The sequence below is a fragment of the Nicotiana sylvestris genome, chromosome 2 (assembly GCF_000393655.2).
Source record: "Nicotiana sylvestris chromosome 2, ASM39365v2, whole genome shotgun sequence".
Classification (NCBI taxonomy): Eukaryota; Viridiplantae; Streptophyta; class Magnoliopsida; order Solanales; family Solanaceae; genus Nicotiana; species Nicotiana sylvestris.
Genome location: NC_091058.1, coordinates 139,331,314 through 139,403,402, shown reverse-complemented (window position 1 = coordinate 139,403,402; position 72,089 = coordinate 139,331,314). Strand labels below are relative to the sequence as shown.

At 39.4% G+C, this 72,089-nt stretch overlaps 3 protein-coding genes across 3 annotated transcripts in view; 2 read left to right on the top strand and 1 right to left on the bottom strand.

Annotated features, from left to right (window-relative positions):
• Positions 1 to 946, bottom strand: part of LOC104212322 (uncharacterized) — a 5,178-nt gene extending 4,232 nt beyond the window's left edge. Inside the window, exon 1 of the mRNA XM_009761541.1 lies at positions 866 to 946. Within this exon, the coding sequence (XP_009759843.1) occupies positions 866 to 946 (81 nt within the window). The remainder of the gene's footprint in view (positions 1 to 865) is intronic.
• A 54,835-nt stretch (positions 947 to 55,781) lies between these two features.
• On the top strand, positions 55,782 to 60,178 carry LOC104215077 (patatin-like protein 2). The gene is made up of 7 exons (XM_009764825.2): positions 55,782 to 55,938; positions 58,186 to 58,379; positions 58,453 to 58,717; positions 58,809 to 58,967; positions 59,048 to 59,347; positions 59,625 to 59,824; positions 59,913 to 60,178. Exons 1-7 carry the CDS (start codon positions 55,828 to 55,830, stop codon positions 59,965 to 59,967), a joined length of 1,284 nt encoding a protein of 427 aa, XP_009763127.1. The 5' UTR covers positions 55,782 to 55,827; the 3' UTR covers positions 59,968 to 60,178.
• Positions 60,179 to 61,435: 1,257 nt separating this feature from the next.
• On the top strand, positions 61,436 to 62,007 carry LOC104215078 (calmodulin-like protein 30). Its single transcript, XM_070166659.1, has 2 exons — positions 61,436 to 61,669; positions 61,714 to 62,007. The coding sequence occupies exons 1-2, from the start codon at positions 61,436 to 61,438 to the stop codon at positions 62,005 to 62,007; spliced, it is 528 nt and encodes a 175-aa protein (XP_070022760.1).
• The last annotated feature ends 10,082 nt before the right edge of the window (positions 62,008 to 72,089 follow it).

The window sequence follows — 72,089 nt, the reverse complement described above, 5'->3', positions numbered from 1 at the left end:
AGGCAACATTTTTTCAAATTTTCAACATTTAGCGATCTTAGTTTTTACTACTAAATAGAAAACTAATTTTTTTTTTCATATGCTTTAAATTGTTCAAATCTATTTTGAAGTGAAAAAATAGCCATGTCTATTATGTACAAAAGTAATCAACTCTAGAGGACTCTTCGAAAGCTTTTGAGATTTCATTATTAACATTGCACATCAAATTGTTACTTCCTATATATCACACATTTCTTGCGAAATTCGGGTTCGATATTCATGTCAAGTGCAATTTTCTTGGTAGAAATCATAGCAGTTGCAAATCCTTCTTCTCTTTATTTGTTAAAGAAAGAAATCAAACTTTTTTACTTTACCGAACTCTTTAATAAACTTATACATAGTCTATTAGGTGTAATAAAAATGAAGCCCCCACAAATATGGGGCCTAAAGCGATTGCTTTACTTGCTTTATGGAAGGGCTGCCCTGCAAGTGGTGGCCTGAGAAAAGTAAAAGTTTTATGGAGTATATGGTATTGCTAAGTCAATTTCTTTCGAGACCCAAAAGAATGTCAATTTCTTGAACTAACAAGCAAGGAGGTAAATATGACACTTAACACATGCATGTTCCGAATTCGATATGAAAATCACAAGTCACAACTAACAAATATTCAAATAAATTAAAGTAACAACTTAAAAGATACAATTGTAACAAGAGTTTAAATACTGCACACTTACGGTGTAAAAGAATTTTAATAGTGTAAAGGATATAGGTTAATCATAGTTGCTTAATTACAGTTAGTTAAGTTAACTATAGTTAGTGTATTAGTTAGTAGATTAGTTAATGTATTACAACTGTCATTGAGTGGTCAGTGAGTTAGTTAAAATACCGTAGAAGCTTCTTCTTGTTCATTCTGTACAGCAGAAAACAGAGCATTGCTCTTCTCTAAAATTCTTTCTCGATTCTTCATCTCTAATTTCTTTCTCTTAGCTGCATGTGATTGATAAATTCATCATGGTATCAGAGCCATATTAATCGAGTGATTCTAGGGAATTTCTCCACAGAATTGAAGACAGTTCGAGAGAATCTACTCAAGTTTAGAAGCTTTGAACCCTAAATTTGCAATTTTTCAATGGAAATTTCTGAGAATTTGACTGGAAACAAGAATAATGGAGCTAATACGAGCATTGGTGCAGTACCTAGCTCAATTGCTTTGGACCACAATCATCCTCTCTACTTGCATGCGTCTGATGGTCCAGGATCCATGTCGGTGGGACTCATTTTGACAGGTATGGAAAATTACTCTCTTTGGAGCCGGGCGATGAAGGTAGCACTGTTAGGTAAGAATAAATTGTGTTTGGTTGATGGATCGACATCGAAGGAAGATTTTGGTACAAGTTTGGGAAGTTAGTGGGATCGGTGCAATGCAATCGTGACCTCATGGCTTATGAACAATGTGAGCAGGGATTTAGTAACAGGAGTATTGTTTTCTTTGAATGCACAAAAGGTATGGGCCGCTTTCAAGGAGAGATTCGACAAAGTAAACGCATCGAGGCTGTATTACTTGCACAAGAAAATATTTACCTTAACACAGGGGATTTCATCAGTATCGAACTATTTTACCAAGTTAAAGGATCTCTTGGCAGAATATGATTTGATACTGCCACCGCTTCTATTAGCTACTGAGTATATTGATCAATTGGAGTGTCAACGATTGCTGCAATTTTTGATGGGATTAAATGATAGCTTTGAGATGCCAACTTTGCCATCGAAGGCTTATGCTATGGTGGTCTAGGAAGAAAGCAGGAAATTGACTACTGGTGGTAGTTATGGACATAATGATCCTACCGCCCTGTTTACTGCCCATTCTACAACTAGATCAAGGAGGAACTATAGTTTAGAATGTGATTTCTAGTCATTTGAAAGGCCACAATAGACATAAATGTTATAAATTGATGAAATGTGAATTTTGTAACTGTCGCGCCCCCTTTTTTTCTCTGCGAAGAAAAGTCCGGGTTTCGACATTCATGGGGGTAATAACTTATTTCCTTTTGGAAATTGGGTATTTGAAGAGTCGCCACCTAACAGATTATGCTGCGTTAGGGCACGTAGAGCGATTAACTCTTAGACTAGTTTGCATTACCAGAGATTTAGGGTAAGGGCTCGAAATAACCTCGAGGAGAAGGTGTTAGGCACCTCTCGCGGTCCACAATGGTGGGTCCCGACCGAACTTAAACTATGTGAATTAGTCATTTTAACACACAAATAGTTTTAACATGTACTTGCAAGTAAAGACATGTTTTGACATTCTAAGCACATGTATGATTCAAGTAATGAAATAAAAGAAAAGGTTTGAACAAGTTGCACATATATAAAGGGAAGTAAATTTATTTAAACAACGGAAATCAGGAAAGAGGGGTCCTAGGTTGGTTAGCCTACAGGATCACCCCACACAATGCCCGGTAATCTTTCCTTGATGAGGGGCTACACATGACATTAGCGCGTAGTCATCATATCCTTACTACCCAATTCCCTCCCCTTGGTCATAGCCTAAAGCATTCTAATAACCTTGATAGATGTCCTATGCGTTCACTACCCGTCCCTTCCTCGTGGCCCTGGAGGTATTTAGGACCTCTAATTTAGGTAGTTCTAGAACATCCTAAGGTTTTAAATGATAAAAGTCTAGGCGTCAATCAAAAAAAACAATTAGGATTGCATTTAAAGAGAACAAAACCAGGCTTACATTCACCCCCACAAACATAACAAGTAAGTGCACGTCTCAAACAACAGTTTCAAGTATTTAAGAGAAAAACCCTAGAACATGATATCTAGGTGAGCAGAGATTATACAACGTTGAATTAAGACAAAGTGTCAAAGACCTCTTCCGCTTGCCTACTGATTTTAGACCTGTTGAATATGAGCAGTCTCAAATAACAAAGCGCGGTTTTACAGTTGCAGAATTTTAATCGCCCTATAGGCTTGCCTAAGCGCATAATAGTGACGTCCTAAGAGCATGATATCTATATTAGCTAGGAATACAGTAAAAGCAGTGATCAATTTTAAACAGACAACTTGAGATCCTATAGACATGCTTTCTAGCAGTATTAATTTAAGGTAGTATTTGAAAACTTATTAGAGAAGCGGATAGATTAATTAACTAAACCAATTCAGAATATATAAACATGAACTGAACTAACCTTCTAACTGAACTGTTTTAATTCTTATAAGCATGACTCCTAATTGAGCATGAGGTAAAATAAACAACATTCATTTAACCAAAGTGAAACCCCTATAGGCATAATTTCTATAGAGCTGATTTTAACCCTATAGGCATGATCTCTATTATTAAAGCCATTTTTTAGATCCTATAGGCATGTTTTCTAATTGTGTGGAAGTAAAGCAAACATAACAAATATATTTGAATCAACATGGACCCTATAGGCATGGTATCTACCCAATTTTACCCAACATATATAACTACCCTCCCCTTTTCACTAATCACCCCACTATTTGTTTACAATAATTAGTATAGACCAATGAATTGAATCAAAATTACATAAATAGGACAAAAATTATCTATAGGGAGCCTGCAGTAGGCCCAAATGATTTCCAAGCCTCCAATAGCCTCAAATTCCCAAAGTTCCATAGTTAATTTTATGTCTAGGTGTGTTAGAGTTCCCTAAGGACCTCAAGGATCCTGGACAGTACTCACACCTAGACCTTTTCTCAAATAATAACTGATTAAGGTGTAGTGTGGAAAGGCCAGCTCTGACATGCCAGAGTTCAGAGAGATCTCAAGGATCTCAAGGCAGTACACATATCAGAGGGGCAGAGCCTAGTATTCTAAGAGTAAAGTGAGAGAGCTTGACATAGTTTTGAAAAGGTTTTGAAAATAGTATAGAGATGACTTTAAGAGTGAAAAGGTTTTCCGAAATAGGAAATAGTTTGGTGGTAAAAGACAGTTTGAGAAGAGTACCAAAACTTTTTTGAAAAATAGCAGACAATCAATTGGTCATAAAATATCCAGATGCAGAAATACTCAACAAATAGATCTCACACGGGGATAAAGGGACTAGGACACAGAAGAGTCATATTGGGGGTACATGGATAGGGTATAGAGGAAACATATAGTCAACAAACTGCATAAAACACTTAGGATCTTAGAGACTTAGCAGGCTAGTCATAGATAGTAAATAGTTAAGATATAGATCACAGTTGTAATACAGAAAGCCTGGCATGTCTTGAACAGGATTAAACATACATGCAAGGTCAATCACATACATTAAATAGCCAACATGATCACCTAATTAGAGGATTGAACAAATATTCACAAACAGACTGGTTAAGTATCAAATAACTAGATAAAGTGTAGATATGCTAATCATGCATTGAACAAGATAGAGTTTAGACATGCTAGGCAAAGAGGTAAGCATGAATTCAAGTTAGATTCATAACTGATGAACTAGTGCAGGAATGAAACACATAGGGTTTGGATCTCAAAATTTAACTTAGAAACATACTAGTTGAAGAAAAGAATGCAGAATATAAAGCAGATGTAGTTCCAATGTCTAGCCTTGGCTTTCAGCCGGCTAGACCAGTGAATATCACAAGTAGCAGAGGAGAAAAAGAGAGCTTTAGAGTGTAAGTGTGCCTTTTGAACTAATGTTCGTTGTTAGAGGTGAGAATAGGAAGGAGTTTATATAGTAATCAAAAGCTTAGCAAAATAAGGTAAGGGGTCAATTAAGTAGCAATTAGAGAAATTCAGGGAATCAATCACATGTAAAATCAGTGAGTCTTCCATTTAATCAAGGGCTAATCAATCAATGGTAAAAGCGGACATATACTTAAGGAAGGAAATCGAGTACAACTTAAGTACATAGTAGGTAATTAGGGGTGAATACACAGAGGTTTCAATTAAGGAAACAATCAGTAAGAATCAGCAAAATAACAAATAAGGCAAGGGAAAATTAATTAAGGCAAGCAGTTCAATTAAACCGAGTAGAGAAGTAAGATACAGAAGTTTTGTTAAGGAAATGTGTTCAAATCAAACCAAGAAATAAGGACTTTAGAATAATCAAGGGTTCAATTAAAGAGAAAATCATGAAAGAGTCAGCAGGTTTAGCGGATAAAATAAGGTAAGAAATGAATAGTCAGGATTCAACACATAATTTTAACACAACAAATAGTTAAATCGACACTGATTCAAGATGATGAACACAAACATATAGAATTAGTGAAAGGTTGAACTAAGAAACTCACTAGAGGCATATTAGGACAAGAAAACCACGAGACATTCAAATGGCTAAAGAGGAATCACAAGAACCAAGGCAAGAACACAATCAGTACACTAGTACTCAGAAGCAAACAAAGAAATGTCAGAAAATTAGGGTTTTCAGTATAAGCGAGTTAAAGTTGTAGCAAACTTACAAAATCAGTCAAACACATAAGAAGCAGAAGATCAAACACTCAAAAATCATCAAACATTTTGGAAAAGACATTTCCGGAAACCCTAGTTTAGGAAAAATGAAAAATCATTCGAAAATCACATGATTCTTGTAAAGAATCACAAGATTATTGTAAAACTCATATGAAACAAGTCTAAATCATCTCAGATCTGTACAGATCTAAGAGGTTCAGAAGAAAGAAATTAGGGTTTTCGAGGAGAACAATACAGAGGTGAAGAAACATGCTTAGAAACTTATAGATCATAGTCGATGTAGGACGATCTTACTCGGAATCATATTGGAACAACCTAAAACAAGCGAGAAATGAGCCATAGATGCAAGCCAACTAACCCTGGTCCCTTGAGGGCCCTGGAGATGGCAATGCCAACGTGAGAGAGACTAATAGAGGCTTGGGGGTGGTGAGAAACCACCGTAGATAGCCATAAATGAGTGATGGTGAGGTTTGATTAGGGTTAGGTTTGAGAGAATTTGAGAGAGGGGAGGGATTTCAGGGCGGCGGATGGTGTAAAATGAAAGTGTTGGGGGGTGGGGGTCGTTTGGTTTATTTTGGTAAGGGTTGTTTGTGACCGTTGATCTTATGATCAACGGCCGAGATTAAAGGGTTTTGGGGCCGAATCGGGTCTTCAAGGTTTGGGATGGGTAAATTTAAATTGGGATTGGGCTGGTGTTGGGTTGAATTAGGGCTAGAATTGAAATAAAAAATAGACCAGATTTTAAATAGCCACTTTTAATAGTTACACAATTTATAAAAATAGTAAATGAGTTTCAAAAAATATTTTCGTGTATTAAAATAATTTAAAAATAGTTATTTGATATTTTAAAAATATAAAAGACCATTTTATGCATCAGTAATATAATTATACATTAGTATGGGCTATTATTGCAAAGATATGCAATTTAGTCTAAATATATAAATATAATTACAAAAAATGCACTAAAAATATTTAAACACTATGTTGGCATAAATAAAGAATTTAGATGACTAAATCATCACAAAAGTATTTTGAAGGATAATTATTGGATATTTTATAAATAAAAGAGAAGAAATAAATTGATTTTAAAAATTATAGAAAAATTATAAAAAATGTTTATTGTCACGACCCAATCCCCAAACCCGGTCGTGATGGCGCCTCTCGTGAAGACGCCAGCCAGACCAAAATGGAACACCTCTTTTAAACAGTTAATCATCATAAACAGTAATAACATATAATATAATGCTCATAAATTGCGGAATTTAACGATTATAACAGCAAGAACCATCCCGACACAGCCCAAACCGGGGTGTCACAAGTCATGAGCTACTACAGAATCTGCTATAGGTCTACAAAGTATGGAATCCGATACAACAGTCTGAAGAAAACATAAATGATAGAGGATAAGAGAGACAAGGGGGTTGCGGACGTCAACAACTACCTCGTAACTCCAAATCACTGCCTAGCCTGGAAGGAATCAGCGCTCAGGTGCGGACTCTGCTATACCTGAATCTGCACACACGGTGCAGGGAGTAATGTGAGTACTCCGACTCAGTGAGTAATAATTACAAATAATGGCTGAAAGTATGAAAACACGTAAAGGCACAAAGCAATTCCATATCAAGCAGTAAAATCACTTAAAGCAGTAAATCAGTGAAGAAATCTAATGATATTCCTTTTTAAAACAAGTAAAACAGGTAATTTAACAGGTAATTAACAAGTAGAAATCCGCCCCTCGGGCACAATATCAATCGCTCAGCATAGTATCCGCCCCTCGGGCTCACTCTCAGTACAGTATCAGCCCCTCGGGCTACCTCACAATCACTCAGCATAATGGTCAACCATTGTTACCTGACCAAATTGCATCATACAGTGTTATTGTTACCACTGTTTCAAATCACATGGGTACCCGCACTCACTGTGGGTGTGCAGACTCCGGAGGGGCCCCTTACGGCCCAAGCGCTATATCAAGCCACCTCGTGGCATCATCACTCAGCATATCCTCACATCACTTAAGCCACCGCATGGCATAAATAGTATCTCAGGCCCTCGGCCTGATATCACTCAACATATCCTCACATATGGCCCTCAGCCTCACTCGGTCCAGAAATCATCATAAGCCCCTTGGGCATTAGTAAAACAGTAGTTCTCAGCCCAAAACATGATGTAGAAATATCATTTAAGTTTCAAATCTGAGTAAAAGTGACTGAGTTTGTAAAACAGTAGATATCAACAGGACTGAGTTCAAATAATAAGTCAAGCAGTAAGGAAAACAGTGATAAAAATTCCCGAAGGGTTCAAATAGTTGGCACGAAGCCCAAATATGGCAATCAGCCCAAATCATGATGATAACAAATGAATTTCAGTCAAATATTCAGTAAAATAATCAATCGGGATGGACCAAGTCACAATCCCCAGTAGTGAAAAACCCCACGCTCATCATCCAGCGCGTATCTTGCCTCAATATAGCACTACGATGTGCAATCCGGGGTTTTAAACCCTCAGGACATCATTTACAACCATTACTCACCTCGAACTGGCTAATTCTCTAGCTCACGACGCCTTTGCCCCTTGAATTGGCCTCCACGCGCGTCGAATCTATCCAAAATCAGAACGAATACATCACAATATGCTAAGGGAACAAAGCCCAAGCGAAAACATTCGAAAAATATCAAAAATCTCGAAATTAGCAAAACCCGAGCCCCGGGCCCACGTCTCGAAATCGGGTAAAATTTACATTTTCAGAATCCTCATACCCTCACGAGTCTAACCATACCAAAATTATCCAATTCTGATACCATTTGGTCCTTCAAATCATCATTTTACATTTTTGAAAGGTTTCACAATTTTCTTCCCAAATTCCATCTCAAATCACGAATTAAATGATGAATTCAGTGATAGATTCATGTATTCTAGCCAAATCTGAGTTAAAATCACTTACCCCGATGAATTTCTTGAAAAACCTTCGAAAAATCGCCAAAATCCGAGCTCTCTAGGTTAAAATATTAAATAAAACCCAAAACCTCGTATTTATAGGTACCCCTCAGGTATCAGCTAGTGCGGGCCACACCAAAATTCACGCGGTCCGCGCAAGCCAGTGCGGTCCGCGCAAAGGCAACGTGCGGTCGCACAGGCCTCCCTATGCAGTGACAGGCTTTAGTATTTTGGCCATACCTTTTGCTAAAGATGTCCAAATTGCGATATCTTTACCTTTCTGGAAACTAGACACGAAGGGCTACAACTTTCCTTTTTGAATAACCTCAAAATTCCTTGTAGATTAAAAGATATGAGCTTCCAAAATAGGACCAGCAGATCGTTCCCCACCGCGGCCGCACACCATTTTTTGCGGTCCGCATGACACCTACCGCGGCCGCGGCCACTTTTGTGCGGGCCGCACAACACTCACCGCGGGCGCACTTATTTTTGTGCGGACCGCATAGGTGAGTTCTGGGGCCTGCAACCCCTGCAGACTTGCTACAGCTATGATTTTTGCACTAAAACATCCCGGAACCTACCCGGAACTCTTGGAACTTCAAACCGATTGTACCAACACATCTCATGACATCATTCAAACTTGCTCAAAACTTCGGAACACTCACAACAACATCAAATCACCAATTTAACATAGGATTCAGGCCTAAGAACTCCAAGAACTCTTAAATTATGCTTTCGATCAAAAGGTCTATCAAATCTCGTCCAAATGACCTGAAATTTTGCACACACATCCCAAATGATACAATGAAGCTACTGCAACTCTCGGAATTCCATTCCGACCCCTATATCAAAATCTCACCTATCAATCGGAATTTGCCAAAATATCAATTTCGCCAATTCAAGCCTAAATCTTCTCTACAACTCCAAAACCCATTCCGATCCTGCGCCTAAGTCACAAATCACCTGCCGAAGCTAACCGAACCCTCGGAACTCACTTCCGAGCCTTCTAACACATAAGTCAACATCCGGTTGACTTTTTCAACTTAATCCTTCTTAAAAAGACTAAGTGTCTCATTTCTTACCAAATCCTCTCCGAACTCAAACTAATAAACTCGATCACATAAAACACGGATAACAAAGCGTAAAGAAGCTGAAATGGGGGAAATGGAGCGGTAACTCATGAGACGACTGGCCGGGTCATCACATCCTCCCCAACTTAAACAAACGTTCGTCCTCGAACGAGTCAAGAAACATACCTGACGCCTCAAACAGATGAGGATATCTGCTCCGTATCTCCCGCTCAGTCTCCCAGGTAGCCTCCTCCACGGGCCGACCTCTCCACTGCACCTTCACTGAAGCTATATCCTTTAACCTCAACTTCCGAACCTGGCGACCCAAAATAGCCACTGGCTCCACATCAAAGGTCAAATCGTCATCCAACTGAACCGTGTTGAAGTCCAAAACATGAGACGGATCCCCAATATACTTCTGGAGCATAGAAACATGAAATATCGGATGCACACTCGACAAGCTGGGTGGAAAAGCAAGCTCATAAGCCACCTCCCCAATCCTCCGAAGCACCTCAAAAGGCCCAATGAACCCAGGACTCAACTTCCCTTTCTTCCCAAATCTCATAACACCCTTCATGGGCGAAACCTTCAGCAAGACCTTCTCACTGACCATGTAGGACATATCTCGAACCTTCCGGTCCGCATAACTCTTCTGACGTGACTGCACTGTACGAAGCCTCTCCTGAATCACCTTCACCTTCTCTAAGGCATCCTAACCAAATCTGTCCCCAATAGTCTAGCCTCGTCGGGCTCGAACCAACCAACCGGAGATTACACCGCCTCCCGTACAAAGCCTCATATGTAGTCATCTGAATACTCGACTGGTAGCTGTTATTGTAAGCAAACTCTGCAAGTGGTAGAAACTTATCACATGAACCTCCAAAGTCAATAACACAAGCACACAACATGTCCTCCAATATTTGAATAGTACGCTCAGACTGTCCATCCGTCTGAGGATGAAACGTTGTGCTCAACTCTACCTGAGTACCCCACTCTCTCTGCACGGCCCTCCAAAACTGCGAAGTAAACTGAGTACCTCTATCTGAGATGATGGAAACACGAACGCCATGCAACCGAACAATCTCCCGGATATAAATCCCTGCCAACCGCTCTGAAGAATAGGTAGTACACACAGGAATGAAGTGCGCAGACTTAGTCAGCCGATCCACAATCACCCAAATAGCATCGAACTTCTTCAAAGTCCGAGGAAGTCCAACCACAAAGTCCATAGTGATTCTCTCCCACTTCCACTCGGGAATAACCATCTGCTGAAACAAGCCACCCGGTCTCTGATGCTCATACTTCACCTGCTGACAGTTGAGACACCGAGCTACAAATCCCACAATATCTTTCTTCATTCTTCTCCACCAATAGTGCTGCCTCAAATCCTGATACATCTTCGCGGCACCCGGATGAATGGAATACCGCGAGCTATGGGCCTCCTCCAGAATCAGCTCTCTAAGCCCATCCACATTGGGCACACAAATCCGGCCCTGCATCCTCAACACGCCATCATCACCGACGGTCCTGCATCCTCAATATGTCCCTAAGGATAAGCAAATGCGGATCATCATACTGGCGCTCTCTGATGCGATCTTATAAAGAAGACCGAGAAACCACACAAGCCAACACCCGACTGGGCTCCAAAATATCCAACCTCACGAACCGATTGGCCAAGGCCTGAACATCAACTGCAAGAGGTCTCTCCCAAACTGGAATATATGCCAAAATATCAATTTCGCCAATTCAAACCTAAATCTTCTCTACAACTCCAAAACCCATTCCGATCGCGCTCCTAAGTCACAAATCACCTCCCGAAGCTAACCGAACCCTCGGAACTCACTTCCGAGCCTTCTAACACATAAGTCAATATCCGGTTGACTTTTCCAACTTAAGCCTTCTTAAAAGAGACTAAGTGTATCATTTCTTACCAAATCCTCTCCGAACTCGAACTAATAAACTCGATCACATAAAACACGGATAACAAAGCGTAAAGAAGCTGAAATGGGGGAAATGGAGCGGTAACTCATGAGACGATTGGCCGGGTCATCACATTTATGCATGCTTATAACTGTATATGTGCTATTTTGAAAGTATATATATATGTATTAAAAATATATGAGGAAAAATTGGGTATGAACTGCTGCCCCTCTTTACCTGGGAAGGATAAAAGAGTTTTCGAGTAAAGAAATGATGGCCAATTTTGACCGGTCGGGATGTTTTGAAAGGTAGAGGACAGACTCCGGTCTTTGAGTTGCCTATATATCCCTAGTTTTACAAGAATCAGGTCATGTGTAGTTCTGGATTCAATTGCGGAATATACCGATGAAGTCATTGCAAGAACGGGCACGAGATGCAAGAGCGGTTATAGTGAGCGGTTAAGTTTGAGATAATTTGAAAGAACTGGAGCTAGGTCCCTCCTGCTAGGATAGCGGTTGCTCACTGGTTACCTACAGATAAAGAGATGCTACAGACATATATTTGTGCGGAAATTTAAACATGATGCAGATTCCCTTTGGACATGAAAGTTGTCTTTGGATGGTTAGGGATGACGTCCTCAGACCATGATGTCCTGGGCCATGAATTGTTTAGTGAGGGATTCGCAAGCCATGAAATGGTGTTCTGGGTCCATGCAGATGGTGCCTCTGAACCATGACGCCTTTGAATAATGATATGCAAATTTGAAGGATCCTCAGGCCATGGCATGATGTCTTCCGGCTATGAGGATGATGCCTTTTAGACTATGATGCCTTCAGATAGATTGGCGATATTTCAGCCCATGATATGCGATAATATGATGTTAACAAGACAAGGCTTAGTCTTGTGAAATGGAGGGCAGAGCTTAGCCCGATTAAAAAGCAAATAGATAGTACTAGAAATAGAGCAATATTTGTGCGAAGGGGACAATGCTTAGTCCCATGAAAATGTGGAGGCAAGGATTAGACTCATACAGATATGGAGGCAAGGATTAGCCTCATGCAAATATGGAGGCAAGGATTAGTATCATGCATATAGGAGACAAGGATTAGCCTCATGCAAATATGGAGGCAGGGATTAGCCTCATGCAAATATGGAGGAAATGATTAGCCTCATGCAAATGTGGAGGCAAGGATTAGCCTCATGCAGGTATGGAGGTAGGGATTAGCCTCATGCAAATATGGAGGCAGGGATTAGCCTCATGCAAATAGGGAGGCATGGATTAGCCTCATACAAATAGGGAGGCAAAGATTAGCCTCATGCAAATAGGGAGGCAGGGATTAGCCTCATACAGATAGGTAGGTAGGGATTAGCCTCATGCAAATGTGGAGGCAAGGATTAGCCTCATGCAAATAGGGATGCAGGGATTAGCCTCATGCAAATGGGGAGGCAAGAATTAGCCTTTTGCAGATATAGAGGCAAAGATTAGCCTCAGCAGATGTAGAGGCAGGGATTAGCCTTATACAAATAGGGAGGCAGGGATTAGCCTCATGCAAATAGGGAGGCAGGGATTAGCCTCATGCAAATAGGGAGGCAAAGATTAGCCTTGTTTACCGTGAAAATGGTAATAACAATTAAATTTGTTGATGGGACTCCAAAAATACGTGATCTATTTTTATGCTAGTTGTTAAAGCAGTTGATGCTAGATATGTGAAGATAAGATAAAATGCGAGCTAAAATGGAATTATAATCGAACTGAGGGTTAACTATTCTAGCCTTGGACTGACTGGTGAGGGGCCTCGAGGTCGATGCCTAGGCTTAGGCTTGAGCTATCAGGGATAATCAGGAGAGGGCTAATTGTTAGAATATAATTAAATGAGGCTATTTATGGTCAATAACAAATAATAAATGAAGAACAAGTATGAAAGTAGTAAGCAATAGAAATAGTATCGGGAGAATATGCTAGAAAGAAAAGAGAGAGAGAGTTGTTATTTATCTTGTGTAGAATAGTTGGAGCAATAACAACCTTTTACAAAGTGGTAAGGATCCCCTTTATATAGGAAGGAAAATCTGACATAGTACAAAATGCATCAATTGTAAAGGTATGGAAATGGGGTGACTAGATGCGACACCTTGATACAGGCTCCGGACAGGCCAGCTTTGTCAGACTTAGCCGCATGCCTTGGGAATCCCCATTTTACTCTAGCCTCGATCGGCATCCCCTTTATGTCGAGCCTCGACGAGCTTCGAGGGAGAGAACTCGGCCACAGCTTCGTGTCTTCAAGGCCTCGAGGTATTCTTCTGAAATGAACTAATAGCAAGAAATCGGCCCCCCAAATTTTGCCGCATATAGATAGTCTCTGCGTTTCCTAGAACGAAGTGATGGGAAACAATTCTAATGCTCGACTCCTCGGGCTTCCTATGACGACATCATATCGATGATGCAATCTATGGCATGAATTTTCACGATAAGCGTGTTATCCCATGGACTTGTCTTTTCGACGCCATTCAATGCTCTATCAATTCCCGCTCTTTAAAGTGACAGTACCGTAGTCGATTCAGTTCTTCAAGAATGCAGTAATTGCACCTACCGGTCAGTCTTCCAAAGGCATTGATGACTGTGTCATTATCTCCTATAAATGGGGGAATTCTAGCATTATTTTTCTATCTAAGTGCCTTCCTCTATTCATTCGTCCCTTTCTTCTCGCCATCTTTCTCTATTGCTGGTCACCATGTTTGGAGTTCACGGCCTTAAGGTTGTTTGGCAACATTCCCATCGGCCGTGTGGTGACCTTTTGCCTGAGCTTCCCTTTGTTGAGCGAGATCATGCCGTCTTGTCGTCGTTGTTGTTGTTGTTGTTACGCCTGTCATTGCTGTCGCTATTGGCTCGGGATGGTGCTATACGGGGGATTGACTTTCCCTATTTCAGGAAATTATTTGGACTGTACACCGCTGCTCATGGGAAGGGGGGTTTGGATTATACACCGCTTCTCACCTTCATACCCTGGCTTGGTGTGGCACTTCTCCCCGGGCTGGTAGTTTGCACGGCCCAATATCGCAAAAAGTGGATTCAAAGTAGCCGTGCAAGCGGGGCCGATGTTCGCCAGGTCTATTGTCTCTATGAGGTTCTCTTGGCCAGTAAGGGTCCTCGACCTTTGGCGGGCAATGGCATTTTTTCATCCCTCCCTGCTTCTCAACTTATCCTTTGGGGAGATCAGTGCGGAAGGCCGGGATAAGGCTTCTGAGGAGACATCATATCGGAAGATATTGTCTTTGAGGATGCATGCCTAAAGAGAGGATGTCCGAAGGTGTTGTTGCAGGAGGTGGACCTTCGAGAATAGACTAGGCTCTAGGCTTTTAGTACGTGTACCTCTTCGCTTCTTTGTTTCTGTGTAGAAACCCCTTGTGGGCTTTGTAATCATATGTAAGGACCCCTCGAGGGCCGTTGTAAACAAATGTTTATGAATATAAAAATATTTTCTTAACTTCTGCCTTTGATACTTGCCATCTTCTTGTATATTCTTGTGCACTTGCAGGGATTCTGAATGTATGCCTCTATTGACGATTGTCAATATCTAACTCGAGTGCGAGCATTCTTTCCGATCTTTGGCTGATAGAAATAGCTCCTTTCCGAGCCCACCGTTGTTCCCCGGACCAAGCCTGAAGCGATCCGATAGACTCGGGTAATCGGGACCCTCAAAATTTTGAGAGCGGTCTTTGAGTGAAGGTCCGCTTCAGGAACTTGGAGATTCACTTTGAACTTGATGTAGATAATGTCTTAAGGTGTTGTAGGTAGGTCCCTTTCTTCTTGAGAGGAACCCTCGAGGTCGGGTACCACCTCAAGACTTGTATCGAAGCCATTGGCCTCCCGGGGCCTAACTTGGGTAGGCGGACCGTTGCTGTTTCCCCTCATATATTTGGAGATGTTCCCGTTTCTTGGGAGATCCCAATATTTTAGATTTCTATCCTTCCATTTCGGCATCGAGTCCTTCGTTACCTTAGCACCAAAGTGTTTATGTAGGTTCCTACTTTAGCTTGCTAGTTCTGCCATAACTATGATTGCTACTTTAGGGTCTGCTCGGCAGAGAGGGGAGAGTTCCACTCCCAGTGCCCAGGATCCACGGGATTTCACTTTGAAGACTATGTATTTGACAAGAGAGGAGCATCTTGAGCTAGTGAGGAGAGACTGCAGATGGGGAGATGGGGTAGCATTGCAGGTGCTTCCCCAGATAAGGGTATCACGGACTTTGCCGATGGGTTCCTGAACGTGTACTTGTACTCTTTTGCCCTAGGCCCTTTTAATAGGGTCATGCTCGATTTCTGTTTAAAGCATCGGGTTACTTTGGCACAGATACATCCGTCATTTTGGCGAATATTGTTGATGATGGGGTTCTTTGGGGAGAAGGCAGGGCTTGAATTCACGCTCAGTCATCTTGTCAAGCTGTACCGACCCTCTCATCATCAAGGTCTGCTAACCTTGCGGTGTCGTTCGTTCATGCCCTTTGTTGTTGATGATAAGGAAGATGGAGATTGAGAGTGGATTAGTCGGTTCGTTCGGGTCTGGACGGCTGGCGTTATCCCCGTGGAATTTATGCCATTACCCAAGGAATGGAATTATACGCATGAGTTGGAATATCTCGTGCTTTCTCAGATTTGCTCGTGGTGGATGCTATTTTAGTAATCGTGTTTTCCTCCTTTTCTGCAGCAATTTCATGGGCGCCGGGCAAAGTTCCTGATCTGCCCAGTTGAGTCTGGAAGCTGGTGACCCATTCAACTTATGACGAGCGTAGGTGGCGAGCCTTGTCCCGAGGCAGATGGGAAGCAAAATATCATGGTATATGTGTACACTACTTTTACCTTGTCTCTCGTATATTTGAGAAGACATTTTCCCCTTTTCCTGTATCAATCTTGCCGTCGTAAGTATCGGAGGGTCTCCAAGGGCGAGGCTATGCTCCTCCAGAGAAGGGGAGGGGTTGCCAACTTCCGAGCCAAAGGACGACAATAATAAACGGGGCCGAGTCTTTGAGGAGAAAGCATCATCCGAGCCTGCTACACCTGAAGTTTTCGGTTCTGGAGAGGTGGTTCCTCCGAGCAATCATGCTTCGACCAGGCTGATTCTTCTAGGGCCAAGGAGACTAGATTATTAGAGGTGTGCTCAGTCTTCGAGGAAGTCCACCGACTTCACTTTGCGGTGAGCTTTGGCACAGGCCTTCCGAATCTTGCGTCTTCCCTTCCTTATTGAGTTTTTCTTTTGCAGGCCTTTGGCAGGCTAAGGTCTGAGCTTCTCTATCATGAAGCCAGGCTTCGGAAAGCCCTGGGTGAGGGTAGGTCCCTTGGGCTCCTTTGCGAGGAGAAGGAACTTGAGCTGGCACACTAGCGATATGAGGCGTACTTGTGCTCAAATTACGAGAGCTATTTGATAGAGCAGGTAACTTCCCGCCCTGGGCGGGTATGCATTTCGCTTTTTAACTTCTCAGGTTAACTCTTCATCTATCCCAACTGCAGAAAAGGATGAAAGCCCTAGAGCGCCTCAGGGGTGAGGCCGACCGAGTCAGGAATGACTGTGGCGAGCTAAGAGCTCAGGTGCAGGCTCAAGCTTTAGAGGAGAAAGGTGCCTTGCCTAAAGTTCCTGCCTTCGAGGTCCTACTCCGCTTAGCTTGTAATAACACTTCAGTTCAAGCGGATATGATCACGAAGCTCGAATTTGAACTTTTGAAGGTCAGGGCTACAATCGTTGATGTTAGGACCGAAGCAGCACTAAGCCGGACTAAGGCTGATTAGGAGATGACTATTTATTTGAAGAATGCTACCGATGCCCAAGCCGAGTTGAAGAGGATATTCGATCGTGAAGAGAGGATCAAAGAATATGCTTATTGCAGATCCCGGAGAAGGGTTCTCGAGGAGGTTGGTACAAGGGGTTTTGTTCTCCCAAAAGAGCTGGCGCGAGCGAGGGCGGACGAGCGTGATGCTCGGTCATTCCTGTCCGATGCCGAGAAGAGTTAAGATGAGGCCGGTAGGTCGTACCCCTAGGGACGGGGTGTAGACTTTGCCATTTTGTATGCGATACCCTCAGAGCATGTTTGTAGATGGAGAATGCACTTTTTCATGTGAATAAAAGAAAATTTGAAGCTTTATTTCTTATGTACCCCTTTCTGCTTCGCTTCTGACTAGGTGGGATGGTTTTAGAGTTGGTGAGAATCCTTAGATTCGCTACATGGCTTCTGGGGCCCATTAGGCAGGTCCGGAGGCTCTTACGAGCTCGGTCGATGCGACCTTTAATGTAAGCTGGCGTTAGAGCTCTTACACTTTTGCTCAACTGCTTTGGGTTTGGTCTCCAAGTCGGGCTTCGACTCGAGCTTATTCGACCCTCAAGCTTTTGTGTATGCGTGGGCGGGCGATAATGGCTCTTACGCCTTGACCTTGGGCATTTGTATTTCAACTATTTTGGGTTCAATCTCTGAGTCGGTTTTTGACTCGAGCACAATAAACCCTCAAGTTCTGTATTTGCGTGGGCTGGCGACAACGACTCTTACGCCTTGCCCTTAGGCATGTATAGTTAGCTATTTTGGGTTCGGTCTCCGGATCGGGTTACGAATCGAGCTTATTTTGAACCTCAAGCTTTCAAATTTTAAGCTGGCGACAATGGCTCTTACGTTTTTGGTTGTTGTGACCTTTTAGTGTGTGGCCATGAGGCTTGTTAGGTTGGCGACAATGGCTCTTATGCTTTGCCCTTAGGAATATATAGGATTTGTTTTCCTCTCGTTAAGGACTTTTTGAAATGATTTTGCCTGACTCGTCGTCGGTTCGGGAAGAACCTCGATTTCAAGTCATTTGCGGCGATGTTCGAGCACCTCAGAAGGTTTAGCTCGTAGGCTGAGTAGCTCGAAGCCTTGTGATTTGGATCTGACATGGTCGAAGCTCTTTTGCCTGTCGAGGGTAGCCTGTTTAACCGGTTCTTTTTGAAGTAATGGCTTGTGATTTTATAGCGATGGTCGGACGTCCCCGAGTTGCATTAATTTGGCTGGTACAGCCGTATGACCGTGGTCATTTGTGTTTGGTCGGAGCCATTTTTGATCCCGAGTGTAGTAGTTTAGGTGTCTATATCGAGGGTATGCCCTTTCGGGAGTCTTAGGAATGCGACGTATAGCCTAAACTTCGGGATTGAGTTTTTGCTTGTAGTAAGATCTTATAAAATTTTCATGCCTTTTGAGGTCTTACAGTTTTGTTGATACTTGATACAAGTATGATTCATGTCTTGCTTGAGGTCTTATAGTTTTGTTGATACTTGGTACAAGTATGATTCATGCCTTGCTTGAGGTCTTATAGTTTTGTTGATACTTGGTACAAGTATGATTCATGCCTTGCTTGAGGTCTTACAGTTTTGTTGCTGCCATAGATAGTTCTTCCAGGGTCATGTGCTTTCTGACTTAGCAATGCCAGTCTCCGAGTGTTCGGGACATTTTTCCATTTTGAAGATGTTTCGTGATTTCTGTGTTGCCTCGTTGAGGGCTTATGAGTGTGAAATTCTGACCCTGAGGCCATGCGGGTGCCGAGTTATTGATGCTAGTCTCTGAGTATTTCGGGGCGTTCTCGGTGGAGGGATCCTTGCTGTGAAAATGCTGAATTTTTGTTGGAGCACGAGATGCTTTGGCGAAAGATATTCTTTGATTGTTTGGCTTAAGTACATATTGTTTTGTTACCGTGATCCCGGCTTACACGGACACGGTTCATTTGACCGTTTGGCCCGGTACATCATTTCCTATTGGAATCCTGTTTGTTCTTCCCTGGTTCTTCCGAGTGGATGACCTCTCAAGGGGGTTCCCTCTAGTGTTCGGGTTGATTGCAAAAGAAGCCTCGTACGCTTGTTGGATCCTCCTTAGGTAGCACGTGGATGTTGCCTCGTCAAAACCTTGCCGGTGAAACCCTCTTCGGGATAGAAGCTCGGCCGAAGGAAAAGAGTGCAACGGATGCCATTAAGGCCTTGAGATCTTCGAGTTGGGTTAGTACTTTCGACTGCCCTAACCGTATGGGTTAGTGTAAAATAATGAAAAAAGGGGAGGTGGTCTTACCTTATCGTAGGGTACGCCGGTGATGTTCCGAGGTCCGATGTGTCCCTATTGTTTGGAGCGAGGACTCGGTACGGTTTTCTGCTGTGTTTAATCGGGCTTAGCCGAAGATGTAGTTTGATTATCCTTCGGCTCTTTCGAGAGTGGAGATGTTGGTTATGGCACTACGTTACGTACCGCGAACACTTCCTTTGCCACGTGTCGTTCCCCGTAGACGGTCTTAATTCCGTCCTTTGCTGGGAATTTCATTGTTTGGTGAAGAGTGCACGACCGTCCGAATAAAGCATTATACCTTATGTCATGGAATTTAGCATTTTGGGTTGCGCCGGCCATGCTAACTGTGAGAATGGTCTCTCCTTTTGTTGTTTCGATCACCGTGTTGACTCCGTTAAGGATTCGAGAGGTGGGTATGATTTGGTCTAGCAATCTGAGCTGCTCTATTACCCTCGACCTGGTAATGTTGGTCGAGCTACCTGGATCCATGGGACATGTTTTATTTGCAATGAATTAACGAGGAAAGAGGTTACCGGTGCATTGTTACGCGGTTGGGGCGAGGTTTCGGAGTCTTCCTCGCTGAATGTGAGGGCATCTTCCAGTACGTATCCCTGGATTAGTTTTACTCTGGTGATGGATATTTTTGTTCTCCTCATCACAGGTTCCTGAGGAGTGTCGATGCTCCTCCAATATTATGATAACATGTTGTGGCTCATTTGCTTCATTCTTTTTGGCCACCTTTCTTTCTCGGAACTGAATTTTAGCCTGATCACTCAACAATTCTCGGCGGTGACTTTTATTGAGTAGCCTGGCTATCTCCTTTCGAGGCTGGTGGCAATCTTCGGTCCTATGGCCGTGCGTATCATGAAGTTCACATATTGAGTTGTGATTCCTCTAGGAAGTATCTAACCAAATAGGCCTGGGCCATTCGGTGTCCCTAGTTTTGCTGATGGTGAACACGATCTCCAGCACATCGATGTTGACGTTGTATTCTGATAGGCAAGGTGCCCCTGTTGGCCCTGTGTCCCCATTGAATCCACCTCTATTGATGAGTCCTCGAGGATCCTGTCCTCGATCCATTCTCCAATCGTTGCGAGATAGGTTGTGCCTCAGGGCGTTCCTCCTATCTTCGATATACAACTGATATTTTTCTTTGTTTGGTTTCGATTCCTTTGCTAGGAGCCTACTTGGGTATACTGAGCCCGAGAGGGCTCCCAGCTAGCCATCCTCGATCCTGATCTTTGACTGATACCGGTTGTGGACGTCCGACCAGGTTACGGCAGGATACTCGATCAGATTCTCTTTCAACTGCCTCGTGGTCATTGAGCTTCATTCATTTAGGCCTTGAGTGAAGGCCTGCATCACCCAATCGTCGGAGACTGGGGGTAGTTCCATTCGTTCTGTTTGGAAGCGAGATACTAATTCTCACAGCATTTCATTTCCCTATGCTTAATCTTGAATATGTCGGACTTCCTTGTTGCTACTTTGATGGCACCGGCGTGCACCTTTATAAAGGAGTCTGCTAGCGTGGAGAATGAATCTATGGAGTTGGGATCTAGGTTGTGATACCACAACATGGCCCCCTTCGAGAGTGTTTCTCCGAACCTCTTCGGTAAGACGGACCCGGTCTTATCGTCTTTCATGTCGTTGTACTTTACTACGCACGTATAGGTAGTGACGTGTCCGTTGGGATCTGAGATCCCGCTGCATTTTGGGAGTTCTGGCATTCTGAACTTCTTTGGAATGGGTTTCGGAGCCGCTTCCTTTGGGAACGGCCGTTGCACGGACTTCTTAGAATCCACACCCTTCAGGATTGGGGGTGCGCTCCGGGTCTGGTGGACCCTGGAGTCATAGGTCTCGACCTTCTTATCATTGGCTTCTATCATTTTCTCGCCCGATTCGACCCTTTTGGTGAGGTCCTCAAGCATTTTTACGATGGCAGGATCTACTACCGATCCGTTGTTGCTCGATCTCTCCGGTACCTGTTCGGCCGGGGGAGTAGCTTCCGATGCTATTGTGCTGGAAGTCTTCGGGTGTCTTTGCAGCTGAGCGATAGCTAGTTGTTGTGACTGCAACATTTCAAAAATAACATGAAGACTAACTTCCCATTCTTCCCGATTTGGGATTTTTTGGGCTTCCTGTTGGTCGCCATGTTGTATGCTCCTATCGGCGTGTGAGGTTTCGTCGACTTGTTGTGCGTCTTGCGAACCTGCGTCTGCTGGAATCGGCCCAGGTGCGTTATCGGGGTTCTGCAGCGGCGCGCCAACAATTGGAACAGCCACACCGTTTTCTCCGTGGTTCTCGAAGTTGTCGTTCTCAACTCTGTTTACTGAGCCAGACATTTTGACCTGAAATCGAAGATCTTGGACAAGAAAAAGTGTGAAAGATAACTTGCGTTGTATAACGAAACCAGCAAGAAAATAATCACTATTATTTTTAGCCCCGCGGTGGACGCCAAACTGTTTACCGTGAAAATGGTAATAACAATTAAATTTGTTGATGCGACTCTAAAAATACGTGATCTATTTTTATGCTAGTTGTTAAAGCAGTTGATGCTAGATATGTGAAGATAAAAGATAAAATGTGAGCTAAAATGAAATTATAATCGAATCGAGGGGTTAACTATTCTGGCCTCAGACTGACCAATGAGGGGCCTCGAGGTCGATGCCTGGGCTTGGACTCGAGATATCGGGGATAATTAAGAGAGGTCTAACAGTTAGAATATAATTAAATGAGGCTATTTATGGCCAATAACAAGCAATAAATGAAGAACAAGTATGAAAGTAGTAAGCAATAGCAATAGTGTCGGGAGAATATGCTAGAAAGAAAAGAGAAAGAGTTGTTATTTATCTTGTGCAGAATAGTTGGAGCAACAGTAACCTTTTACAAAGTGGTAATGATCCCCTTTATATAGGAGGGAAAATCTGACATAGTACAAAATGCATTAATTGTAAAGGTATGGAGATGGGGCGGCTAGATGCGACACCTTGATACAGGCTCCGGACAGGCCGGCTTTGTCAGACTTAGCCGCGTGCCTTGGGAATCCCCATTTTACTTTAGCCTCGATTGGCATCCCTTTTAGGTCGAGCCTCAACAATCTTCGAGGGAGGGAACTCGGCCATAGCTTCGCGTCCTCGAGGCCTCGAGGTATTCTTCTGAAATGAACTAATAGCAAGAAATCGGCCCCCTAATTTTGCCGCATACAAACCTCATGCAAATAGGGAGGCAGGGATTAGCCTCATGCAAATGGGGAGGCAGGGATTAGTCTCATGCATATAAGGATGTAGGGATTAACCTCATGCAAATGCGGAGGCAGGGATTAGCCTCATGCAAATGCGGAGGCAGGGATTACCCTCATGCAAATGTGGAGGCAGTGATTAGCCTTATGTAAATATGGGAGGCAAGGATTAGCCTCATACAAGTGGGGAGGCGAGGATTAGCCTCATGCAGATATGGAGGCAGGGATTAGCCTCATGCAGGTACGGAGGCAGGGATTAGCCCCATGCAAATATGCGGGATAAGGCTTAGTCCCATGCAAAAAGCGAATAGCAAATAAGAGTAGTATATCTCTTAGCTGGAGATACGTTCGGTTCTAATGTCCGGATTGATAGTGAATTTGCTTTGCTTATGCATATTTGTGAATGCCATCGCTACGTCAAATATGCCTGCGTTCAAAGAAAATTTGTAAGTTTTGTGAGGGGAGGTTGGTTTGTGCCTTCGTTTGCTGGCCTTGCTTTGCTCCGTTTTGGAGGCCTTTTCAAGTTTCACTGCGTACCTCCTGACTGTTACGGAAATAAAGTTTTCAAAAATATGCAATTTTTTGATAACAATAGAGTCATTTTAGAAATATATTGATATATCAAGCAATTTTTAGATGAACTAGTAACTGTGACACATTTTAGAGACATTGTAGCTTCTTATGTTAGAATTTTGAGGGTCCTCCTCAAACTTCTGCCCCGGTTTGGTAGACGATCCTTCGACCGTTTGCGGGTAATGAGCCTTGTTGGACCCTCTTTGGAATTTTGAGAATCCTTCTCAATATTCTTCCCCTGTTTCTCAACCGATTTCTAACTGTCTGACATATGTTGGCGTTGGGTGGACTTGCTCCGGAACTTTGAGGGTCCTCCTCAAAATTCTGCCCCAATTTCTTATCTTGGGGAAAAAATGGAAATTTTCTTATGATATGACCGAACCCATAAGGCTGCCTACGTATACCCTCTTAAACGGGAATCAGGTCAAGCATAGTTCAATTACACTAGATGAGGAAATGTAAATAATCTAAGCATAGTATCTCTTGACTGCGTCTGAATTGATTGGCTTTGGCCGGATTTCTCCATCCATCTCTGCAAGTATGAGTGCTGCTCCTGTAAGCACCCTGTGAACCATGTAAGGACCTTGCTAGTTGGGAGAGAATTTTCCTTTGGCTTCATTTTGATATGGGAAGATCTTCTTCAGTACCAGCTGTCCTGGCGCAAATTGCCTTGGTTTGACCCTTTTGTTGAAAGCTCTAGACATTTTATTTTGATAAAGCTGACCATGACATACTGCATTCATCCTTTTTCTATCGATAAGGGCCAATTGTTCATAGCAACTTCTTATCCATTCTGCATCGCTGAGTTCAGTTTCCTGTATGATTCTTAAAGAAGGAATCTCTACCTCGGCTAGAATGACAGCCTCGGTACCATAAACCAACATGTAAGGAATTGCCTCGATTGATGTGCGAACTGTAGTGTAGTATCCCAATAAAGCAAAAGGTAGCCTCTCATGCCATTGTTTGTGGTTCTCTACCATTTTCCATAGTATTTTTTTGATGTTTTTGTTGGCGGTTTTTACGACTCCATTTATCTGAGCTCTGTAGGCTGTGAAATTCTTGTGCTTGATTTTGAAAGTTTCACACATGGCTCTCATCAGATCACTAGTGAGATTGACGGCATTATCAGTAATAATGGACTCGGGAACTTCGAATCGGCAAACAATATGATCTTTGACAAAGTCTGCGACGACTTTCTTGTTTATAGCTTTGTAAGATGCAGCCTTTACCCATTTTGTGAAGTAATCAATGGCTACCAGAATAAAGTTGTGTCCGTTTGAAGCAGTGGTCTCAACCGGACCAATGGCATCCATTCCCCAGGCGGCGAATGGCCAAGGTGAGCTTGTTGCATTGAGCTTATTTGGCGGCACTTTTATCATGTCGGCATGCACCTGGCATTGGAAGCATTTGCGGACATACTGGATGCAGTCTGTCTCTATGGTCATCCAAAAGTAATTGGCCCTAAGTATGTTCTTAGCCAAGACAAAACCATTCATGTGCGGGCCACAGGTCCCAGCGTGTACGTCCTCAAGCAATTTAGAAGATTCTTTTGCGTCAACACATCTTAACAATCCCAAATCGGGAGTTCTTCTATACAGATTTCCTCCCCTGTGGAAGAAGTGATTGGACAATCTCCGGAGTGTGTGTTTCTGAGTGTGGTTTTCATGCTCTGGATATTCTCCCTTTGACAAATACTCCTTGATGTCATGAAACCAAGGCTTTTCATCTGTTTCTTCTTCAATATGAGCGCAATATGCCGTCTGATTATGGATTCTTACTGGGATGGGATCAATGAAATTCTTATCTGGATGTTGTATCATAGATGACAAAGTGGCCAATGCATCAGCAAACTCATTCTGAACTTTGGGCACATGTCGGAATTCTATCTTTGTGAACCTCTTTCTCAATTCCTGCACGTGGTGCAGATATGGCAATATCTTGGAATTCTTGGAAGTCCACTCTCCTCTTACCTGGTGCACAAGCAAGTCTGGATCACTGATTACTAGTAGCTTCTGAATGTTCATGTCGATTGTCATGTTGAGCCCTAGTATGCAGGCTTCATACTCTGCCATGTTGTTGGTGCAGAGAAATCTGAGTTTAGAAGATACCGGATAATGTTGACCCATTTCTGATACCAAAACCACTCCAATGCCCACTCCTTTGAAATTTGTAGCTCCATCAAAGAACATCCTCCAACCGTCGTATGCTTCGGTAATGTCTTCCCCTGCAAACGACACTTCTTAATCAGGAAAATATGTTTTCAGGGGTTCGTATTCTCCTCCCACCGTATTTTAGCAAGATAATCTACCAATGCTTGTTATTTGACTGCCTTTTGAGTTATGTAGACGATGTCGAACTCACTCAACAGTATCTGCCACTTATCTAACTTCCCAGTTGGCATGGGTTTTTGAAATATGTACTTCAAAGGGTCCATCCTAGATATGAGGTATGTAGTGTAGGCATAGAAGTAATGCCTCAATTTTTGAGTTGTCCAGGTCAAAGCATAGCAAGTGTGTTCTAGCAGAGAGTACCATGCTTCGTAAGGTGTGAACTTCTTACTCAAGTAATATATGGTTTGCTCCTTTCTCCCTGTCTCGTCATGTTTTCCTAGAACATATTTGAAGGCCCCATCCAAAACAGATAGATAGAGTAACAAAGGCCATCCTGTTTCCAGTGGAACCAGAACTGGTGGTGTGGACAGGTACTCCATGATCTTGTCAAAAGCTTTCTGACAATCCTCGGTCCAACTTGTCTCGGCATCTTTCCTCAGCATCTTGAAGATGGGTTCACATATGATTGTGGACTGTGCTATGAAGCTACTGATATAATTGAGACGTCCTAGGAAGCTCATCACGTCCTTTTTGCTCCTAAGTGGCGGTAACTCCTGAATAGCTTTGACTTTAGATGGATCCAGCTCGATCCCTCGACGACTAACAATGAATCCTAGTAATTTTCCTGCGGGAACCCTGAATGCACATTTTGCGGGGTACAGCTTCAAGGTGTACCTCCCTAGCCTATCAAAGAACTTCCTCAAGTCCGCTATGTGATCTGCGACCCTCTTGGATTTGATAATGACGTCGTCTACATACACCTCTATCTCCTTGTGTATCATATCATGGAAGATGGTTGTCATGACTCTCATGTAAGTAGCCCCATAATTCTTTAGACCAAATGGCATCATCTTTAGACTCTCATGTATACCCCTTAAGGTGTGATAAAAGCTATTTTCTCCGCATCTTCTTCATCCATCCAGATCTGGTGATAACCTACGAAGCAATCTACAAAGGATTGGAGTTCATGATTGGCGCAGTTGTTGATCAAAATGTGTATGTTTGGCAATGGAAAGTTGTCATTGGGACTTGCTCTATTTAAATTCCGATAGTCAACACATACTCTGACTTTCCCATCCTTCTTCGGAACTGGCACAATGTTAACTAACTAGGTTGGGGATTCAACCACCCTGAGAACTTTGGCTTTGATCTACTTGGTAACTTCCTCCTTTATTTTCAAGCTCATATCTGGTTTGAATTTTCGGAGTTTCTGCTTTACTGGCGGACACATGGGATTAGTAGGCAACTTGTGAGCTACTATGGACGTGCTCAAACTGGTCATGTCATCATATGACCATGCAAAAATGTCCTCATACTCTTTTAGGAAACAGATGTACTCTTCCTTTTCTGTTAGTGACAAGTGAATGCTGATGCGAGTCTTCTTGACAGTCTTGGCGTCCCCCAAATTTACTGCTTCGGTTTCATCCAGATTGGACTTGGGCTTATTCTCAAAGTTTTCAACCTCCCTGATAATTTCCTCGGGTATTTCATCTTCTTTATCTGAATCACTATTCTCATGTTGTGTTGCCTCATTACATGTCACAGTCACTGGTTCATTAGAAAAAGTAATAATAATGTTGTAGAAAGAAAAAATGTAAAAATAGTAATGAATAATAAAGACCGAATGCATTTGATTAAAACTGAAAAACATCCAGACAAGTACGGCTCGATGAATCGAGCATTTATTTTGAAACAAGTAAATCTTAAAACAAAGTTACTAAAATTCTTGAATGCCTAGAGTGGCTATAAAAATAAAATAAAATTCTGCCAAGCTACCTAGAGACTCGGCAGGTCCGGGATGGTGTGGCAGTCCAGTTCCTGAAAACAGCTCCCTTTTTCACAGTTTGAATAGTGAGGCCTTCTTTCTCCTCCTCCTCCTCAATTATGGCACTGCAGTCCATGTCTTCATCCTCCAAGAACAGATTCTTTAACCTTGCTAATTCTTCCTCTTCTGCAGTTCCCCATATTGTATCAGTTTGGTGAAAAGCTTGATCTAGATATGGCACTGGTTGCTCGAGAGGGTAATATAGTCCGCGCTATGGAGGCGACCAATCATTGTATTCTTGCCATGTGTACTGATATTCAAGCCCAAAGGTAGTACCATGACCCTTCAGCCGTATCGGTTTACTGATACCCTGGAGATTCTTCCCCAGCCCTTTGCCGGGCTCATACCCAGACCATGCCAATATGCTTTTTGTTTTACTGTACCACCATTTATCTTTCTCAATGGCGTTGATACGTTCAATGTGATGATAGATTTCCCCTCCTAGCCTTCTTCTATGTCCAATGATCGGGATGGTTTGACTGGTGTAAATAGGGTTACTCCCATCTCCGTGAATGATCACCTCCTGACGATTCCATTCAAATTTCACGACTTGATGTAGTGTGTATGCCATATCACCATCGACATGGATCCATGGTAGGCCTAATAAAAGAATGTATGAGGCCAGTATGTCGAGCACCTAAAACTCGACGCCGAACCAAGTTGGCCCCATCTGCAAGCACATGTTAATTTCCCCAATTGTGGCTCTTTGAGACCCATCGAAAGCTTTCACGTTCATGCTTCCTACCCGTATTTTATGAAAACCTTTGTCCAACCTTTTCAGAGTGTCTAACGGACAAATATTAAGGCTTGAACCTCCGTCAACCAAAACCCTGGCAATGAATTTGTCTTCAAATTGTACTGTAATATGCAATGCTCAGCTGTGATTCAACCCTTTAGGTGGTAGCTCATCTTCGTGGAAGACGATCTTATGACTTTCCAGTACTTGCCCTACCATATTGGCCATCTCTCCCCAGGTGATATTATTAGGTACATAAGCTTCAGTCAACACTTCCATTAAAGCGTTCTTATGTGACTCTGAAAATTTTGCAACAGTGATAGGATGGATATCTGAGCTAGGGTTTTGTTCAGATGGTCAATGACAGAATATTCCTTTGCTTGTACTTTCCTCTACAGGTCATCTGGTCCTGTTTCAATGACAGACTGCCTGGTAGTGGCATCCTTACTTGGTCCTCTCAAGTGTTCAGGTGTATAGACTCTTCCAGTCCTAGTCATTCCTTGGGCAGCTCGGATTCCTCCATTTTTGCCTTTCCCTTTCACCGAGCTTCGGCAACGTAATCCCAAGGTATTACTTTTGAGTTGAAAGGAGGTGTGGTTGATTCTGTCACTATAAAAGGTGTGACCACTTCTACTTCAATGGAGCGGGGGTGGCCGCAGGTGGAGCTACCTCTACCTCAAATAGGACCGGTGCGGCTATCTCGACCTCTATTGGTGACTGAGTCTGTACCACAATAGGAGTAAGTGTGACTGCAACTTTAAAGTCATCGCCTTCTCAAATAAGCCCAATCGACCCCTCAGGATCCCACTCTTCATTCGTCTCTATCACATGTACCCCACCACCTCTATGATCAGGGAGGGGGTTGTTGCGGACATTGGGTACAACTTCCTTTGCTTGTATGACCTTGTTGTCAATTAGCGTCTGGATCTTATCTTTCAATGTTCCGTACTCATCAATGGTGTTCCCCTTCATACCGGAATGGTACGCATAAGTTTTGTTTGGATTGACCTATTGGGATAGATTCTCTAATGCCACAGCAGGAATGGGGGTGACATAACCAGCGGCTTTCAACCTTTCATACAGTTAGTCGATGGGTTCAGCAATGGCGGTGTATTGTCTGGGTGGCTTACGGTCGAAGTTTGGTCGTGGTCTTGGAAAATTTTGACGAGTTGGAGGTGATTGGAAATGGGATAGTTGGGATTTATAGGTGTGATAGACAGTGGCTGGTTGGGAATATCTAGGAGATGAAGGCTAATATGTAGGTGGTGATGCTTGGTATGTTGGCGGAGGTGTTTGATATGTGGGTGGAGGTGTTTGATATATGGGTGGAGGTGTTTGATTGGTAAGTGGAAATTTTGGGCCCTGGGCCACCATTACTATCCCAACGTCTCTCTTCTTTGATATTCCGCCTGATTGTAATGCCTTGTTTGTGGCCTGTAATGCCTCAAAATTCGTTACCATCTCACTTTTGATGTCTTCTTCAATTATTTCCCCACTTGATAATATTAGAGAACTTATGGTTTTTAATAACCATCAATCTTTCATAATACTGCGGATCCTGTGCTCTGATGAAGAATTTGTTCATCTGTTCCTCGTCCAAAGATGGCCTGACCTTGGCCACTTCCGACCTCCAACGAGTAGCATACTCCCGGAAGGTTTCGGTGGGTTTCTTCTTAAAATTCTGGATGTAGAAAATATCTGGTGCGTTCTCTGTATTGAACCTAAACCGGTCCATGAAATCTGATGACATACTCACCCAATTGGACCATTTCTTGGGATCCTGGTTGATTTACCAAGACAAAGCATCTCCAGTAAGACTTCTCATAAAGAGTTTCATCCGAATCTTTTTGTCTTTCCCGACCCCGACAAGCTTATCGCAATAGGTCCTCAAATGGACCGTAGGATCACCTGTGTCGTCAAACATATCGAACTTGGAAGGTTTGTACCCATCTAGAAGTTTTACATATGGATGTATGCATAGGTTTCATAGTTCAAACCTTCTATTCCTTTGCCGCCTTCGACACCTTGAACTCGGCTTGTCAACTTCTTGAGTTCTTCAACCATGTTTTGAATGAGCAGGTCCTTCTCGGAGGATTCTGGGATGTAGGAGATTGGTTGGATAGAGTTAGGCACGGTTTCCACGTATATGGGGTTTTTTTGGTGAGTGCCCGGTACCTGGGTGTAGTGGTGGTCACTAGTAGAGTTTTGAGGATCGGAAATGGGTTGTGGTGTGTTTTGAGAAGTGTGATAAATGGAGGTTGGTAGGTAATGAATTGGTTGATGGTGGTGTTGTGGCGGAGTTGGTATTGGTAGGGGATTGAGATTTTGGGGTGGGTTTGCATATTGATGTTGTGCAGAAGGGTTTTGCGGATGTTGGTTTGGTGTGCTTTGGGGAGGTGCTGGTTTCTTTGTGTTTTGTTGGTTGATGTCGGGGATATTTAGGGTGAGTGACAAGTTTGCCAAGTTGCGGACCTGCTCAAGCTCTCCTTGTAGATCTAATATCTTTTGTTCCAACCTCAAGACTAGATCATTCGGTGCCGAGGTACTACGGCCATCTGAAGCTTTTACGTTCTCGACATTCTCCTTTTGAATACCACTTAAATCATCCACTGTTGCTTTTCCTTTGCCTTTTGTATTGTTTGGAGGAGGAGGAGGTGAGGGCCTCTGGATCTGGTGTGATATGTTGATGATGCCAGTATGATCGAACCAACCTTAGTGGATGGGAAAATAAAGAAGAAAAAAAACGAAAAGGTAAACAAGTCAGTAAGGATTCTGAAATGTTTGCAATATTTAAACACATACTGCGGGAATGTAAATTCATGTCCTAATTTGGGAGCCTCATTGTGACCGAGGTAGGCCTAGAGATAAATAAATTTGGAGAACTTTAGATGACAGTAAATGCTTCAATTCAAAATGTGAAAACAGACGAATCCCAAAACGACACTAAGACAATAGAAAAGTAAGTCACTATTGGCACTTGACCTTATTATATTTAGGAAAGCAAATAAATCTATCCTACTTGGTCCCAGAAGGACCTTCCCCAGATTTGATCTTCTTGACTCCATCGTACAGGTTCCCCAACTCGCGCAGATCAAGCAGCAGGTAGGCTCTGGCCAGATGTCCTCCTTCACTTCCTTCAACATTCTAGCAATCCTCAATCCTCTTTATGACTTTTCCCTCTAGCTCCCCTAATCTTCGCTCTAGATATTCCAATTTTGTGTTGGAAGTGACAGCCATTTCTTTCCATTCGTCGATCAACCTCATATATCTCTCGTGTATTTCCCGGTGCTCATTCTCAGAGTCGTGGACCCTCTTGCGCAGCCTATTGTACTTGACTTGAGCCTCAGCTTCTTTGTCTATGATCTTATTCCCTCGACCAGTTCCTAGCTTCACCATCCCCTTCAGATTGTCCTCTAACCATGCTAGGTAGAGAGGTTCACACCCCGCATGATACTTGTCTGGCTCAACGGTGTTCTTTTTCACAATGATCTTGCAGTGCCACATGTGCTGAGCTTGGCACTTGTAAGAGACATCATCATCCTGAAAGTCTGCTTTGAAATGGCTCATTTTGGCAATCCTGGGTACAACCTGTTTCCTGCTTGCTTGCCTCATGATTCAGATAGGGACATAAGGGTATAGCCCTCTCAACCCAATCAGCACCAAGTGTGGAGCGTCCTTGGATCTGATGATGAATTCGTCTATTGGGAACCATTCAAACATCCATTGCACCTGTTCCTCGGTCAGATTATCGAAGAACTCTACCCACTCTTTGGCAATTTCTGGCTGAGCAAACCTGTTCAGAATGTAAGTCATTTGGGGTGATGGAAGGCAATATGGTCATTCCAAGCCCTTCGCGGAAATTCTTGGCGATAATGACCTTTCTGAAGATGTTCTAATAACCATAACTGCAGCAACAGATTACAACCATCGAAATGATTGATCCCCCTTTTACAACGTTCCAGAGCCCTATAGATGTCAGCTATAATCATGGGGACTATAGTGTATGTTTGTCCATCGATCCCTTCCATCAGAATCTTGGCGACCATGGCCAAGCTAGTGTGGACTCTTTCCATTTTCATTGGGAATACTATCAATCCCAAGAAGCATACGATGAACACGAACACTCTGCGGTGGATGTGTCCTAGAGAAGTGATAGAGAGCTCGCCGTGGAAGGTACGGTAGGACTTTCTATGGCCATATCTCTCATACAAGTATTCGAAGGGTATGTAGGACTTCTCCAGGCATCCCAAGTCAGCATTTTTCTTCAACCCCATCATCTTTAAGAACCCCTTGCTAGTACGGTTCTCTGGTACTAACAACCCAGGGCTATCCCAGGTCAATCCCGCAAGTCCCCCAATTTCCTCTAGGAGTGGAGTCATTTCTATGTCGCCGAAACAGAACACAGACCTTTCACTATCCCAGAACAAAGTGGCAGCCTCTTTCAACCTGTTGTTTGGCTGAATGTCTAGCAGGGAAGGTAAGTTACCCAGGTACTTTCTTACATGTTTCTTGTCACTTGAGGAAAGGTCCTCTCACCAATCTAGCAGCAATGGTGAAATGTTGCTAACCATACCGAATCTGGGGACCTCGTGCCTCATTTTCTGCAAAACAAAAAGGTTAGGCCCTTCTCCCCCATCAGACTCGACTATTTATACATTCATGATTAGCATATTGGCATTTGGTTCTCCAAATTAATGCATAGAACATGGTTGTGTCCATTGAGATTATGGAAACCCCGGTGGAATTTTGGATAAGGCTTGTCTTAAAGGACCATTATGTGAACAACATATGAATCTGACTAGGTTTGACCATGATGCATACACAATTTCAATCAGAGTAAGGTTACTATGAGGGTTTAGACCGGTACCCTCAAGCAGACAACTTAAGGGGGAAAGGCACGGAACCGTCGACTGCATCGCTGATCGGCTAGTTTTACCGCAAATAAGCCTTTTTGAATTTAAGGGTAATAAATAGAAAGAGTGCAACCACTCATCAAGCGTTGCTATAGGATTTAATATGCACGAGTGGAATATGATGTGGATCATGATATATACAGCAATAAATAGCATGTAGTCAAGTATTTGCACGTAAGAATAATAAATGCAATATTTAAATAATTGAAAGACAGTTACATAAAAAGAAAATAAGGAAACAAGTCAGTTTCAGGAATAAAAGAAATCATAAATGCTTTAAAAAATAGACATTAAAATCAAATAAGAGGAAAGGGTACGAGATAAGGCATGCTTGGACTAATTCACAAAAGATAAGTTCGTCATGGTCAAAGCCTAAAGGTATCCCTAGCAGAGTCGCCATGCTATCACGCCCCCTTTTTCCTCCGCGGAGAAAAGTTCGGGTTTCGACATTCATGGGGGTAATAACTCATTTCCTTTTAGGAATTGGGTATTTGAAGAGTCGTCACCTAACGGATTATGGTGCGTTAGGGCACGTAGAGCGATTAACTCTTATACTAGTTTGCATTACCAGGGATTTAGGGTAAGGTATCGAAATAACCTCGAGGGGAAGGTGTTAGGCACCCCTCGCGGTTCACAACGGTGGATCCCGACCGAACTTAAACTATGTGAATTAGTCATTTTAATACATAAACAGTTTTAACATGTACTTGCAAGTAAAGGCATGTTTTGACATTCTAAGCACATGTATGATTCAAGTAATGAAATAAAAGAAAAGGTTTGAACAAGTTGCACATATATAAAGGGAAGTAAATTTATTTAAACAACGGGAATTGGAAAAGAGGGGTCATAGGTTGGTTAGCCTACAGGATCACCCCACACAATGCCCGGTAATCACTCCTCGATGAGGGGCTACACGTGACATTAGTGCGTAGTCATTATATCCTTACTACCCAATTTCCTCCCCTTGGTCATAGCTTAAAGCGTTCTAATAACCTTGATAGATGTCCTATACGTGCACTACCCGTCCCTTCCTTATGGCCCTGGAGGTATTTAGGACCTTTAATTTAAGTATTTCTAGAATATTCTAAGGTTTTAAAGGATAAAAGTCTAGGCGTCAATCAAAAAAATAATTAGGACTGTATTTAAAGAGAACAAACACAGGCTCACATTCACCCCTACAAACATAACAAGTAAGTGCACGTCTCAAACAACAGTTTTAAGTATTTAAGAGAAAAACCCTAGAACATGATATCTAGTTGAGCAGAGATTATACAACATTGAATTAAGACAAAGTGTCAAAGACCTATTCTGCTTGCCTACTGATTTTAGACCTATTGAATGTGAGCAGTCTCAAATAACAAAGTGCGGTTGCAAAATTTTAATCACCCTATAGGCTTGCCTAAGCGCATAATAGTGATGTCCTAAGAGCATGATATCTATATTGGTTAGGAATACAGTAAAACAATGATCAATTTTAAACAAACAACTTGAGATCCTATAGACATGCTTTCTAGCAGTGTTTGAAAACTTATTAGAGAAGCAGATAGATTAATTAACTAAACCAATTCAGAATATATAAACATGAACTGAACTGACCTTCTAACTGAACTGTTTTAAGTCTTATAAGCATGGCTACTAATTGAGCATGAGGTAAAATAAGCAGCATTCATTTAACCAAAGCGTAACCCCTATAGGCATGCTTTCTATAGAGCTGATTTTAACCCTATAGACATGATCTCTATTATTAAAGCCATTTTTAGATCCTATAGGCATGGTTTTTAATTGTGTGGAAGTAAAGCAAACATAACAAATACATTTGAATCAACATGGACCCTATAGGCATGATATCTACCCAATTTTACCTAACATATATAACTACCCTCCCCTTTTCACCAATCACCCCACTGTTTGTTTATAATAATTAGTACAAATCAATGAATTGAATAAAAATTACATAAATAGGACATAAATTAATCTATAGGGAGCCTGCAGTAGGCCCAAATGATTTCCAAGCCTCCAATAGCCTCAAATGCCCAAAGTTCCATAGCCAATTTCATGTCTAGGTGTGTCAGAGTTCCCTAAGGACCTCAAGGATCCCAGGAAGTGCTCACACCTAGACCTTTTCTCAAATAATAACTGATTTAGGTGCAGTATGGAAAGGCAATCTATGAAATGCCATAGTTCAGAGAGATCTCAAGGCAGTAAACATATCAGAGGGGCAGAACCTAGTATTCTAAGAGTAAAGTGACAGTGCTTAACATAGTTTTGAAAAGGTTTTGAAAATAGTATAGAGATGACTTTAGGAGTGAAAAGGTTTTCTGAAACAGGAAATAGTTTGGTGGTAAAAGACAGTTTGAGAAGAGTACCAAAACTCTTTTGAAAAACCAATGTGCCATGCTTACCTACTGTGACTCCTGCTGCAACCAATGTGTCATGCTCACCTACTGTGACTCCTGCTCTTTTAGATGAACAGAACATTTCCATATCATGTTGAACATAACAATGTGGAGAGTTCTGGAGATTCTTGTGCTTTACTTAATGTTGAGGAAAAAGGAAGTCATCAAGAGTATCTAAGTCTCCCATATGGCTTAAGGATTATGTTAGAAATGACAAGCGAAGTACTGCAAGCTGTTGCAGATACCCTATCTCAGAAGTAATTGAATATAAAGCAATTTCCTCAAAATACCAAAGCTACTTGGCTAATTTTGCAGTTGAGGTGGAACCTACATCATATTCAGAGGTAGTAAAAGACAAACGATAGATAGAGGCAATGCAGGCAGAAATCAAGGCACTGGAGGATAATAAGACTTGGGAATTGGTATCCTTGCCACAAGGACAGAAGGCAATAGGATGCAAATGGGTATACAAAATCAAATATAAAGCATCAGGAGAAGTTGAAAGGTTCAAAGCTCGTTTGGTAGCTAAAGGGTATAATCAGATAGAAGGTTTGGACTATCAAGAAACATTTTCACCTGTGGTGAAAATGGTTACTATTAGAAGTGTGTTATCTATTGCAGCATCGAGATAATGGTCTATTCATCAAATGAATGTATACAATGCTTTTTTGTAGGGGGATCTATCTAAGGAGGTGTATATAGAAATACCTCAAGGCTTCAATGGATCAAAAGACAAATTCAAAGTTTGTAAACTGCTTAAGTCTCTCTATGGACTTAAGCAGGCATCCGAACAATGGAACCTCAAGCTAACATCAGCCTTATTGGATGCTGGTTTTCAGTAGAGTCACTTGGATTACTCCCTGATCATTAAAAGAACATCAAATCACATGGTGGTTGTTCTAGTATACATTGATGATCTTCTTATCAATGGTGATAGCCCTATCATGATCAAACAGACTAAGGATGATTTGCAAGCCTCATTTAAGATCAAGGACCTAGGGGAGCTTAAGTACTTCCTAGGCATAGAGTTTGCAAGAAACAATGATGATATACTGATGCACCAACGCAAATAGGCCCTAGAACTCATAGCTGAGTTGGGGCTCTAAGGTTCCAAGCCTGTATCCTGTCCTATAGAGCCTAATGTGAAGCTAACAACTAATGAATTTGACACTCATACAGGTTCATCTGATGACACATCACTGACTGAACCAGGACCATATCAAAGACTCTTAGGAAAGCTTCTTTACTTAACTATCACAAGGCCAGATATTTCTTTTACTGTTCAGAGTTTAAGCCAATTCATGCATATTCCTAAAGTCTCTCATATGGAAGTTGCACTCAAGGTGGTCAGGTATATCAAGAATAGTCCTGGGTTGGGAGTTCTCGTGACTGCTCATTGTTCTGAATCACTATCAGCATTCTGTTGCAAACTGGGCTGCATGTCCTAATACACGCAAGTCAGTTACAGGTTACTTTGTTAAGTTTGGTTCTTCCTTGATATCTTTGAAGTCTAAGAAACAATCCACTATTTCTAGGAGCTCAGCTGAAGCTGAATATCGCAGCCTAGCTTCCACTGTTGCGGAGATTTTCTGGATTCTTGATTTACTCAAGGAGCTGGGAGTGCAATATAATTCCTCTGTGCCTATCTATAGTGATAACAGCTCTTGCTATTGCTGCCAATCCAATCTTTCACGAACGAACAAAGCACATTGATATTGATTGCCATTTCATCCGTGAAAAGATTCAATAAGGATTGGTTTCAACTCTCTATTGTCCTAAAGCAAAGCAGGAAGCTAATATACTTACAAAAGGACTTGGTCGACTTCAACACTCATATTTGTTGTCCAAGCTAGGACTTCTCAATATTTTTCCTAGTCCTAGTTTGAGGGGGGGAGGTGTAAAGGATATAGGTTAAATATAGTTGCTTAATTACAGTTAGTTAAGTTAATTATAGTTAGTGTATTAGTTAGTGGATTAGCTAATGGATTACAGCTCTCATTAGGTGGTTAGTGAGTTAGTTAAAACACTGTAAAAGCTTCTTCTTGTTCATTCCATATAGCAGAAAACAGAGCATTGGTCTTCTCTAAAATTCTCTCTCGATTCTTCATCTCTAATTTCTTCTTCTTAGTTGCATGTGATTGATAAATTCATCAAATAGTGAATAAAGGAAGTATGTTAATTACCCTTAAATCAAGTCTACTGTTTACGCCATGTCCTCCTCCACGAGTCTCCAGGTCGATCCTAAGTAGTAAAATTTGCTATTTCATCCGTCCCATTTTAATGATCGCTTTAGCTTTTTAAAATTTATTAAAAAAATAATAAATACAAGATATAATTACTAAGTTACCCCAATTAAAAGCTTTTTGAAAGCAGTATTAAAAAAGAACTACTACTTCTTTAATATTAAGGGAATAGTTAAAAACAATTAACAAATTTAGTCTTGAATTCTTAAAGCACGCGGTAATATTTTGGGATAATTTTTTGAGCAAAGCGACATTTAAAATGGGACGGAAGGAGTAATTTGCCAATACCATGAGGGGAATTTTTGGTTTCATGTGATTCTTGAACGAATTTTCTAATTGTTCCTCCTTTAATGCAAAGAAGATAATGGAAATAGAAGACGAAACTGTCAAAGCCATTGAGTTGGTTGGCTATCACTACTTGCAGCTTTATTTATGGAAAGCTTTGAACATTCACTTACTAAATAGTTTGGTCCAGTGGATTACACTTTTACTTAGTATGGAGGAATCCACAAGTGCAAACATATTTATGTACATTACACGGTTGAATATTTGAAGTAAATTAAGTAACAAATTGCGTTTGTGTTTAACTTTTACAACAACACGTTGTCTAATCAGTTAAAAGATGATGACAATGCAAAGACAAAATTTAGGATTTTAAGTAGGTAGTGATACCGCTGCATCAACTAATTCTTGAAGCAGTAGTGTGAATTTTATTTGTGTGTGTATATCTCGAGTTGACGTAATTAATTAATATGTTAGCATGTAACCGATATTAGCAAAACGCTAGCTCGTTTCTACTAGCTATCTATTTTTTTTTGTTTTTTTTTTGTTTTTTAGATTGTTCGAACAACCTTTTGGCGGGGGACATTTCTGGTCTTCAAGAAAAGAAAACGAAAGATGAGTGTCTTATTTCTCTTAGTGGTAGATTGGTAGGAGGGATTGGGAAAACAAATACATCATAATATTAGAACAATTATACAATGTTTGGCTATATTGATTAAGAAAAATAATATTGTATAACTACTGCAATGCAGCTTTTGGTTGGTCGTATAATTTTAAAAATCTCGCATAACTTAATGCAGCATTTGGTTGGCAATAGTAAGAGCTTGTTTGCCCTAGCTTAAAAATTTGTTTATTTTTGCTTTTCGAAAAGCAACTTTAAAAGTTAAAATGGTCTCCTGATCACTTAAACTTATACCTGATTACCAATTCGGTAAAGTAACTTATAACTTTCACATTTGAACATCTCAACTCATACATTTGTGAACCAATAAACCTCTCAAATGAAGCGTGTATATCAAATGTTCTGACATTATAACACGTCATATTCTAGGACTAGTTGTTGCTTGACATGTATAATTTGTGGGTCCTGCTTATTTTAACAAATTTATCATATTTTAGTTTCATGGTTTTACTTTTCTTTTTCATGGCCTTCTACAGATAAGCCAACCCCAATTGTTTCCCAATGCCACCCAAACACACCACATCAACTCGTCACTCACATCTCTACCGCCAGCACTATCACACTACCACAAATAAGTCAAAATCACTAGAATTTATCTGTGCATAGACCAGAAAAAAGGGAAAAATAAGCAACAAAGATAACTCGATTAGTTGTTCTCTCTCTAAAACCACAAGCTCACCACTCCCTTCCCACCTATGGACCACCACAAAACTACACCAGAATGCTCCCCCATTTTGAAGTCATCGTTGATTTTCTCCTGGAATTCCAAAATTAATTTTTGTTTTGTTTTTGTCTAATTCGATAATTGGCATATAAGTTTTGAATTCTTAATTCCCTCTCAACTATAGTCTTGGCTTTCAGTGAAAGAATAGCTTGAGAGAAAATTGAAAGATACTTACGACCGAAAAGTTGTGGGTTTGATTTGGAGGTAAGAGGAAGAAAATGAATGATTTTTCTTTTGGTTTGGGAGGGGGGGGGGGGGGGTTGGCGTAGTGGTAGAGGCAGAAAGGGGAAAGGGTGTGATGGTAAAGAAAGAGATGGGCTGTGGTAGGGGTGTTCGTGAAAATCCGAAAAATCGAACAAAATCGAAAACCAAATCAAATCGATCAAAAAACCCGATACTTTTTGGTTTGGTTTGATTTGGTTTTGGTTTTGAAATTTAAAAACCGATCAAATTTGGTTTGGTTTTGATTTTAATAAAAAAAATCGAACCAAACCGAATATAGGAGTAGCTATTTTAAATTTAGAATTACACCTATATATATGTATATTTTTATACAAAGTTTCAAAAAATTTATAGTAAATGTTAATCGTTTGCACTTTTAGTACAGTTCTTTACCTTTACATTCTAGTTTGATTGGTAGTTTTCTTTTGTTAAGTATAAGAATCTATTTCATATTAAAAGTAATATGTTTTTAATTGAGTCCTTAAGTTATTCATCACTATTTGATTCAATTATCATCAATATATCTTGGTAAATAATAGATTTCTCAAAGGGCAATTGATTTGATAGTGTTACGTTAAAAATATGGTCGCCGAAATATGTGTTTGGTAATGTATCTCTTATATTTAAGAAAAAAACCGATAAAACCGAAAAACCGACATAAACCGAATCGAGAAAAAAATGACTTAATTGGTTTGATTTGGTTTGGTTTGGTTCTAATATTTGAAAAACCGACTTACTTGGTTTAGTTTCTTTTTAGGAAAAAACCGATCCAAACCAAACCATGAACACCCCTAGTTGTGGGCCTTTCTTTTTCATTTATTATTATTATTTTGATTTTAATTAGCGTACTCACATGCGCTAATTATGTGAGTTCCACGCACTTTAGCCATATCACATGCCACATAAGCATAGATAATGGTCAAATATATTTATTAGTTTATATATGTATAGTTGAGGTGTTCAAATGAGAAAGTTGTAAGTTTCTTTATTGGGTTGGCAATCAGGTACAAGTTGAAGTGGTCATGAGGCCATTTTGACGAGTCCGAAACTTTTTTGATGATTTTTTGGACAAAAAATACTTTTCTACTACTTAAAAAAAAGTTACATAAATGAGTAAAACGCAGTACTATACTGCGAATTACTTTAACGAAATTTAGCCATTAAAGTAAATGCAGTATAGTACTGCGTTTTACTTAAAAAAAAATTTTGTAATTCGCAGTACTATACTGCGTTTTACTAAGAAAATTTGTAAAACGCAGTATAATATTGCGTTTTACACTGAAACGTATTATTATACTGTGTTTTACTCTGGTTTTTGGCCCCACCAATAATGAACTAACATAACAATAATTCAATACATAAAACGTAGTATTGTACTGCGTTTTACATAGAAAAATTCTACACCCCAACGTCGGACTTGCCTTATTTAAAGGCGTTTCAATTTTATGAAAATTCATTCAATACTTTACTTCAAACTTACGTTCATACTTCTCTCTTCTTCTTATCAATCATTTTTTTACAATGTCTGAAGTGACAAAAATAAGGGTTTCACTATATTGGGGCGGGTGAGGTTGTGTTGGAGAATAACTCTGTGAGGTATAGCTCACCTCCACAATGTCATGTTAAATTGCCGCTTACTATGGAGTACGATAAATTGGTATCGTTGTTACGTAAAAAAAATGAATGAGAGGAGGCGTTCGGTTAACCTTAAAATAACCGATAGATTTTCGTATTCAGTGACTCCGCAGGGGTTTACTTATTATTCTGAGTTTAACATCGAGTATGATGAAACTCTTAGAGATTTTTTGCAGATTCCGGATGAATACAGGGAATTTATTGTAATAAAATTATTGGAAATGTACATCAAGGTGGAAGATGTTCCCAATAATGAGGGCGTGCATAGTAGGGATAACCCTCAGTCATCGGGTGGTTATTCTGGAGCAGTTTTTGCCGGACAGATTGCTGATGAGCTTGCCTTGATTTAAACTTGTCACCACCGGCGAATGAACAACCACAAAATAATTTTTTGACTTTATATAATCAACAAGACGACTGGTAAACTTCAATTTTACTACGCTTTAGCGATGTTTATTTTATGTTTTAATTGGATTTGTATTAACACTCATATTTTTCATAGGGGGTACCATCCGGATACGAATTTTACAAGTTATGACCCCACCCCTAGTTGGAATATGCGTAGTTCTGGAGTATTGGACCACGGTGGTCCATCCGGGAGTCATCACCAACAAGAAAATATCTATCATGAAACGTCAAGACAGTACGACTTGTAAGTAAAGTGATATAGCTATATCTAAAGTATTTATCTAGTTGGGTATATTATCATTTTGTTATTTTTGTGCAGTGAAAACGAGATTCTTGAAGCTCCTGACCTCGCACAGTTGCCCATAGACGACGTATTTACTCGTGATTTGGCAGATGCGCAGAGTCAGGAAGATGATAGTGATTATGACAACAATGCGGATGAGTCTGGGGATGACACGCCCTTCCATGATGAGGGTGATGATGAGGAGGAAGTGAATGTTGAACTTGAGCTGACGAGGGAGCATGTTCCTCCACCTCCCGCTAGACCAAGAGTGTACGAGTCCCATGTGCCATTTCATGAGCGGAATATTCCCTACCTTGATAATTTGCCAAACATGCCGAACGTGGATGCCCTCACAAGGGATGATGATGAATTTCGGTCAGCGATGTGGGATGAGTCTAGACCAGCTGTTCTGACAAAGGGCATGTATTTCCCTGATAAAGCTCGCTTAATTAGGGCTGTAAAAATATAAGAGAATGTCGTGAGATGACGGTAAGTGAGTCAACTACGGAGAAATACAAGGCTGTATGTCGTAGAGACTTTATGGGTTGTCACTGGATGTTGCGTGCCACCAAGAAGAAATCAGGTTTGTGGAAAGTGGGTAAATTTATTAGCGAGCACAGATGTGAAATGGACACATACAATGAGAATCACTTCAACTTGGATGTGGACTTGATTTCTCTTGTCTTGATTCCATATTTGGAAGTGTCCATTAGGTTCAAGATTAAAGAGTGTATTACAGCCGTCCACCAGGAGTATGGCTGTACTATAACCAAAAGAAAGGCATATCTCGGTCGCAAACGTTCCTTTGAACTTATTTATGGCGATTGGGATAAGTCTTTTTCAAATCTGCTCAGGTACATGACCGCACTGCAACACTTTAACCCCGGGACTGTTGTTGAATGGAGGCGTGAGCGGAGTCCGGACAAACCCGAATATATTTTCAACTATGTGTTCTGGTCATTTAAACCAGCAATTGATGGTTTTGTGCATTGTCGTCCTGTTATTTCCATAGACGATACTCATGTCTATGGAAAGTATGATATTAAGCTTTTGATTGCAGTTGCAGTAGATGCCAACGGGCAAATATTTCCACTAACTTTTGCCATATGTGACAACGAAAGTGAAGAGACATGGACTCTTTTTTTGAACCACTTGAGCAGTACGTTGTCAAACAACGTTCAAGTATTTGTCTAATATTTGATCGGCATGGTGGTATTTTAAGTTCTGTACGTCACTTGCCTGAATGGCAGGAACCATATGCATACCATCGTTACTGTGTGCGTCACCTGAAGGCCAATTTCCAGAAGAAATATCCTGAGAAGGCATTGCATGACTTAATGTGGATGGCTGCAATTGAGCACCAGCAGTGCAAATTCACGAGGCGCATGGAAGCGATCCGGCAGTTAGAACCACGAGCCTATACTTGGTTGATGGGGCATGAGCTTCAAATGTGGACATTGCATGCTGATGGCGGAAGACGATGGGGAGCCCTCACTACAATGACGGCGGGTGTGACGGCGGTACAATGACACATACATATGAATAGTGGCCTCCTGGGTAAATGTAGGTGCTGGCGGAATATGGTCAGCTCGCTGCTCCTCCCAAATATGGACCTGCTGCTCTAGCCATCCCATATATATATCGTCCAGCCTGGCACGGTCATCCCGCTGATAGTGTATAGTCACCCATCCAGGCTCCCTCGGTATAGGCTGGGGACGGTGAAACTGGCGAAGCACACGCTCTGTGGCATGATACTCAACCATATCGAAGAAGATCATCGGGACGGAGGTGCTCCAAAGCAGTCGATCGACTGAGCAATAAAAGGGCAGCTGAGCTAGCAAATCCTCGCTGTATGGCGTCCAGATGAACTACCAAATAATAACATAAAAGTGAGTATGCGCAACACAACTCAATTTAAAACAAGTAAGTGTAGGTACATATTTACCTGTCCGTCCACCAGCATATCTAGCACATCCCTGATAAGGGAGAGATTATGATGAGCATCGGTCCCTCGGGAGTTCCCACGCTGGAGAATCCACCTAGAAGCTAGAGGGAGAAACGGATAAGCCTCACCAGGCGCAAGTGGTGGTAGAGGTGGCTGCAACGGCATGATCCGCTGCCAGGCCCAAACCTAAGATAAAAGGTTGATGTAAAATTTATGAGTCATTTCGACCATATAGAATTCGGAGAAATGAACAGAGTATTCGAAAATGTTGTCACCTATAGGAGGGGCAGAAAACCACATATATCCACCGCTGGGCCCATGCTCGCCCGACACATGCTCCTATACAGGTATACGAGAACAACAACACCCCAACTGTACTGGGGTAAACCATCCAACTGCTGAAGATGATGGAGAAAGCGCATACTCACTTTACTCCCTAAAGTGTTCGGGAATAAGACACACCCGAAAAGCAGGAGCAGCGCCAACCGCGTGTACCTCTCAATATGGAGATCCTCCGTCTCGCCGGTAATGTCTGGGTGCAAAAACGCCATATGATCTCTGATGGCTGACAAAGCAACGCGACTGCCCCCAGCGTCACCCTGAGGTCTATAACCAGTAAAATGCCCCATCATATCCAAAAATTGTGCACGCGTCATGGATCTAATGTACTGGGGCAGTGCTACGGCCCGTCCATCTACGCGCAGCCCGTGCAAAACCTGAACATCCTCCAGCGTGATGGTGGCCTCTCCAGTGGTCAAGTGAAAAGTGTGCGTCTCCGGTCACCACCGCTCTACCAAGACCGTGATGAGAGATCAATCAAGCTGCATTCGTCCAAGCTCAAAAATCGTATAGAAGCTCGTAGCCTGTAGGCGCGCGACTACGCGGGCATGGAAAGGATGCTCCCCGATGAACTCCCACAAATCGTCAGGTCTTCTGGGGTGGAGAGGCTGCATCGATAGCTGTCCCTCCCATACAAAGGAGGACCTATGGTCGCCCTGCAACACTAGTAGCTGATCCTCGGCAGGTTTCGGGATGCGCAGGCGGAGGAAAGTCCATGTCGTCTACTATAATTTAAACAAAATTAATTGTGTGTGTTAGTTTAATAAATTAAATAATTAATTTAGTTTAAAATTGGACTGAATAATTATGCATGGGTTCCAGACTCGATTTTTGAGGCCCGGTAGCACCGAGTTATCCTTAATTATTATGCGTGTCAATTTCAGCATTTTTAGAATTGTGTGTGTTAGCTTAATAAATTAAATAATTAATTATGTTTAAAATTGGACTGAATAATTATGTATGGGTTCCAAGCTTGATTTTTGAGGCCCGGTAGCACCGAGTTATCCTTAATTATTATGCGTGTCAATTTCAACATTTTTAGAATTGTGTGTGTTAGCTTAATAAATTAAATAATTAATTATGTTTAAAAATGGACTGAATAATTATGTATGGGTTCCGGGCTCGATATTTGAGATCCGGTAGCACCGAGTTATCCTTAATTATTATGCGTGTCAATTTCAACATTTTTAGAATTGTGTGTGTTAGCTTAATAAATTAAATAATTAATTATGTTTAAAATTGGACTGAATAATTATGTATGGGTTCCAGGCTCGATATTTGAGGCCCGGTAGCACCGAGTTATCCTTAATTATTATGCGTGTTAATTTCAACATTTTTAGAATTGTGCCTGTTAGCTTAATAAATTAAATAATTAATTATGTTTAAAATTGGACTGAATAATTATGTATGGGTTCCAGGCTCGATATTTGAGTTAATTTTACAACATATATTAATTTGTTACTTTTGTAAGTTTATTGTTATAAATTAAATAATTAATTTTGTAAAGTGTAATTGGATAGAGTTTGCAGTTACTACATACTTAAACTACATAGACTCTACGCTAAAAGGCTCTATATTTTACTACGCTAAAAGGCTCTATATTTTACAACACTAAAAGGCTCTATATTTTACTACGCTAAAAGGCTATTTATTTTACTACGCTAAAAGGTCACTATTACATATAAAAACAACTAACATAAAATACAAATATGAACAACAAACAAAATAAATAATATTAATTTTTTAACAATACAAATAATTTATCAAATTTTAATAATTTTTTGTACCAAAACCAATAAATCAATCACGGTATAAATAAGATACAAATTTAAACACAAACATAACACAAATTAACATGAAAACACATTAAACAATACAAATATGCATGTACTATACGAGTTTCGACATAAACAAAATTGAAATACCTCGATTTAAGTTTTTTGAATTTGATTGAAATCGAATTTTTGCACCCGAAAGAAGGAATCCAAAGCTTGTCTTGTATGTGAGACCTACACTCCTTGCTCTTTAGGTGACGAGTGGGGCCCAGTTTTTTTTTTTTAAAGTTTAACGCGGGGGAGGGGGGGGAGGACCAGCGAATCAGAATTTTTTAAAAGGGTGTTCTCGGTTCTGTGGTCCAAGGAAGAAGAAGGGGGTTTATTTTATTAAAGTTGTTCGCAGTATTATACTGCATTTTACTTAAAATGCAGTATAGTACTGCGAACAACTTTAATAAAATATAGCTGGGCCCAGATTTTAAGTAAAACGCAGTATAGTACTGCGAATTACAACAAATTTTTTTTTTAAAAGTAAAACGCAGTATAGTACTGCGTTTTATTTTAACGGCTAAATTTCTGTTAAAGTAATTCGCAGTATAGTACTGGGTTTTGTCTCATTTATGTAACTTTTTTTTTAAGTAGTAAAAAAATCTTTTTTGTCCAAAAAACCATCAAAAAAGTTTCGGATTGCGTCAGCACTTTGTTGCTTTTCAAAAACTGGCTTTGAGCGCCAAATTACGAAAAAAACATATATATATTTAATATTATCTAAAAACAAAAACGTGATTTTCATTAATAAAAATATTAAAAAAATATCTCTTATATTTGTTTGAGATTTGGTAAGATTTGTGAAAATTAGGAGTTGGAAAGACAATGAAAAAAAAATCACGGTGAAGAAGAAGGAACATTTGTTTTAAGGGAAAAGGTTCAAAGGGGGTCGAAGATGGGACTATTGGCTATGACGATTTGTTTGGAGATGTCGCTACTAGAATATTTTGGTGGTGGAGTTCGGCAGCGGCTCGATTTCAGGTAGTGGCGGATGGCTATAAGCTTACATGGTGCTTTAATGGTGGTTTTGGGGTGAGATAAAAATTAATAGGGATAAGGGACGGTGGTGCTACTGGGCGGATGAACTCAAAAATTAAGAACCTGAACACTCATATTCCATTTAGAGTTACAACCACCTCTCAATATAAATCTGATTAATACTGCCTTTAAGTCTAAATCATATGATCAGTAGAGTCTAATTCCTGTTAGCCTTACTATGTCTTGATACAACAGAATTAACTTTTCTGCTCTAAAGGCCTTGTAAAGCCTTTTAACATGGTGGGAATCTTACCGCCCAAATCTTCAGTAGGGGTGTTAAAAGGGGAGGGGTAAATGGGCATAGGAGATTTGGAGATGGGAAGGGTGAAGTGGTAGGAGGGGAGGGGTAAAATATGATTGGAGTGGTGAGATGGCATGCCATGTGACGTCTCCAAAATATTAGACCATGTGAGATTTAGTGGGCGTTTGGACATAAGAATTGAAAAATTCCCAAAAAAAAAGTGATTTTTTTTTCAAGTAAAAATTGTATTTGAAAATTAGAGATGTGTTTGGACATGAATATAATTTTGGGTTGTTTTTGAATTTTTGTGAGTGATCTGAGTGAACATTTTGAAAAATAACTTTTTGAAGTTTTTTAAATTTTCGAAAAAATTCATCTTCAAGTGAAAATTGAAAATTTTATGGCCAAACACTGTTTTTAAAAAAAAGTGAAAAAATTCTTATGTCCAAACGTGCTCTTAATCTGCCATGGTGGATCTCTGTTAGAAATAGGGGTATTTTTTATTAGTTTGCTGATGATAAGAATAAATTTAGACGGAAGGTAAATGTAAACTATTTTTTAGTACAGGAATAAATTTGAACCTTTTCTGTTGTTTTAACGGCTAATTTCTTGGTTGAAAATAACGTGGATACTGCGTAAATAAAATTAGTTAGAAGCGTAATTTTGTTTTAAACATTAAATTTCTCTTTTTGCTTCTAAGAAGAAAAATTGTAACATTTCTCCCATAGCAGAAAAATTACTTCTTCTATTACTCAAAATTATTTTTTTTATCTTGGCCTAAAATCATTTTTATTTTATTTTTAAAAATACCTTTTTGAAGAAAAGTGCTTTTGGCATTTGCTTTAAGTAATGTAGAAATCAATGTGTTATTTTTGTGATATATAATACTCCCTCCGTCGTAATTTATTGATCAGGCCCAACTATGCCTTATAAAAAAGACAAGCTGTCGTTGCAAATATAATCCGAGTATTTAGCCTAGAGTCGAATCCCACAGGGAATTAACCTACCAATTACTTTTGTCAGACTCACTGAATTCTTCGTAATCAACTTCCCAGATATTTTGAATAACACTTGGTGATAATTATACTAACTATAACTGAATAAAATTAAGTAAATTAAAAGCTCACTATGACTGAGTTGTAAACAAATAAGAGAAGGATCTAAGGTTGTGATTTCCTCTATTGATGGAATCCTTTCCTGTTATGTTTCACATAGATTTGCCTAACCGTCTTTATCGATCATGAGCACTCTTACTACCGTAAATCTCTCCCGAATAATTACGATAATTTACTAGATGCACTCTCCCGAGTTACGCTAGCTGGCTTTTATTACAGCTCACTTAGATCGCACCCAAGGTTTCGTTATCCCTAGTACCACCTTTAAACCCTCGGTTATTGATTTCTCATATACTTTGGGAGTGGTGTTGTTCAACAGCTACCTAAATATGAACTCTCTCCCGAGTAATACATATTAAATAGGCACAGCTAATTGAGAATCCTATCAATTAACCACAATAAGAACATGGTTGAATAAATAGAGATTAAACTGGGTAAACTATATTAACACAACAAGAAGTTCATCCCTCAACAGGTTCCATCAAAATCCTAGACTAAATAATTAGCTACTCATAATCGTGTTCATAATAACAACAACAAAATTCATCATGAATGAAAAATACAAAAGGAAGAAAGGTAGAACTAGATGTCGAATTATCCTCCTTCCCTTTTGCCTCTTCTTGCCTTTTACAAAGCTATAAAAACCTTGATAATCTCTTTTTAGGCGAGCTGGACCTCTTATAGGTTAAGTGGAATTACCCCCCAAACTTCCAAGTTTACCCCTGAACTTCCTGCTCTCTGGATTGACTAGCGCGGCCGCGCTCGAACTGCGCTAGTGGCCGCGCATATTGCATAGTATACTATCCCATTTTCCTACTCTAGCACGGTCGCGCTTGGCCCGTGCTAGAGTGAATCTGCATTTTCTCTCTTCTTTTCTTTCTTCTTTCACACATACTCAGCTCCAAGGGGTTTTCCTTGCTTTAATTTAGCGCCAAACACTGTCCTAAGTCCTCATAAGCACAACGTGCTCCTGCAAAACATGAAATTCACAATTAGAGCCAATTTATCGTCATTTAACCATCCTAGAAAGGTGAAGCATAGTAAGTTGGGGCATAAATAGTCGCCAAACTACATAAATCTAGTCTATTTTCAACACCCCACACTTAATCATTGCTAGTCCCCGAGCAATTTACCATACTCTATAAAGATTCCTTCACTAAGCTTTTCCTTAACGTATCACACCAAGAACATATCACCAAAGTTGCGTCTAGTAGTGTAACATCTTTGCCTCAAGAGTCGACTTCTCACGTGCCGTGCAATATTCATACTTACTCAAGTTACTCTATACAGAGGTCAAGACTTATCTTTCCTTCGTGAATCAAATGCCCTCACATCACACAAGAGAGTAGTTCCATTGTTAATAATATTAAGAACAATTAGGAATTTAGATAGAGAAAATTCGCTCACTCTCAGAAAGAAAATTCATATGCCACACAGATGCTTCATAGGCTTGCCCTTAGTTTATTACTCTACTAATCGAGCCTATTCATTCTAAGATCAATTAGGACTTCATTTGGTTGTAATGTAGGCTAAGGGACAGGTAGAATATATTTGGATATAGTGACTAACCTCCCTAAGCACTTTTAATACAATCACTCTCGCATTCAGAACCATGTCAGACCAGACATTCCACCACACTTCTATTTATAATACCCCAAACTCCATTAGATGCAATTGTATCAAGTCACCACTTATCAAGGACTACATTTACTTATTTTCTTTTCTCTTTTTTTTTTTCTTTTTTTTAAGTGGCTCTTATTCTTTTATTTTTCAAAATACTGTACATTTTTTCTATTTCATTGGTTCCACTCAAAAACCAAACCACCACCCCACACTTTAACTTTTGCATGTTTTATAACCATTCAAGTGCTCATGGGAGGTAAAGGGGTTCAAACAGATGGGCCGTTCAAACAATTGGGTAAGGTTTGTAATGTGGCTGCCAAAGAAACAGGCTTATAGACTCAACGGGATTAACTACAATGTATCGCATTTAGGTGGATCTACTTTATATATCTGGCTTAACAAAGAAATGCCTATATCACTTCTAAGACTGAATAAAGCTACTATTTTGCTTTGCAAACACACGGGGCAAGCTCTAGGCATCAAATGCAGAGCATAAGATTGAAAACAACTCACACACACATGACACATGACTCACTCTAGATTGGCTTATCAAGACACTCTCGTTTGAGTACTCAAGTCAGTTACAAACATACAATTTAAGGCACTCTAACAAGAATCAACCACTGAGACTAAGTGTCCCACTCTAGTGTCTACTGTGTTCAGGTGTATCAACGCCAAAGGCTTCTCTTCCTATTTCAGCTCATCGCCCATAAGTACAAAACTAGAAACAAAATAAACAAAAACTAACTACACTCGGTTCAAGTAAAACCCTTGGAAAAGAACCGCGACCCAAAGAAAAACCAAGAGGGAGTTACTACACTGCCTAAAATAAAAAAAAAACTTTTCGATGTTTTCTTTAGACTTACTTCACTCAAGAAAACTATCTAAAAGATCCGTCATCAGGAAGAGTCCAAAATATTTCTGATTTTTTTTAATTTTGTTTTGGAGATTTTCTCATCGACTTAGACCCTCAAGAACCCCATCGAAAGAGATCCGTCGTCGGGACAAGTTGACTTACCTAATTTGACTGTTACTCAAAACCCCAAAAACAAAAGAAAAACATAACACAATTAAGAAAAACAAAGAAAACATAAAACAGTCAAGTTCTTACATATATACACATATATTGAAGTATCTCCCACCCCACATTTAAAAGGAAGACATGTCCTCATGGCATACAAAATAAAGAATAGTGAGGTAAAGGAACTTCCCTGATTGATCAATCTTGATCAGAGACCGTCTCCGGGTTCAGATGACATGCACGACCCAGAGCTCGTAGCCAGACCATTATTTTCTTCTCCGGTTTAACCTGCTGGGTGGACACTACATCAACACGTGTACTTAAGTCAGCAACCGAGGTACGCAACCCTGCCACCTCCCGCTCTAAGGCTGTGAATCGGGTAACCCGACCAACCTCAGATGGTTTTGCAACCTCTGCAATCTGCTCATAGGCGGGTGACTCGGCCCTTACTTCTTCCTGCTCATCCTCCCCTTCCTCATATTCATCGAAGTCAGTACTATGATCACCACCAGGTGCCACAGGCTCCTTCCCAGTAGTTACTTTATCAGCTCGGAACTTGGAGTCTCTCGGCACTATCCCATCCACATTCAAATTTTCCGGCACCCGAGCTGCCCGGCAAAGCCTAATGACTAGGGAAGGGAAGAAGAAATCATACCTCTTCACTAGACAACGTAAACATCTCCTCGTGAATAAGCTTGGCCACATCAAAGTTGTGACCATTTATAAAACACCAAATTAAAGCAGCTCGAGGAGCATTCACTTTCGTGGTATTGGAAGACCGATCAGGCGGTTGTTGATGACATACAACCAGCACTTCCCTTCAAAGGTGAGCGCCGCGGAATGAAACTTCTTCCCATATTTTATCTATACAATTTCCTTGCCGAGTACACAAATAGTTTCAAAGAACCTATCCCACTGGGTGTATCTTCTACCATACAGTTCATAATAGTCGTCAAACTCCTCCACAGGTTGGGGCAGCTGGTATATCCTACGAATAACCTCAACAGAGGCATTCACAGCCTTTTTGCACACTGGTTCTAGTTGTTCAGTTGATTGTTGTTGTTTGTTTTTCTGGTTGGCCCGATTCAAGGCCTTGAAAACTTTTTCGGAATCTGATAATGCTTCAAACACTTCACCAGTTCTCGATGAGTTTCTAGGCATGCACCTGTACAACCAAGTTAACAAACGTTAAAATTTCAATGTATGGATTGAAAATAAAGAAACCTGACTACACTAAGAATTTTTGTATTTCTTTCAACTGTAATTGATAACACCGTTAATTCCTCGGCAACGACGCCAAAATTTGATCACGTCCAACTATACTTTATAAAAAAGACAAGCGGTCGTTGCAAATATAATCCGAGTATTTAGCCCAGAGTCGAATCCCACAAAGAATTAACCTACCAATTACTTTTGTCAGACTCACTGAATTCTCCGTAATCAATTTCGCAGATATTTTGAATAACACCTGGTGATAATTCTACTAACTATAACTAAATAAAATTAAGTAAACTAAAAGCTCACTATGACTGAGTTGTAAACAAATAAGAGAAGGATCTAAGGTTGTGATTTCCCTTATTGATGGAATCCTTTCCAGTTATGTTTCGCATAGATTTGCCTAACCGTCTCTATCAATCATGAGCACCCTTACTACCGTAAATCTCTCCCGAATAATTACGATAATTTACTAGACGCACTCTCCCGAGTTACGCTAGCTGGCTTTTATTACAGCTCATTTAGATCGCACCCAAGGTTTCGTTATCCCTAATCCCACTTTTAAACCCTCGGTTATTGATTCCTCATATACTTTGGGAATGATGTTGTTCAACAACTACCTAAATATGCACTCTCTCCCGAGTAATACATATTAAATAGGCACAACTAATTAAGAATCCTATCAATTAACTACAACAAGAACGTAGTTGAACAAATAGAGATTAAACTGGGCAAACTATATTAACACAACAAGAAGTTCATCCCTCAACAGGTTCCATCAAAACCCTAGACTAAATAATTAGCTACTCATAATCATGTTCATAATAACAACAGCAAAATTCATCATGAATGATAAATACAAAAGGAAGAAAGGTAGAACTCGATGTCAAATTATCCTCCTTGCCTCTTGCCTCTTCTTGCCTTTTACAAAGCAATAAAAATCTTGATAATCTCTTTTTGAGTGAGCTAGACCTCTTATAGGTTAAGTGGAATTACCCCTGAACTTCCTGTGCTCCGAATTGATTAGCGCGGCCAAGCTAGAACCGCGCTAGTGGCAGCGCATATCGCATAGTATACTATCCCCGTTTTCCTGCTTTAGCGCGGTCGCGCTAAGGCAGCGCTTGGCCCGCGCTAGAGTGAATCAGCATTTTCTCTCTTCTTTTCTTTCTTCTTCACACGTACTCAGCTCCGAGTGGCTTCCCTTGCTTTAATTTAGCTCCAAACACTGTCCTAAGTCCTCATAAGCACAACTTGCTCCTGCAAAACATGAAATTCATAATTAGAGCCAATTTATCGTCATTTAATCATCCTAGAACGGTGAAGCATAGTCAAGTTTGGGCATAAATAACCGCCAAACTACATGAATCTAGCGTATTATCACTTATGTCAAACTAACTTTTTATATGATGATACATATTCTATATGTATTTGAAAATAATTTTATTTTAAATTTTTTATTTTAATGAAAAGCTTTTGTAACCACAAATACGTTATAACATATTTAAGACTATAAGTTTCAAAACTCTTATAGTCATACAAATGATGTGGTATATTTAAGATTATAAGATTCAAAAGTTCTTCTATTAATCTTTCTTAAACTTCACGCTGAATTAAACTAAGTTACATAAATTTGATTGAAACAAAAGTACGAAAAAAGTGTATGTGCATTAGAATAGGAAGATGAAATTACCTAAAAACAAACGCTTTATTTTAAAGCAGGTGTACATAGATCGGATTGGTTCGATTTTTATCAAAATCAAACCAAACCAACTATATCGGTTTGGATTGGTTCGGTTTCATCGGGTTTTTTGTTACTTAAATATTATTTCAATTTTACTTTGTTAAATTTTTTATAAGTAAATATATGTTTAGTAAAAATATAAAAAATTGACAAACATATTATCATTTAAAATATTCTTATGGGAGAATTTTCTTAATAACACATAATAGTTATTTTTTTAGTCTGACAATAATTTTTCATTGATGTACACTTTCAAGGTTAACCGAACTTAGTAATTAAACATATAAATCAATATGATACCTAAATAATAAAAATTACTTCGCATTCGAAAAAGATATAAGAATTTAATAGATCTTAACATATGATATGAATATGGAAGAACAAAGAGATTGGCGCATTTCAGTAACACTTGATAAGAAAGTGATCATACAACCCATTATTTAATGTTAATAAATATGGAATACTTCATATTCTATTAAATATTATATCCCGCAAGAGAATTTTAAATATTTCTAGATATTTTTTAAAGAAAATTCTATATAATATCTTAAAAGTATATATAAAAATTATATATTTATATGTCGGTTTGGTTCGAGTATTTTTACTCAATACCAAATCAAATCAAACATAGTCGAATTTTTTAGTCGGTTTTGGTTTGGCTTTTCGATTTGGTGCGGTTTTCCGATTCTATCGATACACCCCTACTTTAAAGTATGCACCCTTAAACAATGTTCCTGACATAATAATTAGTTCTTGGAAGTTAATTTAGAAGCTTCTCTTGACAAAATAATCACTCATTTTCTTTGAAGGAGTACACCTGCTGGCCTCGTTCAAAGATACCACGAAGACTATCCTAACCGTGCTCCTTCTTTAATCCAAAGAAACAAACGGAGATGAAAAACAAAAGCTGAGTTTAATTCGTTGAATTGTTTGCTAGTTATGGTATGTTTTTTTTTTGCTAAAACAGTTGTGGTATGTTTGCTATGGCAGAAAGTATTTTTCATAAAAAAAATATTTTTCAAAATAAAATTTTCCAAAAAATAATTTTTAGATATTAGTTTGGACGAGTAGAAAAATATTTTCTAGAAAAATATGTATTAAAAAAATTAAATAATATCAACAAATTGGAGTGTATTATTTTAGTGAAATTTTTGAGTAGCTGAAATTATTTATAATGTCTAGATGCATGTTAGTTAAAGCAAGTAATATAAAATTAAAAAATCAAAGTATTTTGTATGGAAACTATCCTACCAAACACACCCTAGGAACAAGGAAAAGGTATATATACCAGAAGAATAGACTCATTTATTTACTTCTTTAATAGCCAATTAGATGAGAAAAATTAGAAGATAATTAGAACTTATTAAACATAAAGCCTCTGAGAAATGAAGTGGCATTTACTAGAGGAGATTATGCGTAGGAGAGACGGATCCAGAATTTAAATTATATTGGTTCGAAGTCATTATATTTTTAAGTCATGGTTCATATCTATTATTTCTTACAATGAATTTTTACACATAAATTTATGCTCCGCATCGAAAATTTTGGATTCAGACGAACCCGGGCTTTCAATTGTTGCATCTGCCTCTGAATGCATAGGCGTTGTGTACGACGTGTTGATTTTTTCATGACAACTTGCAGAGTATCACCACATTTGTAATCCATGCACCAAAAACATTGTATACTTTCCCCCGTCACGAGAATTGCGTTAATCTCGATGACAAACTGAATTTCAAGTAAGGTAAAGCAAACACTTTGCATTGCTCCGCCACTATAAATACTCCTACTGTAAAGGCACTAAGAACTCAGATTGCTAAGCTTAAACAACTGAGATATTCAAGCATGGCTAGATCATCCCAAGGAAAGGTGATAACTATTCTTAGCATTGATGGTGGAGGTGTTAGAGGGATCATTCCCGGTACAATTCTTGCTTTTCTTGAATCCCAATTCCAGGTTAGTTAACACGCATACATATATATATACTGTACTTTCTTATAAAGAATATATGTCTACCTGTACACTTTAATTTATAACAGATCTCAGGCTTGATACAGAAAGCTAGCTGCCTTGTAGGTTAATTTAGTCTAATAGTATAAAAATTCTTTACATTATGAACTTATTGTAGGATTGCGTATAGGTGTTCGTAACACGCAGCGGAAGACAATAACAATCCTAGACAGATCTTTTCGTGTTTAAAAATTTATTAACATGTCAATAGATCGGATCTAAGACGTACCTGGTGAAGAAAGTCTCGTTTCAAATTCTTTGATAGTGCGAAGACTCTATGCGTATCCATACCGAGGCCGATCCTTACTATCAACTCTATGATCAATGAAATCCGTGAACAAATTGAACGAAAATTACTATGCTGAAATTCTTCTCAAAGTTTCAGCCCGAAAGTAAAAGAAGAAAACTAATTTTCTTATAAAGAATAGTTCTTGACTTTTTGCGGCACACTTACACGCTTTTTTCACACACCTCATGTTTAGGACTAATAGGTATTTATTATAGTACCAATTAATAATTCATTCCCAGAAGGTTTAGGAAATTTTGAGGCGGTGACCTACTGTAGCACAAGACCAAATTTGGACTTCTCCACAATTTTCATATGGAAAACAAATCTCATCCCTAGCGACAATTAACGAGGCACGCAGCAACGACAAACTTTTCCTTTTGTCTTGTTGTGCCCACATAGTATGTATGTATGTATGTATGTATGTATGTATGTATGTATGTATGTATGTATGTATGTATGTATGTATGTATGTATGTATGTATGTATGTATGTATGTATGTATGTATGTATGTATGTATGTATGTATGTATGTATGTATGTATGTATGTATGTATGTATGTATGTATGTATGTATGTATGTATGTATGTATGCATGCATGCATGCATGCATGTATGTATGTATATATATATAATGATAATTAGTTTATCCAATGGTTAGTCAAGAAATATAATTCAATTTACTATTCCAAATAGAAAATCAATTTATTCACAATATTAATTATATCCTCTGTGCTAGCAAAGAATATAATAATATTTCATTTGGACTAATAATTTAATATATTTGACTAATTAAATTCTTTAATTTAATTATCAAATAATAAAATAATTAATCCTTTAGCAAAGATCAGAACACTCGTTAGTGTGCGACCCCATAGGTTCAATACTAAGCCGGTAGTAAATTGATCACATCAATATACTAATCAAGGGTGGCGTCTAGCAACACTCCTTAACGACCGGATAGAATGAAGTATACAATTTACTCTCAAGAACCAGTAGAAGAATAATGTAGTAATTCCTTCCGTCCTTATAGCTCTGAGTCACCCTAGGATATGGTTCAACTGTCAAATCCTAATAGGCGATCAACTATGTGTTCATGTCAAATATAATCGACCATCGAATGACCTAAGAAACTCATTTCTTCTTTCATTCAATTGCCCTGGCCAAGGTCTTGATTTGATCGTTTATAATTCATGACAACATGGAGCTTAAACTCATTACCAAGAGTTGACAGATTCCATCTTGATCATTCACTAATTCTACAAGCATTTAATCGTACCCAATATCCTTTTCAACTATCGCCCTAGGGCCATAGGTGTCTGGTATCAAAACACAATAAATAACTTGTCAATTACTATGACGATCTCATGTCAAAGGAATATCTTACATCACATTCTTCAAGAGAATATCCTATTGACAGTTTATGGTAATTCTAACCATTAAGAATTATCCAATGAGTCGGTTCAATGATCATATCTCTATATGCATCATCTATCTATGTAATTTAGTTAATGAGATCAACTAATCTTTATCCCATAAAGACGATCACATAAATATTGATCTAACCGGATTACTAATGTCCAAATTAATAATCCTACGATCAAGAACAAATTTAGATTAAATTATAAGAAACTTTACTCTCATTATCATGATCTCCATCACAATGTCAAGTCTCAAAATTTAATCAAGGACCTTATCAAATTAATCAAGCAATTAATAACAATGATAAAAGAATATCAAATGCCATACATATTTTATATCAAATAACGTTCACAAAATTATGTTCAAATCATCAAATATGATATTGGATCTAGGGCATATCTACTATATCCCTAACACTTATGTCTCGTACATATTCCAAAATTCCCTAAATAATTATGGTATGAGTTATGTACATTTTTCCACAGAAACTTGACGGAAGTGATGCTAGGATCGCAGACTACTTTGACTACATAGCAGGGACAAGCACTGGAGGTTTAGTTACCGCAATGTTAACTACCCCAAATGAAAAGAATCGACCTTTATTTCGTGCAGATGAAATTACTGAATTCTATCTGAAGGAGAGCCCACATATATTCCCGCAAGATAAAGCAAAGCCCCGGTATGCATCAAATTTGCATTAATTTAACCAGGTCTAAAACTCTGCTTATTTATCGTGTGCCCTCTACATGCAGGTTTAGCATTCCCGGCTGGGATACTGTAGTTAATTGGGTTAAGGACCTTTACAACAGATATCTTGGCCCTGTATACCATAGTGCCGAAAAAATTGTTGATTGGATCGAGTCCATGTTGTTTCGTCCTAAATATGATGGAGAGTATTTGCGTGGGAAAATCAAGAATATGATTGGAGATCGAAAGCTTAGCCAAACACTAACTAACGTTGTCATTCCTGCCTTTGATGTTCATGAGTTTCAGCCAGTTATCTTTTCATCTTTACAGGTCATTTTAATTTTCTTTTGGTTATAATTATCCCTGCTTAATTTTCTTCATTAATGATGGATGATTTATTTTACCACTTGACATTATACAGGCGAAAGGGGACGATTCAAAGGATTGTCTACTAGCAGATGTTTGCATCTCTACATCTGCAGCACCATATTACCTTCCTCCTTATCATTTTGAAGTTAAGTCGTCCAAAGGTACCAAAATATATAACACCGTCGATGGTGGTGTTGCGGCCAATAACCCTGTAAGTTACAATTGTGTACACAGTCATATATGATCATTTTACAACATCACTATTAATTGACAAATAAAATTGTACCAAAGACTTTGCTAGCAATACGAGAAGCAACACAAGAGATGTGGAGAAGTTCATCATCAAGTAACAGAGCTATAGATGATGTTACATTTGTTATACTTTCACTGGGCACTGGATCAGCAAAAGGGGTTCTAAAATTAGACGTTGATGACGGTAAGACGTGGGGATTGGTCAATTGGTTTTTGGGGCCAGGAGATAGCACTCCCCTCATTGATGTTTTTGAGTCTGCCTTGAGTGATATGGCTGATATTTATACATCTATGTTCCTACATGGCACTCCTTCAAATGATACTTACCTCAGGATTCAGGTACTAAAATGTATTGCTGTCTCTTCCATTTTATACGATGGTATTTATTAGATAATGAATTTAAGACAGATTTTTGACACTTATCAAAAGTACCTTAGAACTTGTAATCTTACGCATGTCATGTTCTAACTATAAAAGCATGTCACCAAGGATGAAATCAGTAGGTTAAAGTTTAAAAGTTTTTAAATACAAAAACGTGTCATTCATTCCAAGATTCTTTTGTCAAATATTTCCTGTTTGTCTTTCTGAAATGGATCGGAACATTATTGATCATCAGATTGATGGGTTGAAGTATGAAGATACAATGACTGACAATGCAAAAGAAGAAAATCTGAGCAACTTGGTGGATATAGCAAATGACCTGTTGAAGCGCCCTGTTTCTTCCGTCAACTTCGAAACTGGTTTTTATGAACCCATCTCAGACAAGCGCAAACCTGTAGGAAAAGCCGATTGGACCAACGAAATGGCTCTCGTTGAGTAAGTTCACCTTTTACAAGTACACATTAATTAATATCATCTTTAATTTGCAAATAATCTGATTTTCCTGTTTCTCTTGGGTTTGTAGGTTGGCAAAAAAATTGTCAGATCAGAGAAAGCTCCGCCTCAAACAAAAGGCTTGAGCAATCCCGTTGTAGTGCTGAAGCTCTAGGTTAATTGCTGGAGACTTTGAAAATAAATACTCTGGCTAGCTTTAGGTGTCTAACATCTCTTTGTTTTAGACTGTAATTGCCGGATGATAATAAACTTAAAAGTTTAATGCTGAAATAAGATAGTATCTCTTTGTTTAAAGGCAAATGATGAACATCTCTGCACCTGTTGAGGCTTTTTGTTTTTCTTTTGTATTTACTTCTTACTTTTTGTTTATATGATTGAACTGCAAATTTTACAGTGAATTGGGAAATAATATTTTCTCATCCCCTTCTCCTCCAAAAAATAAGCTACTTAAGACTTGGAAAGTAATGCTAAAACATTTTTTTGGCTCAGTCACAAGTCACAACAAAGTTTTAGAATTTGGCGAATAAGAAAGCAATGGCATATCTCCTCTCCCTTTTACACATGATTGGAGAATTAAACAAGATAATTGAATATTTCTTCTGCACCTAAATGGGAGGAATAAACTTGATAAATCCCATGTCTCTAAATGCCAAAAAGATATATGAGAAAAATCTCATAAAACCCTAGGTATTGGCTAAAGTTGAAGCTATTGACTGAATTCATTTTGGATTTAAGTTTTGCAACTGACAGTATAAAAAACTTTTATACTATCAGTGCAATTTAATTGGTTTTTAGTAAGTTATCAATTTGAGCCGAGGGTTTATTGGAAACAACATCTCTATCCTCACAAGATAGGGTAAGGTCTGCGTACACACCACTCTCCCCAGATCCAACGCTATGGGATAATACTGAGTATGTTATTTTTGTTGTAAGTTATCAATTTATTTTTCAGGTTACTATATCAGACTTGATATAAAAAGTTACCTATTATTGTATCAATTTTGCTTGATGGTGTAAAAAATTCATTAACTGTCAGTCCACAAAACTTAAAACCTTTTTTATTTTGGAACCCTAGGAAAACTCGTAGCCGCTACAACCTCTGCCACAACCTCTGTCCTTCGGGTGAGCACTCTATGCGCACTAGATACCCCCACTATGTAGTAGCCCGCAAACCACACAATTGAGGTGGCTCAGACCTAGGGGCCATTGAGGTGGTTCGAACTTGCGTCAGCCTGTGTGGACAGTGCCCTCCAAACCCAACTGGGCCGTCCCTTCGGGACTAAAACCGTTTTTTCCTAAGCATCTTTTGCCTATCCCCAATTAGACAGATGAGGCACTTTATGGCCGGCTGATAAGAAGGATATTTTGGAAGTTTAGTGGATAATGGCATCAAGGAAAGAAAGGAATAGCAATGGTGTTATTCTTGTTTCTTGAATGCCTTTAGGTTCGGTTTAGAATCTATGCCCAAGCTTTGCGCTAAGTTGCAACCAATACCGTTAAATCTTGGTTTCTTGAATGTTATATATTCACATTTCACTACAAGCCTACAAGTTGTAACATCAAAGTAAACCAACAAAATTCAACTTATTAACAATGTCGAATACTACTATAAGTTTCCTCTATTTTCGTTTCAACAGTTTTAGAAAGTCATCGTCCAAATCTAGCCCATCATTTAACCTGTCAAAGGTAAAGAAAACGCCAACCATGTCGTTGCCTAATTTCCGTCCAAAAGAGGAGGAAATGAAAAGGGTGTTTGACAAATTTGACACCAACAAAGATGGAAAGATCTCAAAAGAAGAATACAAATCAGCCATGAAGATGATGAGAGTGGAGAAAATACGAAAACTTATGACGTTGGCGATGCATTTCAGGCTGCAGATACTGATGGGGATGGGTTCATTAATTTTGAGGAGTTCATGAGAGTGCAGAATCTTGAAGGTGGTGTGAATCCAACTGATATTAAAAGCGCATTCAAGGCATTTGATTTGGATGGTGATGGCAAAATTAGTGCAGACGAATTGTTGCAGGTTCAGCGAATGCTAGGAGAAAAATGTAGCTTGGAGAATTGCAAGAAAATGGTGAGAGGTGTTGACGCCAATGGGGATGGACTTATAGATATGGACGAATTTGTGACCATGATGACGCGCACCATGAAACTAGTCTAGAGTCCAGGGATCGATTCACTCTGTGTAGATTGATTTACTTTCTTCACATTTGCTTTGTTTGCAATAAATATCCTGTTTACTGATATTTAAGTTCTTATGCTAGTTGAATTTCAAAAAGAACTCCCAAGAAAGATATAGAGGTTCTATTGTAGCAATATCATTTTAAATTACTATGATCTTATTCTGAACCAGAAGTGATCCCCTTGACTTGCAAAATTAAGTAACAAATCTGCCAGTAAATTAGTTTGTCACTGTTTATTGGCCTTAGCAACCAAAAACACAGTGAAATCAGGAGCCATAACATTCTTAATGTCCTTCTAATGCGAATAAAGCGGGTCAAATAGAAAGGTGCAGCCCAGTGCACTGAACTCCCGTTATGCACGTGGTTCGTGAAAGGGTCTAGCAGCCTTATTTGCATTTCTGCAAGAGGCTATTTTCATGGCTCGAACCCGTGAGCTCCTGGTCACATGTCAACAACTTTACCAGTTACGTCAAGGCTCCCTTCAAAGTTGGTCAAATAGGAAACTTAAAAAACAATGGAGAAATTGCACATAAAGACAGAGGAAAGATAAGTAGAACTTGATTCTAAGATCAAGTTGCACCATTTTGTTGAAGTGAGATGCTGTTCATGCATCAATGTTCATACTTAAAAAGGTATTCTAGAAAGATTCCATTGTTAATTTACTCCCTATTATTGGAGTTGGAATAAAGTTGTAAGAATCAGCATCATTTCAAACACAAAATATCAAAAGATATTCATATTATTAGGATGGTGTTTCCATCATGAATTCCCTTATCTTGAATAAAAGTCCAAAAGTAAAAGATGCCTATCAAATTTTATAGTTGATTGATTCCCTAGCACTTGAAAAGTTTGTGCAAATTTAACAGCCAGTAGAGGATAGTCCACGATTATCTTTCATACAAGAACAAGGCATCATGTATATTTTGTAAATGTCTATGCAACTTTAATTTGCTCTTCATTATAGGGCTAACAAACTAAAGGAGAACAGATGGCAATAATGAGTTGTTTCGAGCTTCCAGTGCAGCAGCCAAGTAGGGATATGTCAGTGCAAGAATTCAAGGTGTGGATTAAGCAATTCGACATGGATCATGACAAGCGTATTAGCCGCGAAGAACTAACAGAGGCACTTCAGAGTCTACACATATGGTTCAGCTCATGGAAGGCTCGTCAAGTTATGAAAACTGCTGATACTGACCATACAGGTTTTATTGATAACAGAAAAGAAGTGGAGAAACTGGTAAACTATGCCCAACAACGTTTACACATGAAAATCCATCAAAGTTAATTAGTTGTGAATATTTCTACGGCTTCTAGTTGTTAATGCTTCTCCTTTGATGGGATTGTGTTGTCATGGTGTTTTTTTTCTTCCTTTTTTTCCCCTTAAGCATTCAGTATAGAAGTTCACTTGCAAACTAATCAAAGTTCTTGCCAGATAGCCTCACTAAGGGATAAAACGCTTTCTATCAAGAAAACTTGATTTGGAGTGCTCGAATGAAACTCAAACCTCTAATTAAGGGTCGAGGATCCTAACCATCGTATCATACTTCTCGTGGTTGATGTCATGTTGTTATCTATGTAGCGTTATTGCTCGTTTTGTACATCAATAAAGTGACAAATTGTACTAGTGAACTCACACGGTTATAGCCAGAACCATGAGAAGTAACGGTTAAAAGTTTGCCATTTTAAATTTGTTTGTTGGTTTTCTTTTCTACATGTATTTCTCTCTATCAATTGAAAAGTAAAAGTTATACTCTCACCGCTTCAATCTATGTGAATCTATTTCTTTTTTAATTCATGTCAAAAACAATGAATCTTTTTCATATTTGGAAATGATTTAACTTAATGGAATGATTTATAGCCACACAAAATATATGTGTCTCATTTTACATCACAAGTTCAAAAGTTGTCTCATTTTTCTTAAACTCCGTGTCCATTCAAATAAATTCACATAAATTGAAACGGAGAAAATATAATTTTACAAGTACTCAGACTAGGGGTGTCAATGGTTCTGTTTGACCGGTTATTTTATAAAATTTGTACTATACCAATTTTTCGGTTATTCTATTATATATAACCAAAATTAGACTTTTCGAAACCGTCTCAATCACGTCGGTTTCTCCTCGGTATCGGTTCGATTCAGTTAATTTTCGGTATTTTTTTAAATGTCAGGTAAAGTTCATCAATAGAAGTAGAATGCAATAACATACATTATTTTACGGACTTAAAAAACTCTCTAGATATTTTTACTGTTTAAAAGGTGATGAATTAAAAAAAATGAAAGATGGCTAGAGTATAGATCAGTGTTGTCAAAGGAACGCTTAAGCTCTTAAGCGAGGCTCAAAACATGTTGAGTGCTTTGCCTCGCTTTGTGGGCGCTTTAGTATCACATCAAGGCTCTAAGGCATACTATTCCTTGTCAATGAGTGTAATCATGAAAAGGTGACATTAAACAATTGATATTTTACTTTATCGTAATTTTTTCCAATTTTTTTATCCATATATTTGTTATTCATGCTTATAATTATTAGTCTTGGACTACATATACATATTTTTACTTTTTCTCCAGTTGCGCCTTTTTTCATTAAAGCTCATGCTTTATTTGCGCTTTTAGCCCCAACGGACCTTAGAGCTTTTTTGCGCTTTTCACTTTTGATAATATTGGTATAGATCCATCAACTATTCTACAACAACGTAAAAGAAACCAAGCAAAAGCAAAGAAAATATAAATCACACGAGTGAAAGGAAACATATTCAATACATTGTAGTTTGCAACTATCACTAGACTACTTTGTGTCTTGCTAATAAAGATACTTGAAATAATTTAGTTTAAGTAGAAGTAGCATAATAGGATTTAGGAATTAGTATTTTGAGCTTAATTACTTATTGGCTTGTAATAGTTTTCATAATTCGAAGGCCCAAAGAAAAATTTAATGCATTATTATTATGTTTGAACTTACTAGATAAATATATTTTCCACATGTAAAATTTATTGGGTACGGTTCGGTATTTTTTTGGTTTATTTTCGGTGCAGTTATAGATTTATATAAAAACCTGCGGTTTCTTAAAAGAAACATAAAAATCGATTCGGTACGGTACGGTTCGGCCGGTTTAGTCGGTTTTTAAATATCCATTGACACCCCTAACTCAGACATCGATGTAAACAAAATTACATAAATTGGAACTAATTATACCACCAAAATTAAGGAGCATTAAAGCTTGAATTGTAGATGTTGCATTGAGGCTAGGGGTGGCAATTTGAGGCCAAACACATTCAACCCGTCTAGGGATTAATGGGTTAGGTAATGACATTAGCTTATGGGTTTATTTGGGCTGGGTCCAAGTTAGCCCATCATTTTTTATAGCTCATTCTGACCCATGAAGTTCATCCAAATACAACCCATGACGCTCACCCAAAACAAAGGGATCTCAACCCAACTTAAAGCTTTTCTAGAAATTTACGTAGTCGCCCCATCATTAGTCATTTATCTAAATTTAAAAATGAGAATCAAGGTTTTAATATTCGATTTTGGGCTCCTTATTTAAGACTTAATCGGAGTTTAATTTTTTATTTTATTTATAAGTTTAACTATTCCAAAATCAATGTCAGATATATGCGATTAATATTGCAAATATAAGTTACTAGAAGTTATAAATTTTATCTAAAATTTAGTACTATATTACTTGTGCAAGCAAATTTGAACCTCAAATATACATATTCAGATATTTATACTTTGAATTTCTCTTTTATTCGTTCGATATTTGTGCTAATTGGTTTCATGTTCTAATTTGTTTTGTTTTTGATTTCTATTTTTACGATTTAACTCCAGTCTAGAAAGTTATAAAAGCTCATGAATAGTTGAGTATAAGATAAATCCATGTGTTTCTTAGCTAAATTAGATATATAACAATCCATCGTCGTGCATAGAATGAATAAATTATGAGGAAGCTAAGAAAGTAGGAAACATACATAGGTGTATAAAAGGTAAAAGACTTTTTTTATGCAAGATAGAGCATGATTCTAAAATATGGGTCTAGTTGGGCGGGTTGGATTATGATCCATTGTTTAACCCATTTTGACCCAACCCATCTTAGCTCAAGTATACTTAAGACTGTGTTGGGCAATGACCCATTTAATGACTCAACCCATTTTGACCCGCCCAAATTCAACTCAACCCATCCATTTGTCACCCTGCATCCTTTAGTAAAGAATGTCTTATAGTTCTCAAAAAAGAATGTATTTATACAATAGACAGATACCACATAAAGATGATACAATAAAGTAAATATTGACTAGGTACAAGAATTAAATTCGTAAAATTACCATAGTATATAACACGAACTCACTTATAATCAAATTATGATTATAGGCCGACAGTGCTTGCAGTTTTCTTGGCTTATTACCCCGGAATATAATCATTGACCTCCATTTTTGTGGCTCTTCCAACTTAAACAGTTAGGAAAGTATAAACTCCTAAAAGTTTAATCTTATGTGCCATGAAAATATTTGATCTCGAATAAATGAACTCAATCTGGAATACAAAAATGGTACAGTTCAAACTAAGGCTTCCAAATATAGATAACTCCAGTCTCCTAAAACTAAGGTTGATTTAATACGCTGAAATTGATTAGTTTTTCATTTTCGTCTTTCACAGGATTATTTTCTTTCAAGGGAGAAAAGTGAGTGGTGGACTATTATTTTTAAAATGTTTTGGGTTATACTTGTAAGTGATATATATCTCCTTGTTTTTTTTCCTTTCTATGGTTACTTCCTCCTCATTTAATGCTGAAAACTATCAAACTGTTTGACGCTAGTTTGTTAAATAACACTAATATTAAATTATACACTCTTTTACAAAATTCATATCTATTTAACTAATCAATTTAAGAAGAAATTACATCATATATCAATTGGGCCATACAACCCATTCGAAAATAGCCCACATTTGAAGAGGGCATTTACATCTATATTCGGTTTTTATGTCACGTTTTAACTTGTGCCCGCTTTGCAAAAAAAATTGCAAGCGTACCCGTTTTTTCGCATAACTTCAGCATATAGAGCTGAAATAGCAAAGACAATCACGCAAAACTTCAGCATTCTAGTAAACGGGCCTGATGTAGCAAGTGTGCTGAACCAAGTGTGCTGAAGTTTTTGTTTTTTAACTGGCGAGCTGAAGTTTTTGTTTTGTAACTGGCGAACTTCAGCTCTAGAGCTGAAGTTTTTGTTTAGTAACTCGCGCTCTAGAGCTGAAGTTTTTGTTTTGAAACTGGTGAACTTCAGCTCTAGAGTTGAAGTTTTTGTTTTGTTACTCGTGCTCTAGAGCTGAAGTTTTTATTTTTGTAACTGGTGAACTTCAGCTCTAAAGCTGAAGTTTTTGTTTTGTAACTGGCAACTTCAGCTCTAGAGCAAAGACTGGGTTAAAATCTTGTTTATTAAAATCTCGTCCTCTCTTCTACTGGAATTAGTCGTAATTTTAAGTAGGCAACTTAATTAAGCCAGAAATTATTCTTTTACATAGTTTGACCTCGATCATCAACATACTTTGGGAAAAGAACAGTATTGGTGTCGAATGTTCTCGGAGAGGCAACGTTCGAGGAAGGCAGTATATACTTTATTACGAATTAAGAACAAAACATAAAGATGCACTTCACATAACAATGTGATTACTCAAAAATAGTCTGATAGTCTTGTGTTTTTGTTTTCACATAAGAACAACTGGGCTCCCTACTTTTCAATTTTATAGCCCATATTTATGACAATCATCCCATGAACTGAAGTTTCATAGTAGCACCAACAGCAGCAGAAGAAAGAAGAAGAAGAAGAAGAAGAAGAAGAAGAAGAAGAAGAAGAAAACGAAGGAGGAGAAGGAGGAGGAGAAAGGGGGCTGAAATTATTAAAAAGTGGGTACAAGTTAAAAGTTTTTTTAAAAAAAGGGTATAGGCTAAATGGGGGTGACCAAATAGGGCGCCTGGTGCAATTTTTACCATTTGAAGCTCTTATGTTGTTTAGCCCAGGTTGTATATGTTTTGAAATTTTGTTTTCACCCGGTAGCCCACAAATATTATTAACGGTTTTCCCTTTTAATTTTTTTTTCTCTCTCTTCTTCTCACGCTTTTCTCAGATAAGTACGAGGGCAACCACTCCTTCATTGTTGGGTCTCAAGTAATTTTTCGAGCTTTCACTCTTTGTCACGACCCGGATTTCCCACCATCGGATGTCGTGATGGCGCCTACTATCAGAGTTAGGCAAGCCAAATATTTAAAATACCTTTCCTGCTTTCTTTCAAACAATATAATAAACGAGACAAAATTTAAGCGGAAGACTTTAAATCTAAAGCAACTGAAAACCAAAAGTGCGGAAGTTTAATACACATCACTACTCAAGGTCTGGTGTCACTAGCTCACGGACTACTACAGAATACTACAAACAATGTCTGAAAGGAAATACATCATGTTTATCTGATACAAGATGAACAAACGAAAAACATGGAAAGAGACTTCGGCTTGCGAACGCCAGCTAGGCTACCGCGAGAGTCACTGGACTGAAAATAGCTCCCAGAAGTCCTACTGCTGTGGTCCGTAAGCTGCTTCCTGATCTGTGCACAAAAATGCATAGAGTGTAGCATCAGCACAACCGACCCCATATGCTGGTAAGTGTCTGGCCTAACCCCAGCGAAGTAGTGACGAGGCTAGACAGGACCTACCACAATTAACCTGTACAAATATATATACAAGTGTAAGAAAACAATAACAAGATAATACAAAGTAAAGCTAGGAGGGAACATGCTATCGGGGAGTAACAGATAAAAATGAAATATCGGAAATAAACAGAAGAAACTCCGGATCCCATAATATCATATATAAGTGGACGGCGTGCCACATGATCCCATAATATCATATATAAGTGGACGGTGTGCCACACGATCCCATAATATCATATATAAGTGGACGGCATGCCACACGATCCCATAATATCATTCGAAACATCTGATTTTGTAAGGAGAGTCCCATTAGGGGAAATCAACAACATATCACTCTAACCCGGCAAGGGTACAACTAACAGCACAAAATATTCCGACAAGGGAGAGTATATATATATCGGTCTACACATCCCGGCAAGGGAGTAATCACAACACATTCTCTTTTTAAATCCCTTCTTCCTCAACTAACACATTCATGTTCGAGCTAACGCTCCAAAAGTACACCAATCACAATTTTTACCTCAACCGTTCACATTATATGAAACTCATCAAATAAGCAAGGAGATTTTGTCACGTTATTCGAATTAAAAGCAATTAGGACTCACGGTCATGCTAGACTCCGGTGCATAGATAACCGTCACCATGCCTATACACCGTACTCCACATTAGCAAGTAGCAAATAACATCCTAATCCTATTCCCTCAAGCCAAAGTTAGAACAAACACTTACCTCGAATGCTCCAAACTCAACTCACGCTTCTAGTATAGCTTTACCTCTTGATTCCACCACCAATCCGCTCGAATCTAGTCATAAGTTACTTAATCACATTAATAATTACTAAATGAATCACTCCCCATGCATGAAAATAAATTTTACAAGGTTTTTCCCAAAATGGTCAAAAACACCCCCGGACCCACGTGGTCGAAACTCGAGGTTCGGACCAAAACCCGGTTACCCATTCTCCCACGAATCCAAATATATGATTTGTTTTGAAATCGGACCTCAAATTGAGGTCCAACTTCTCAATTTGTAGAAAACCTAGGTTCTACCCAAAACACCCAATTTCCCCCATGAAAATCTTTGATTTGAATTTGAAATCTTGTTAAAAGATGTCAAGGAATAAAGAAATTAAGTTAGAAATCACTTACCAATCGTTTTGGAGAAGAAAAGTTGTTTGGAAAATCGCCTCTTAGGTTTTGGGTTTTTGAAAAATGGAAAAATAACTGAAAATCCCGAATATATATATTTTTGCTGGGGGCTGGCGCGGACCGTGCAGAAATGCACCGCGGTCGCGCCGAGGGAGGGAAGAAGTGGGCTTTCTCTGAACCCACCCAGCGCGGACCGCACTGATTTGGTGCGCGGCCGCGCTGGTCGACCCTCTGAACTCCACTACGCGGACCGCACAGAAAAGCACCGCGGCCGCGTGGCTGCCAGCGCGGACCGCGCGGAAATGACCACGGCCGCACTGGGGCCTGCAACATCTGAACCTGCATTTTTTAAGCCTAAGACCTCCCGGGCCCCACTCAAAACTCACCCGAGCCCTCGGGGCTCCAAACCAAACATTCATATGATCTCGAAAACACTTTACAGACTTACTCGTGCGATCAAATCGCCAAAATAACATCATATACATAGGATCAAGCCTCAAAACTCATGATTTTCTTTCAACTTTCATAAAACTCAAATTCCCCATCTTAAGTCCGAAATACGTCATATGACGTCCGTTTTTAGCCAAACTTTATAGATAGTGCTTAAACATGTTTAAGACTCGTACCGGGCGTCGGAACCAAAATACGATTCCGATACCACAGTTTTCCTGATAAATTTCCTTCTTCATTTTCCTTAATTAATTTCAGAAAACAGTTTCACACAAAAATTCATTTCTCGGGCTTGAGACCTCGCAATTTAATTTCGGGCACACGCCCAAGACCCATAATTTTCTACGGACCCTCCAGGACCGCCAAATCACAGGTCCGGGTCCGTTTACCTAAAATGTTGACCGAAGTCAATATTATGCATATTAATATCCATATTCATCAAATTTTTCACATAATTCACATATTCTTGTAAGCACGTGATTTTTGCTTCACGAGCAATCACTCCTAAAGGAAAACAAAAAATAATAGTGACAGATGACCCCGCAGTACAAATTTTTCATGACATGTATTGCTAGTCATTTGTGGGTCTGTCCATTTTTTTTGCATTTAATCATTATCAAACAAAATACAAAAATATGTGTCGTTAAAAGAAAATTCAAAAATATATGTATGTGTGCATCGTTCGTTCTAAGCTGTGATCTAACCATTTTTTTTTATTTTTTATTTCTTATGTGTGTTTATTATTGTAGGTGTTACACAATATGTGTGCAAGCTTATTTTAATTATGTACCTTATTTTAGGAATTTTTGGATTAATTGTTTGAAATAAAAAAGGGAAAGGAAAATCGGATTTGGGCCCCGAAACAAGGCCCAAAACCAAAGCATTGATCCAGTCCAAGACGAGCCTGCCCAGGCACCTCCTGAAACGACGCCGTTTCAGGCAAATCCATCTCAGCCGTTCCAATCAATCCAATCCAACGGTCCAGGATCACTATCAGTAACCCGTTTCAAAACCCGACCCAGGAACCAATCCGATCCAACCCCTCACTTAAACCAAACGACCCCGTTTAACTACCAAACGACCCCGTCTTATTTTTCACCATCAGATCCAAGCCGTTGAGATCATCTGATCTAACGGCTCAGATCCAATCCCCTACTCCGTATATAAACCTTCCCTTACACCCCACGCCCCCTATACCAACCCCACCCTTCACCCGTCCCCTTCCCTAAGCTCTGAAACCCCAAACCCTAACGCCGCCCTAGTTCCCCTTTTACCAGAAGCCGGCGGCACGAACGCCGGTGACCACCCCCTTCACACCCCTAAAGCATCCAACCACCCTGAACACGAATCCACTAACCACGAACCTCGAATCACCTCCTATCGTCTCGAATCTGGATTTGAAGATTCGAGACAAAACTCGATCTACACCAAACCTCACCATATTTGTATCAGACACTCCCCTGACCTTCCTCGTGACCAAACCAAGCTTGGTTTGGTCCGAATCTACCCACAAATCCCAAAAATCCAGATCTGAAAATCCAAACCTTAGAACACATGCACCTGGGGAATCCGGCCGGTCTTGACAAGGGTTTGAGGTCTAATAGACCTTAATCAAGGTGTTCTCATGTGAGAACACCCTGATTAAAGTTTGTTCGGCCTCAAGAGTTCGAAGTTGAGTCTGATTTGGGTCCGTTTTGATTTCAAACTTTTTCGGTAAGTTTCCTTTTCTCTTTGTTTAGTTCTAATTGAGTTGTCAGCATGATT

Bases quoted from the DNA above. Each gene is read 5' to 3' on its own strand.
- LOC104215077 (XM_009764825.2), top strand. From the start codon at position 55,828: ATGGCTAGATCATCCCAAGGAAAGGTGATAACTATTCTTAGCATTGAT. The intron at 58,380-58,452 runs GTATGCATCAAA...CTCTACATGCAG, and splicing joins CAAGATAAAGCAAAGCCCCG to GTTTAGCATTCCCGGCTGGG. The intron at 59,825-59,912 runs GTAAGTTCACCT...TTGGGTTTGTAG, and splicing joins AACGAAATGGCTCTCGTTGA to GTTGGCAAAAAAATTGTCAG.
- LOC104215078 (XM_070166659.1), top strand. From the start codon at position 61,436: ATGTCGAATACTACTATAAGTTTCCTCTATTTTCGTTTCAACAGTTTT. The intron at 61,670-61,713 runs GTGGAGAAAATA...GATGCATTTCAG, and splicing joins CAGCCATGAAGATGATGAGA to GCTGCAGATACTGATGGGGA.